Raw genomic sequence first — 67,602 nt, forward strand, 5'->3', positions numbered from 1 at the left:
ATCTATCTAACATTTTCCTTTATAAGTCCTTGTAATAAATTCTTCTATTCAGATTATAAAGGATGATATGCTTGAAATCTTCATCTTGCTGTTGCAATTACCTTGCCGTTAATCGATCGCTAGTTATCTGTTCAAAATGTCAAAACTACCCTTTAAAAGAAGACACTGTTCATTGTCTTCTACTTTGAGACCGAACTGGTTAAGGTGTTTGAGATTCTTGACTAATGAAGTCATTGTCTTCTACCTTTAGGTTTGAAACACATTCTTGTCTAGTTATTTCTTTGCTTTTAGTTATTATTTCTGTCTATCATATTTTATGTTTTTTCTCTCTTTTTCTTTGAAGATAATCGGTTCAGTTTCAAGGTAGAAGAACAATGTCTTCTTTTGAAGGGTAATTTTGACATTTTCAATAGATAACTGAGTCGATTAACGGTAGGGACCAACTTGACACTTTTTAAAAGTTTAGGTACTGTAGTGACATGTTTGAAAGTTTGGATACTAACTTGACACTACCCCCAAAGTTGAAGGTACTAGAAGTGGAATCTTCCCAAAAATAAGAAAGACATGAGGAACAATACAAAGAAAAAAGGATTTGTTAGTCGACAACACTAAGGCTGTGTTTGGTTTGAAGGAAAAAGTAGGGAAAGGAAGGGAAACTTATACAAGATTTGTAAAGGTTTCTCTACATTTCCCTTCCTTTCCCTACTTCTTCCGTCAAACCAAACATAGCCTAAGTGTTCATTTGGTTCACAGTTGGAATCTGAACCGGAATAATTTATTCTCTTGTCTGTTTTGTTCAAATGGGAATCAAAATCGAAATCCGAATCAACCGAAATTGATTCAAATTCCCAAAAGAGGGAGAGGGATGGCCATTAATGCTATTCCACCATAAATGGGAATCAGATTCTAATTCTGCCTAATTATCCAATTGCATACACACCCCTTTTCCGACAAACCAAATGGAAAAAATCCATCTAAAAAAACCATAATGTAAAACATATCCACGTCAAGAGCGAGAAAGCAAGAGTTCAAAATACGTAATAATGTAAACCATAAACACTTGTATTACATGTGTTGTTCGATCACTCATCGATTTAATGATAAAATGAAAATCATTTTCTCAACATAGAAACTCCTTCTGACAAAAGAGTGTCTGATGATCAGTGTTATCATCCCTTGCATAATCCACATTATCCAAAACTTCCATTCAATTCAAATATCTGATCAAGATAACGTCATATATATTGTGAACAAATAAATTGCTTAAAAACAGTAAAAAAGTTTAAGATCTCCACGAAAAAAATGCGAAAGGGAGGGTCAAAAGCGATAAAAGTTTACATTGATCAGAGCATAACTTGGGAAATCACTATAACTGACTAAAACCGGCTATAGTGTTTTAAGTAAAAATAAGGGTAAAATACTTTTAACATATATACCCTGAGGTTAGGTTTTATATATTGACTTAAATAGATTTTGAGTTTTTGAAATGAATTTAAGGCTCCCTTTGGAAAGAGTGTAAATAAAGCGTAAAGCCTTATATTTTGTATGTATTTGTATTGTGTATATTTGTATTTATACTCTTTCCAAATTGAACCTAAGGCTCAGTTTGGAAGGAGTACAATGCAAATATGTAGAGTGCAAAACTTTATATTTTGTATTGTTTTATATGTATTTTCATTTGTACTCTTTCTAAATTGAGCCTAAATATATATTTTCACTGTTAATTATCATAGACCACCCTGCCATCTCTAGAAATAAAAAATAATAATAAAATAAAAAATAGTCATGTCTAAAATTAAATTGATATTAATTAGTTCATCAATAAATAAAAACTGATTCACTGATTCGTTTTCTTAGGCTGGAAAAAATCTTTCATCTATGCATATATAATACATGGAATCAACTAGGATGACCGTTGATTATGTGGAAGGAATCTTTGATCTATATTCCTTGCAAGCTTTTGCAACCATATCTTGCATTCTTGAACGTCAATGAAGCCGTGGAAGCAACTAGAATGATCATCTCTAGCAACTGTTCAGCATTGCCACCGTGTTATCCGACATGGACACCGTGTTCTAAGCATCAAAACATAAAATATAAGAAAGAAGGAATTACTTTACTTCTTCACCTATTACTTGCACCAGCAATATAGCCCTGATTTTGATTTGGTCATTCAGTTTTCATTCTTTTTTTCTTTTTAATAGGGGTGACGTCAATCTAAACAAGTTTATAATCAGGAATAAGGGCGAAGCAAGGTTTTACAATTTTAAATAATTAATGTGACCTCACATGCTAACAATTATTCAAGGGAGGGGGGTATGTATAAATTCATTTAAAAAATCAAAATCAGGGTATTAAGCATTTCTAAAAACTTAGGAATAATTGATGTGTTAGGGGTTGTTCTGTAGTGTGGATGAAAAATTGGTGGGTATGGACTAGTCCACACCACACCCTGTGGCAGGGACTAATCCATATCACAACATAATCCACAATTATTTTGAACTGTGGATAACACCCACGGTGGCGTTCTGTAGGTATGCTGTGGACCACACCTTTTGGTTCCATGCATCTCATATACATTTTATGGGAGATCTACACAATCGATCATAAATGTCTAATTTTTGCATTTTATATGGTAAATAAATTAAAAAAAAAGGCATCAATATGTAGACAACAATTGCATTTTTAAATAATTAAAAAAATATTATTTTAAATATTTAAAAAACAAAAAATAATAATATTTTAAATATTACTTTATTGATAAAATATAAAAAAAAAATAATATTTAAATAATGAAAAAAGAGTTAAAAAGGAGAATCGTCAAATATGTGCTAGAATTAACATTAAAAAATATTATTTTATTGATAAAATATTAAAAATTTAAAATTTAAAAATTATTAAAAGATTAAATAAAATGAGAGTAATTGGACCAATGTAACGTAGGTGCGTTACATTGAAACGCTCCCACAAACTGCCCACACCATAGTGTGGACCATCCACGAGAAAATACTATGGACTATTGGGGTGTGGCTCGTCTCTGTTCACGCTATTTTGTGAACGAGGACCGTCCACACATAGCAGAATGCCATATCTTACAGTAAACAGAACCAAAACGGTCATGTCCATGATATATATGAATGCCACCTTAATTGATCACTTGATCAGTGAAGCCACGCCCATACATTTATGTATTGCGGTGTTCAACCCAAAAGAGAGAGAGAGAGAGAGAAAATTAAACAACAAACATGCCACAAGGTAAAATGCTAAATAACAGACCTATTCAATTGAATGAATTAACATTTATTAAACGTTTATTCACCAAGTTTAGAGGGGAATAGTGGTTCATTTAGGTTATGTTTGGTTTGAAGTAAAAGGTAGGAAACCTATACAGGTTTTGTAAAGGTTTCTTCACCTTTCCCTTCCTTTCCCTACATTTTTCTTCAAACCAAACACAGCCTTAATGAGTTTAACTTCGCGCATATGAACTCCAGCTGATGCATGAAGCACTAATGGGCTGAAATTTTTAAGTTGTTAGGGTCCATTTGGTTTATAGTCGGAATCAGAATCAATATCCTCCAGAATAGGAATTGGAATGGTCCATTCCCATAGTTTGGTTCAGGCAAGAATGGGAATGAGAATTGATATCAGCAAGAATGGGATTTCATTCCCAAAAGGGGAGTCCGGCTTCGATCAAGGCAAAACCCATTCCAACAGCCTTATGTTGGGAATATCTCCGTACTTATGTGATTTATTTCATGGGAAATATTCTCAATGCAAAGTTGCAAGGGGCTGCTTGAGCAGTGTGAACACCGACTTGCCTTGACAGAAGCTGAAGTCTCCCAAGGGAGGGGCAGGGAATGACCATATTCCCTCAAATGGGGGAATGTCATTCCACCAGGAATAGGAATGAGATTCCAATTCCATCCAATCAAACAGTTGGAATTAGAATAACCCATTCTAATTCCAAATCTAGACCCCTATTTCCACGAATCAAACGGGGCCTTAGTGTTTTGTTACTTACATAGACTCGTCAAGTACAGAATGAAAAGTTTCACGTAGATCTAAGACCTATCTTCTCTAGGAATAAATACCAGGCAATGTTAGCCCATGCTTATGCTGGGCCAGACAACTTGGTTTATCAAGCTTGGGCACTGGAAGGTTAAAACAAAGACTTAAAACTTGAATTAAGTTATCATTACCGCTAAAGGGGTGTTTGTCATCTTTGTTTTTTCAAAACAAAATCACAGAAACATATTCATATATCTAAGCTGGGAATAGGGCTGCAAGTCGGCTGGCCCTATTTGAAGAATTTCAACTGCATGGGCATGGGTTAGAGTTATGGGCCCGTTTACAATTTGATAAATAACCAAATCCAACCTGACTTAAAACCCTGAAGTCAGATCAGATCAGATTTTAGGGAATATTCAAATTTAATCTGATTGGATCTCATAAATATTGATTTAAATTTGAATCTGATTACTATATTGGATATTCAAATCTAAAAAAAAATAATAAATTATTAAAAGGAAAAAGAAAATATACCAGTTTAAATAAGGAAAAACAAAAACACAAATATTTTTTCAACTACATGTTTTTTTTATAAAAAAATAAATATATAAAAAATTTGCAACTAATACACACACACACACACACACACACACACACACACACATATATATATATATATATATATATATATATATATATATATATATATATGTATGTATACTTTTGGATCGAATGGGGGGTTGATCCGAATCCGATCCAATGATCCAAAATAGGAATATCTGAGTCCGACAAAATAGGATAGGATCATTGATCCGATCCATTTGCACCCCTACATAGGTTAGGTGAGGCTGTGCTAGAAATTGCCACCCCTAGTCCTAGATTCTTCTTACTACATGTCTTAGGGGGTATTATGGACTAGTATATATATGATAAAAAGACACACATATATATATATATATGATAAAAATAGTTGAAAAATGTTTGTATTTTTTGTTTTTATTTATATAGACTGTTATATTTTTTCTTTTAATAATTTGTTAAAATTTACAAAGTTAAGTTGGATTGGATCATATTCGAATAGCCACATCCTTAACTGGTTCAAATTTGGATTGGCCTTTGTAACATCCGAACAAATAATTGGTTTGGATCGGATATAAATTTTATATTATTGGATTGAATTCAGATAACCCCAATTTAAATGTGATCGGATTCATTTGCACCCATAATGTTTGTTTGTTGTATATGTGGATATATTAATTTCCATATGAATGGTCTTTAGATGAATTTTATTGAAAGAAAGATTTTAAAATACGTTAAATTTTAGAAATAATTTTCTTCTTTGAGGCAAAAAGTGTAAAACAGTACAGCGATGAGGATTTTCTTCCTTTGACCACAAAAGGTTTCATCATAGAAAGCGGAAAGATTCAATCAGTATTACTTTAACCATTCAGAAAGTGAAAAAAAGGTTCATAAAAAATATGAAACGTGAAAGATAAATGAAGAGAAGCAAAAAAAGAAAAAAAATGGAACGAGAATTGAACCAAGTATAACCTTATTTGCCCACTCCAAGTCTCCAACTAATACAAAAAGGTATCATACCTAAATACTAATAATCAATCAATTGGTGTCATACAACTAGTGATCAATCTTTTTTTTTTGTTAAAAATTGGTGACCAACTACTGATCAGTGACTTTCTGGTTGACATGTCCCGATTAAAATAGTGACCAAACTCGTATCAGAATCCTTTGATTGTTCCTCAACTAGCCACGTGGCAAGTGAAATTTGTTGTCTCTTGGTGTAGAGATCTTTTCGCAATTTTATGGTAAAAAAGAAAATCAGAGGTGATGAGGGTAGATTTGACCATCTATTGACATAATGACATGTGGCATTTTAGAATAGTTGAATGACACCTTGATACCACGAGGGCGATGACTTATCTGATGAAAACCCAACTATTGACCTACTAAACGCCCAATTGGTGACCTACCTCTACCAATCTGATTGAGTCCCAACTGGCAACCTCATACACAACTCGGGCACCTTGGCAAGGCGGCTAGGACGACCTCATCCAGGGCCGAGCCTCATCGTTACCGGTCCAAGGGACTTCGACGCGAGGAGCGACCTCCCTCAAGGACTTGTTGACTACTAAGGTCTAGGTGGCGACTCGCGAGACATGCTCGCTGACCTCCGTGTGTGCATCCGTCACTCTCGGGTCTTCCGGAAGTCAGCTTCTGCACCGAATGTTTTAAGAGGAAACCGAATAAGGCACAAAGTCTGGTCTACGTGTGCCACTACCTTTGAGGACTTCGGATCGTCCAGCCATGTCTTCTCGGAGATCTCAAATGCGATGCGTGAAGCCTATGCCAAACAACGCCTATATAAAGGTCTTATTTTTAATCCCAGAAGGTATGCACAAATTAGCTCTCGTAGCTCTCTATCTCTTTAGCATTTTAGCTCTCTCTAAAATCTCCACATCGCTAACTTAAGCATCAGAGTGCTCATCCCGATAAAATAATTGGGGCATCTGACACTGTCTCTTTGCATGTCGACCCGACGAACTAGCCAACTTAGCATTTGAGCCACCTTCTAGTAGGGAACTCACCAACTCGGCATCCGAACTGTCCTCCAGCAGGGAGCTTCTAGATCGCACATCATCAAGAGGGAATAAGACAATTAAAAAAAAGTGAAGGTGAAAATCAAACTGATGTGTCGCTGTTTAATAGGGTGATCACAAAATAAAATCACAGATGTTATCTCCATCGACAATCATCGCACATCGCTATTGTTTTAATTGCAGCTGCTAATCCCCATGTGTTGTTTCATGTGCATAGGAACGAGTGTAATGGATACCTATCACCATTAGACCTGTTCATGGGCCGGGTGGCTCGACGGGCCGGCCTGGCCCCCGGACGGGCTTGAACATGTTTATAGGCCCGCGGGCTTAAACTCAGGCCAAAAAGCCCGGCCCGCAATAAATTCGAGCCGGGCTTGGGTTTTGTCAAAATAGCCCGGCCCGACCTAAAATTAGACTTAAAATGGGTTATGTGATTATGTCCATTTGAATAAATTTTTTTTATTTAAGAATGTAAAACTGTGTTTTAAAACATAAAAGAAAGGGAAAAAACCATCTTGTAGGCCCATTGTTCATTTAAATAGGAAAAAAAACATCTGAATTTTTAATTCTAATTTGAATAGGGAAAATTATATTTTTTTTATTAGGTCGGGCTCAGGCTTCAGGCTTTTTATTAGGGCCGGGCTCGGGCTCGGGCCTAGCGTATTTCCATTAATGATGAGTAAAAGCCCAGCCCGGGCCCGGCCCGGCCCGGCCCATGAACAGGTCTAATCACCAGTATCCTCCGAGGGCGGGCCATAGATTTCATATTTTAGACTATGGGCTGGCTAAGTAAGGTCCCGGCCCGGCCCGATGAGAAATGGTATGTGTGAGTCACGTGACATTATTTTTCATATGTATTGTTATCTGTTTTTGTTGTTTAGGCTGCGTTTATTTGGAGTTCAAATCAGTCCCTCACAGCGTCCCACAGCACATTCTCGCCGTATATTGGGAATATTTCTCGACGACAATCCTAAAAATGTTCTCAATACATGGTGAAGATGTACTGTGAGACGTTATAGGGGGCAATCTTGTAGGGGGCTGATTTGGCCTCATTTATTTGCGGTCTAAACTTTAAACCAGTGTTACATTATACTCTGATCTGGTTTTACAGCTGTTTGGTAACAGTGTTAATATATATCGTAAATTGATGTAAAATTCCATTCATTTAAGTTTTTTATCTCGATAATCAGTATAATATTAACATCGATGTTTTCAATGTAAAACTTTACTTCGATAATCCGGTCCCATTTACACTTCTAAGCCGTGAATCATGACTATATTCCATGGTGTAAAAATACATTTACACCACAAACAAATACAGCCTTATATTCACTTTAAAGCAACGTTTAGTGGTTTTTATCAGAAAATTGCTAAAATATACGTTATAGGCAGGAAAATATCCTATGTGGTTATGATGGTAGAACCATGCTGTAGTTACAAGAGGTCACTGCTTATTGGGCTGATCTTGGCCATTAACTAATAACCACTTAAGCCAGGTCTGAAATTGAACTACAGACGGTTGGACTGGACCCAGGTCAGTTGAATTCTCAAAGCCCATACTCAGCACCTTTCAACCTGTCGTCTGGACTCAGGTCGAGATACCAATTTAAGGCCTGTTTGTTAAATGGGCTGGGTCGGGCTTGGTGTAACTTGGCCCGTGTGCACCTTAGATTGTCAAGTTAGTTATTATTTATTATCCTCTTTGAATAACGCCTTATCTATCACTATGATTTGATAATTTCATATTCTCATAGCTCATTTAGGAGGTGATCAACAACATGGTTGGTTGGTTTGCTTTTCTCTTTGGGATTTATTTGTGTTTTTTAGTGTCTCTTAGCATATCTTAATTCCTCCACTTTATCCATTCGTATCTAAAGTGTAAAGTGTATTGTGATATATCTCTTAAAATTAGCTTTCCACTATTTTTTTTTGCGCAGTTTGAACCATGCATACATATAACTCTAAAATTGTGTTGTTTACTAATTCAAATTAGAAAGTACTCTCATATCCAAAGAAAATCTAAATTTAATTTTCAAACTCAAATAAAAGATCAGTACAAGGCTTTTAATAAAGCAAATTGGCGGAATTACATTCTACTAGATCAAGGGGGTTGTTAATTTACATATCAAACCTAATTTGGTCTGTTGAATCAAATGAAAATTCAACCTAAATATTTCTAAATTTATCGCTTGAATAGTATGTGTCAAACAAAATATGTATTTATGGTTTCTCCATACTAAGAATGTGTCAAACAAAATTGTAACTGTTGGTTCTCTGTCTTGATCAATGGTTCCCCAATGGGCTATTTCAAATCTTCAAGAGCTTTGTGCCAAGGTGATCCACTATCCCCTAGCTTGTTTATAATTGATGAAGAAGTTTTGAGTAGAGGGCTCAACAAAATTTATCACAATGGTTATATAGAGTTTTTTAAAATGCCAGGAGATACTATCCAAATCTCTCATAGCCTTTTTGCAAATACACGACAGTCTTTGTAAGAAGTCTCAAAAGAAGCCTGAAAAATCTTATGGAATTTCTTAAAGTTTACGAAGAAGCTTCAGGACAACAAATTAACAAGCAAAAGTCATGTTTTATTACTTTTGAGAAAATGTCGAGGCAAAGAATTGAGATGATCGCCCAAGTGACAGGTTTTTCAAAAAAATACTCCCTTTTATGTATCTAGGAGCCCCAATTGGAAGGAAGAAATTAAGAATAAGGGACTTTGATCCTCTAATTGGCAAAATAAGAAAGAGGTTAGAAGGCTGGAAAACAAAATTACTAACTCCTGGAGGCAAGCATACTCTTATTTGGAGTGTGCTTCAAAGCATGACCATTCATGTTCTGAGTACAACAAGTCCCCTTAAGAAAGTAATTCATAGTATTCACAAAATTTTTGCCCAATTTTTGTGGGGAGACTCTGAGTATGGGCCAAAGAACCACTAGATAAATTGGGAAAGAATTTGCAAATCTGTAGAGGAGGGTGGATTGGGCATCAGGTCTTTATTTGAGATCACCAAAGCTTTTCGAATGGAAGCTTGTTTCAACCTAATCAATAATAACTCTAGTTGGGCAAATTTCTTTCATTCAAGATATCTGAATGACAGACCTCCTGGCCTAATATCAAATCAAATATTTTCATCAAAATTCTGGAAAGAAATCTGTGAAGTTAGTGATCAAACTACAATGAATAGCAAATGGATTGTGGGCCGAGGAAATGTTTCTTTTTGGTACCACAATTGGACTGGCAAGGGTCTCTTTTCGGACTTAATGATTCCGGAGGATATAATTGATTTCAAAATCTATGATGTTATCACCAAGGACGGTTCATGGAATTTCCCAGGTTTTTTCAATGTTAATCAGAACATCCAAGAAATTGCTATAAACTTGGAGGTTGTAATTTCATAAGCAAATGATAGGCTAATTTGGACTTGTAAAAATAGTGGAAATTTTATAGTTGGATCTGCTTGGAATCTCATCCGTTTGCAGGGTAATCAAGTAAATTGGTCAAGGAATGTTTGGAATTTAGGTATCCCCACCAAGATCTTCATGTTTATGTGGTGTTTTCTTAACAAAGCAATCCCAGTGGACATGACTATCAAGCAAAAAGGGATAATGCTAACCTCTAAATGTAGGTGTAGTAGAGATGCTAACTAAGAATCATTTGATCACCTTTTTTCTAATGGAATCTTAGCTACAAAATGCTGAAAGTTTTTTGCAGAAAAAATTGGCATTCCTATTCACTCCACACAACACATCAAAGATCGTATCCTATATTGGTGGAGTATTTGCAACATTAACTCCCATTGTAACCAAGTTCTTAGGGTGCTGCCTTTGGTGATCCTTTGGGAAATTTGGGTGGAAAGGCGTAAAAGAATCTATGATGGTAAGTCTATCCTCACAAGCCAGGTAATCCAACGTATCATAAATTGGTTGGTTGAAATTGATAAAGTTGTCTCATTACCCACTATTAAAGATGCAAATTATTGGTGGATGACTGATTTCCCAATTCCCCCCAAGCCCATCAAAACAAAATGTACAAATGGGTAATGTGGCAAGCTCCTTCACGTGGAAAGGATAAACTAAATACCGATGTGGCTTGTCGAGGAAACCCAGGTATAGGAAGTGGGGGAGGACTGGTTCATGACAAGGAGGGCAGATTTATCAAAGCTTTCACATGCCCTTATGGTTTCTGCACTTCCCTTCAAGAAGAAATAATGGCGCTACGGGATGGAGTTAAGACTTGTATTAACCATGGTTATCTTAATATTGATATTGAATGTGATATCTCTACCGTGGTAAGGCTTTTCAATTCAACTGTTATTCCATGGAGTATTCATTACTATGTAGTAGAAATTAAAAGGCTTCTTGACTTCTGCAACTTCTCATTAAAGCGTGTGTACCATGAAGCAAATAGACTAGCAGATTGCTTAGCTAAAATGGGCGGGTTGTTGGAAGAATTCACCAGTTTCAATGCCATTTCACACATCCCAGATCAGGTAAAAATGTTAATTTTTGAAGATCTTATAGGTCTGCCCAATTTAAGAGCTAGATAATCTTTTTGTGTTTTCCCTTTGGGCTGGGTTTAGAGACTTAGGTTGAGGGATTTGTATCTTTGGTTAAGGGTAAGGCGGGCTAAGTCCTCCCCTATAATTTCTATTTTTATATTTGATAATGATTAATAAAATTTAAGGTGGTCGTCCCTCCACCTAGAGTAAATTTTGAGGTTAAAAAAAAAAACAATGGGTCATTAGCTAAATACTAAAGTAAAAGCCATTTCTCAGAAAAGGACAAAAATGTAAACTATATAGGCTAACTGGTTCAATTAAGTTCTTTCTTGGGGGCATTCTTTTTTTGGATTTGGAGAGGAGGAAAAGTTGGTCAATGGGATTTTGGTTCCCATTGACCAAGAATCCCATGTTCATTTTTTAGATTAATGTGGGAACCATGGAAAGTTTACTCCTAGGTGGGTAAATAACTTTCCCACATAGGGGGAAAGTTGCTAACACTTGAATGGGACAAAAATGCCCCTTTTAATAATGGATTTCTATGGCTAAAATGGTCATTGCCTTTTTTACCTGAGAAATAAAAGAACAAGGATAAATGCACTTACTTGGATAAGTATTTCTCAGGAAAAACGAACGGGGCCTTGGAACAATCCATACTTTTTACCACTTGGAGGAATTATGTATACAATCTATTATTTGAAACGTGGCAAGAGAATTTGTGTAGAAATTTGTTCTATTAATAGATGGAAAGGGAGGATGTCGGTTTCTTTGGGCAAACAAGTTACCAGTTGGAAGATTCATAGGTTCTGAACTACTGTTATTATCACTTTGGTATCCACACATGGGCCATACTAATGTTTTTAACCTGATTCAGTCATCTTAATTTCAACTTAATTAATTGAAGTCCATTGAGAAAACTGGTATTAGTTATGCAGTCTAAACATCATTGAATAAATGGGACCTCAGCCTCACATGGATCATGCAGATTCTTTAGTAAGATTTTCGACAAACAATGTCATCCAACATGACATCCGTCTTGATGGACCTCACTCTGTTCCAACTTTTTATGTATACATTACATACATAACTAACACATAGATAGCCAAATATGGCCCTCCTCAAGGCCTAAACAAATGCCGAGAATGTCTCCATCAATCTACTTACTATCGAGGCATTAAGAATCTCCCCCACTTTCTATGTATTATGAGTAGACGCAATATCAATAGGCCCAGCAGCCTCTGTACCCAGTTGTTATGAGATGGACTCTTGTACTTGTAAGTCGTTAATGATCCAGAACTCTAGAACCCACCATGTTAGAACCTGATGGTCCGGTTTCAGAGCACGTTTCTAATTATAGGCCCAAATCCAAGCGTTCTTCTTCTTTTATTTTATTTTATTTTCTGTCCAATACCCATGGAATGTTGCAGCAAGTTGTACGTTGTGGGTTCTATTGACAGCGAATCCTGATTCAATGTGGCAAATTAGTTAGAAGTTGTAAAGAAATCTCTGAATTAATCCTCCAGCCCGCCTTCTACCATATATTTATTAAAATAATAAGTTAAAAAAGCCTTTGTCATATGTAATTTTATAATAGAAGCCCAAGGAGTAGATATGGGTGATATCCACATATGACAAATCCAGTGGGCCCCTAAATTTTTAGACATTCAGGCCCATACATGTGCTAATACCAATCAAGGGTCCCCTCCACCTATAATAAAAGGCTCTTACATATATATATATATATATATATATATATATATATATATAATAACAGATTAATGGGGAGGCTTCTGAAGTCTGAAGGGAAGGCAATATGATTTGCATACAAGACCTAAACTCTGGCTCTGGCAGTCTGGCTTGTCTCAGCTAATCCGCTTGAACATGTGCTAACTTCATGTCAACATGATTGAGTTATCCATTCATTAATCAATATATAGATAATTGGGGAATCCCACTAATGTAAGAAGATAAGAGATTCCATATCTGTAGTGAAATATATGTGCTTCCACAGATTGATGGACCCTGCTCCCATGCTAGTTGTCTGCTTTTATATCTCACTCAGGTGGTGTAGATTCCCCCATGATTGACTCCCATTCTGTTGATGGGTTTATTATTTGCATGTGCAAGCTTTCAGATTCCATCAGGAGTGAATTCATCTTATAATCGTGGTTGTTAGAATCCTTTCCCGTTACTGAGAGGTGTTTGGATGAGAATGGGATTCCAAATGGGAATACCATATAGGAATCATCGGTATTTATGCTTCTTTTTCCCCATCCTAAATTTATCCTACAAATGCTGATAACTGCAGAGCAGAATTATAAATATCTAAACCAAAGGGAGTGCAACTTAAAATATGGTGTGTTAAACTAATATTTCATCGTTACCCATCAAACAAAATAAAATTTTCATTGAGCAAATTCATTTACTTTATTCCTCTCTTATTTCCCAAAATTCCTTTGAGAGCATGCTCTCAATTTTCTATTTCTCCCCTATTTTCTATTAAACCAAGTACAGATGAATCGAATTTAAGATTACAAAATTTATGATGCGGAAAAGATATGGAATGAGAAGAGTTCTGATCAATCAAAATTCACCCATGAATTTTGATAAATAACACCTGATTGGCTACTATGTTTATGATTCTAGTTGACTGGTCAGAAGTTTTTCAGATAGCATATCTTTTCCATATCATAGTCGAACCCGATCCGACCTGTTATGCCATGTGGCAGACATGAGAACAAAGTGTTTAGCTTAAAATATATTTTGGGGCATATGGACTGACTCGACCCATATAACCACGTGGCAATCATGAAAAGGATGTTAGTTTTCTTGGATTTGATTCTTTGAATATGTGGGTTGACCCCAGCCCATTGAGGCATTTGATAGAGAAATATATATATATATATATATATATATAAAGTAAATAAGTATTTCTACTTGGTTATGAGGGCCAATACGGGTGGATAAGTGAGTCGATATGGTGGGTAACTGGGTCAATATGAGTGGGTTTTAATCTACTACCAAGAATTTATAATGTCTCAATATGGATGAGTTGGTGTTCAATTCACACCCAACTCAACCCAATCCACCCATTTGCCACCTCTTATTTGCACCCCTACAAAGTCTCTGACTGGTTATAGTGGAGATTAGGGTTGGGGGATGGGCTTCTCCCGTAAAAATGGCCTAGCCAGATAGGTAATTGGATCGTTCCAAAAATAAATAGCAGTGAACATTGTTTGGAAATGAGAAGACACATCCTGATAGTGGAAAAATGTAAAAGAGGAGGTGGCAAAACATAATTTCAATTTTCAAGCAGGTTCTCTGATGTCTTAGGATGACAAATATGCTCATGTAGGAAATTAACAAAGTCTGTCATTGGAATATGAATGGCTTTGTGTCATAACAAAGTTTTATCAGAAATCGATAAAAAATTAATCGACTGTTCTCTTGACAATTGACACCAAGGGAGTGTTCTTTTTTGATTTTGAGGAGAAATCTGGTCAATGGGATTTTGGTTCTCATTGACCAAGAATTCCATGTTCTTTTTTCAGATTAATGTGGGGATTAGGGAAAGTTTATTCTTAGGTAGGTAAATAATTTTCTCACTTGGAAGGAAAGTTTTCAATACTTGAATGGGACAAAAATGCTATTTTTAATAATGATTTTTTATGGTTAAAATGGTCATTTCTTTTTTTTACTTGGAAAATAAAAGAACATGGATAAATACACTTATCTGGATAAGTATTTCCCAGAAAAAATTTACCCAAATAATTATATTTGCTCAGACAAATAACTTACCAAAAAACAAACAAATCCAAATAGAAATAATTGTTGATAAATAGCTCAACCTGCTTAAGCATGCATTAAGGTAACGCACTTATAATTTAACAACCATCCGTGCCATGAATTCATCAATACAAATGGATGACAAGTAGATGTTATCGGATTTCAAATCACATGTAATATATATATATCTTCGTGAAATAGGTTTTGTGTTGACTATCCTTCGCTGTTCGCTGTTCGCTGTTTAAACACCCATCTTCAAAACAGTGTTCTTTGTCCATATACCGTGCCAAAAAGTGTTTTTTTTTTTTTCTAGTAATCATGAAAGCAATTAAACTCCTTCATTGATTTCTTATTTTTTTCTCGTTGGAAGAATATAATGCTTGGAAGTCAACAATCTAAAATCATCCATGTATGGTTTGACAATTGAAATTGAGTCTCCCTCAGATTCCAGAAATGAGAGAGGTAGATCATTTATTAATATTGTATCAATGTGCCCCCATGGTCAAATCCCCTGGTTTGTCATAGATATAGCCTTGATCATCACCAGGTCACCGCCGACTGCCCTTCTTAAACTAGTGGAAAACAATAAAACAACTGCCCCCGGAATTATGAACCGATTATTTGTTTTCTTCTTTTTTTTTTAGCAAAGAGTCTAAAGGCCCTTAAGTTGATGAGAATACGTATTTAAAATTGAAATCGGAATACACCATTCTGATTCTAATTATTTGGTTGAATAGAATTAGAATTCATTCCCATTTTTGGTAGAATAGCACTCCTTCATTTGAGTTAGGAATAAAATTCCATTTCAATTGATTTTATTTTTTATCTGAACCAAACGAACCAAAAATCGAACCAAATGAACACTGGATGAGTAAGTGGAATTCAAAATAATAATAATTTATTTCATATTTGTTCATCTAACAAAATTGTTTCCAGTATTGATTTTTTGTATAATTCTTGGTTAAAGGGAAAGGAAAACTAACTTTATCATGAAGAGCATCTAACAAGGCTTATTTATATATTTTTAATACTTTTGTATTAAAAAGTACTAATTTAGTATCCCTAAGCATCATTTAATAATTTCTTGATCATATAAATTAATATAGATAAACACGAAATTGATTAATATTTCTGTTGAACGAGTAAACAGTAAAGACGCACTTCCACAATCAAGATGCTGCTTTCGTGCTTTATGCTAATTAAAGAAATAAAGACACCGTACGACATGACCTCGGCCGGCCGTTCATTTTGTAATTTGTATAAACAAACCTTACTTTCAGATGTAAACAAACATTAAGCAATAATGTAACAATAATTCGTTTATCCTAAGTTAGCATCTACCAATCAAAATCTCTAAAATACCCACTAAGGCTCTGTTAAGAAAGGGACCTAAAATAAAGCAGAAAATTCTTTTTTTTTTTTTTAAAGACCTTGTCCACAATGTTCAAATTTTTGATACATCGTATTAAACGGGTGTCGTTGTCAATACTTTAAATAAAGGTCTTTTTGAAATTTGTTTGTTTTCAGGGGATCAGCACTCGTAAAGTGGACCAGGCTGCAGGCCGCTCATGAATCGGCCGGCCCACCACAATTGGTTGGCCCGAACCCCTGTATCATGCCGGGGTTGGGGATTTTTCATTTAACTTTTTCAAATTTTTTAAAAAAATCATATCATCCATGGGAGTATGGTACGGCCCGTTACAGTGCGAGCAGCTCGTAAAATAGCCCGGCACGACCCACATTACAAGTAAGAATGACCCTATTTATTTTTTGAAAAAAAAATAAAGAAAATACATGCAAATGATTTAAAGTGTCCATGCATCCCTTCAGGCATATCGGGGTGTATGACACTTGAACTTTTCTCAATGCAGCCTAGAAAATCTTTATCCTTACCTCAAAAACCTACTTAAATTACTATACCCATCAGAAAAAAATGAAATTACTAGTAGGGGAGTCATGGCCCCCCTTATGCTTTGAAAATCCCCATAGTAATAATAATTGTTTAAATCTCGTATATATTTTGCCCCTTTTATTCATATTTTTTATCTTTTGGCCCCCAATATCCATGCTTATTACGCTTTGTCTCTCTTCAATAAAGAATTCTAACTCCGCCTCTGATTATTAGGGAATCAAACAATTCTAACTTACAATTTTTTGGTTTTTTTATAAATTCACTTAGATATATAGTTGCGTTTTACAAACTGATGAGGGTAAATACAACCTTCTAACTATTAAACAGGTGGCACATTTAACGTGATCTCAAAGGATAAGAGTCACCTCAATGACATATAAGAATCATCTTCCAAAGACTTAGGCACTTTCTGACGGTATCACAGACTATTCTCCTTTACATTACGTGGACCTGTAACTTTTAAAAAAATTCTTAGCAACTAAACAAAGCGAAGCTATCTATATATTGCCTATACCAAAATATATGGCATTGTAAAGTTAATCTAACTTTGAGTCTAAAATAGAATCCACTAGATGAGAGCCATACATTGAATGGACCCTTCTTAAGGAATGCAGAACCAAGGATAAAGTCGTTTTCTACTTGGATTATTATTTTTTTTTCTTTTTTACATTATAAATTTTAAACGCTTATTTTCAGGATTTATCTAGGGAAGGTAAAAATTTGGTGGAGTAGAGAGCCCACCTTAATTAGGGAAGCTAGTAAAAGAATCCTTGACCAATGAGCTATATTAAAGAGCCATCAAATGAACTTAACTATTAGGTTAGTCACATCTTCCAGCTTTGTGGCCAAAATTGGAGAGTCGGGTCCTCCCATAAAAAATCTAAATGACCCCCGTTTATAGAACTCATCACATTCCATCAAAGTGACATAGTCTCTAGGAGATTTCCCACATGGTGGTCCATCTGATGGATGGTTATATACCAAGTCTGGTATGGTTTGGTCCGAAAAGATATTAAATTCTTGCTCGTTTATGCTATTCCTTTGACTGATTTCCTTACTGTCGGCAGCTTAGTGGGTCTTGTTTATAGTAATACCTCCTGATGTAAACCATCTGATTTTAGACACTTGTAATGTAAGTTTATGTGATAGTAAGTGGATTGTTGCAGTGTATGAAAGCCATGTTGCCTTCAACCACAAAGTATGAAACAAAAGGATTCCATTGCACATGGCTTCTAATATACAACCCCTAATTAAGCTTTTATATGACAAAAAAAAAAAAAAAAAGAAAAACCTTCTTTTCCTATATGGTTTAATTGGGCTTTTACTTTAAATCTATGAAATAGAATCCTTCTTTTTTTTTATTTTAATTTGTTATTTTAAATTACAAGTTCTCATCAAATGACCCCATGAAAAGCATATTTGTTTTGTGTTTGGAGGAAAGAGAGCATCTCAAGCGTTTCGAGTCTACATCCAACACTTATTTGGGTCATCACAGAATTTGAAACTAAGGAAAATGGTATTCACTCCATGCATTAAGTCATCATGAAGACTTTGGGCTGTTGAGCATTTGGGGTCACCTTTTTTTACCTACCCCATTACTTTAGGGGTGTGAGTGTGACATTAAATCTCATATATATTTCTGTGACTGAAACTACATTGTTCTACAATGTCAAACACCTTGATAGTATTAACCCAGCATGGAATTATCAATCTGGCCCACACCATTCTTATGTTTCTTGAAAGAAAAACTGAGAGAGGAAGAGACGTGGCTAGTAACTGCAATGCAATAAGTGGCAGAGGAGAATTATTAGGACAGGTTAGGTAAGAGTGAAAAATGAGAATTAAAAGCTGGTAGTGGGGAAATAGGAAGAAGCATACGTGCAAATGTGGAGATGAAACATGCAATGGTGTCAGGGTATGGGCATGGTGGTGGAGGTAGAGGTGATGATACTGATAGGTGTGGTAGTGGTGACGGAGACAAGGGTGATAAAGATGGTGATTGTGGTTTAGAGGGGGAGAAGGGACTAGTGCCTAGTGGTGGTGGAATATGATTTTGGTTAATGGCATATGTCTTATACCGTGTTTGAGATTTGGCTTACCACTTGGCCTAAGTCCATTGATTCATTTATGGACACTTCTTTGACAAAACTAGATCATTGGTTCAATTTGATAAATCACTTGAATGGGTGAGATGAATATGTTGTTTTGAAAAAACCACTTTGATACCCTTGAGTTTTTTGGTTTATTTGATATATTATTCGTACGGCCAACATCGATTCAAATCTTGGTAAATCATCACTGGAATGATCTGGATATTTTTTTAACCCTAAATTTCAATATTTTTGAACCGCTGTTGATCTGGATGGTCGGACCGTTTGGCCTGAGAATTGTTCAGACAACCGGTTTTATTTTATCTCAAATCCAGTTTCTAACTAAAAATCATTGAATTGGTCAATGATTCATTGATTCAAGCGATTGAACCGTTGATTTATTCAATAGTTTTTTGTCTTTTTTTAATTTTAATTATTATTTTTTAATTTTTTAATTATTTGTTAGAACAGGCCATCCATTCAAACCTAATGGTCTAACTGTCAACCCAAAAACTGATGGCCAAAAGTTCCAAATCATTTTTTTTAAAACATTGCTAAACTTTGCTCCAGGCGGAGAGGGGTGGCTATCTTAAATTTTTATTAACCATTGAAAAGCTATATAAAATACAAGGAGGACATAATCCACTTCACCCACTAATCTAGTACAAACTCAACACTGCCCCTATTACAATAAAAAAAAACATACAAACGTAAAGCTATAAAAATTCAAGAAACAGAGCCCAGAAAAATTAAGCAAGACTATACATAATACCCTTCAACAGAGTTGAAAGACATGTGCGAGGTTGGTCAGTACTATCATATATAAATCTTAGGAGGCCTCACTTTGACCTAGATTTTGGATTGATTTAGTACCTTGTTTGGGCAGCTATACCACTTTAAAGGCACGGTATATCATTTAGATGGATGTGATTAATTTACTAATCTTACGAGCCAATGGCTATCTTAGGTCATGTGGCACATCATTCTATTCAGAGAAGGTTTTTAAGAAACTTTGGTGCATTACTTAAATAGCCCAAATCAGTGGAAATCTTGTACATGATTTGGACGGTCAAAACTGAATGGTTGCAATTAGGAGGTCACTTTGATTAATTTGATACATCATTTATCATAATGTTTTTAATTACGGCTTACAATTCTTGAATTAAACCTGATGAACACAACTTGAATTCTCAATAGGCACGAATTTCAATGATTTAAGATATTTTATAAAGCAAGGTATGGACATTTTAAAGTGTCCTGCTACAATTAATGTAGATCGTGTGAACATGAACACATATACGTACATGGTCCATTATGGATCTGTTCATTTGCTGATATCTTGTGAGTGGTAAGTTGGTCAATAGGGGTATTAATAATTGATAGTTTTTTGGAGGATGAATAACTTGTTTTGATGTTTTTAACCCGTTATTCACTCGGTTGGTTGAATCATTTGAATTGTAATTCGGCTAAAATTTTGAGTTTAATTCAGTTATAAGACCCGTTAGATAGTAAAAAATTATTGACTTGGTTAAGAATCGTTTGACCTAATTGATTTGACCGTTGATTTATTTAACCGGTAATTAGGTCGCAAGTTGCATATTGAATATATATAAACTTTCGAAAATCATAATTTTACACTCTAATATCCTATTGAAATGATTTTTTTTTTTTGATAACTTTTTAATACCTATAACCTCCGTTATTTTCGTAGAAAAATACCTTTTTTAACTTCAAATTACAATTTTTAATATTTTTATAAATAAAAAATTTAAAACATTGAATTGTTTATCTACCTGTCGATAACGCTCTCCCCCTTCCATCCGCCTCTTTACCCAAATAAATTACATCACACATAACATAAACTGAATTTACCCAAACAACTGTTTGTTGGAGGTAAGAAGTAACACAGGCTGCACTTCAGGATTGAAAAACGTTGACCGATAAATTTCATTCTACGTTATTGATTATAATTTTACAACACTTTTAAATCTTTGTCCCAAATAAACTTACTAAGCAAATAAGTTAAAACAAACGAGGCATATATAAATTTAAAGAGTGAAGTGTCACAAAAACGAAAAACACCCTCCCCCCTTAATAGTAATAGGGTTAAAACTCAATTGAAAACAGATGTGGGATAAAGCGGTCATCATGCTATAGGGTATGAGCTCTCGCGTCCATGGTTTTCAAAACCAGATTGGACCGACGGTCAGATTGGAAAAATCGGGAATTGTTTGCCTGACTGGTTCTGTTTTTTCTTAAAACTATTTTTTTCTTTAAAATGTTGATTTTGATAAATAAATGGCTGAGTCAAATAGATTAATCGCTTGAATGGTTTTGACTGTTTTTCAATTTTTTTATCAAAATGAACTGATTATTTGGGTCGAACCTGATAACGGACCTTTGACCGGTTCGGTTTTAAAAACCATGCTCGAGTCTGCCTTCACCGGAACGAGACAATCCCAAAAGTCCAACCAGAACCTCCCATGTGTCAATACGTAAGTACTTTTATTATTATTATTATTTTTTTTCGGTAAGACAGTATATCACTATTCACTAGCTTTTGGTTTATTATCGCGTCTTCCGCTCCTTCTTTCATAAAGGTAGTGAACCCGGCGTGATTGACGGTTGGTTCCATATCCACTTTAGACGGAAGAAGAACAATATCATTCTTGACGAAAATACCCTTCTCTAGAAGAAAATCATCATTTTTCTTAGTGTTCCTGCCTTCCTGGTCCAATTCCAATCTAGTTTGTAACAACTGACATTATGGGCCCATATAACGGGCGAACTAGATCAATAAAGAAGTATCCCCTGTTAAAAGAGACATGTAGATATTACTAACAAGAGGCAACGTGGACCCACAATCACATGATGATGACACTTATCAGGACCATCCTACTATCCTAGCCCTCATCCCCACTCTCCCACCACCATTATACAACAGGGGCGGACACGTCTTTTCCGTTTCGCGAACGTGTTGACGAAAGCGAGCGTCACTACACTCTGGTAACTGCTAGTTCTTGGAATAAAGTTGAGGTTAATTTTGTCACTGAAAATAAATAAACATCAGTGGCTTTCCGGAAAATATCCATAAATCTAATTTTCAATTTTCAAATAACAAATAGACGGCTGGATTCGACCACCAGGTTTCCCGGGAACTGACTCCTGAGTATTAGTAAGAAAATGAAAACGACTCGTTTTTTTTTTATTTCCTAATCTTCCAGATTACCAGCTCACCAGGTCCTTCGTAATGCTTACTGAGCCCGGAGCCGACCGTTCAGTGCATTATAAATGCTTTCCTAAAGCACAAAGTAGTGATTAGTGAATTGCCAAACACAGGTCTTGTTCTTCTACCCTTTTGGCCAACTTTGATACCTGACTCCATCAAACCATGTTTTTTTATTTTATTCAAGAGAATGGTGTGATCTCGGATAAGGTGGTGGGAGTGGGAGTGTGGGACCTAGAAAGGAGGATCCATCATCATAAATCTGTGAAATTACAAGTATGCCACGTGTATTTGACTCGTGATTTTGTTCCCAGTTCCCACGAGGCTTTCAATAATTCTGACTGAGACGGAAAAGTAAAAAGTTGGGGGTAGCGTCCACACTTCAGAAGCAGAGTTACTGCTTTTTAAAAAGTCACAACCATCATCATCCCTTCGTAGCGTACTGGGTCCCACTGCTTGGATATCGTACGACAATGGATAACGAAGACAAGCCGGTTGCCAAGGACAGACACCCCGTGCATTAATTTTCTTCGCTGCACCGACAAAACGAAAGATTCCCATTCATCAACAACTTAACCTAAATAAAAGTTTTTTCTCGCGCTGTCCTTCGGTTGACATGAAATATAATGAAAACTGCAACAGTTAAAACTGTTCATGAGTAGGTTTTGCATTCTGCACGGCTCGTTCAGAGTTCAGAGCAACACATTTCAGTTCACTTCCCTCAATTTTGTATTTTGAGGCTTATCTTGGACAACGTCAGCGTAACGTGTTTCCGCTCGCTTGGAAACTAAATTTACCTGTTGAGCAGGTCTCAGGTACGAATTTACCGAACTAGATTTTTTAACCCCGTACAAGTAATATAAATATGATAGAAAAGAAACGTAAATGGGCTCCGACAATCCTGCCCTCACTCATTACTCGCTACCCTCCCATTGCTCAGATAGAAACCAGCGAGAAAAGCCCTCTATATGCTCAAATTCCAAAATCCGAGCTTGTCGCCATTACTTTAATGGCGATTGGCAGAACAAAGAGAAAGCCAGCGTATCTTCTATAAAATTCAAAGGAAGCAGAGGACCCTGACGAAAGAAAGCGCGTTATAGTATTGGACCTGAGCTGTTCTCTGAGATCAGACTCCTTTTCGGTTTCTCCCACGCTACGTCGCTACGGTCTGGTTCAAAATGCTGGCAACTACAGTCAACATGAATTTTCGCTTTCTTCCGACTCTCGCTCGCCGAAATAATGTTATTGCGTGATTCTGATCTCTCAGCCCAGCCTTCAAAGATCTCCATCTCACTCATGGATCTGTAATGGTTCTGAAGCTCCTTCGAGCATTCGAGCTTCTCACGGTAAGGAAACAAGATCAGATGAAGAATATGTATTTATCTGTAAATCTTTGCCGTAGTTTTCGCCGAGATTTGTTTTCCTTGAAAATCTATTGGAGATTTACCGAATTAACTGCTTTTCACTTTCATTCACTTAATCTGAACCATCTTTTTGTTTTATATGTTCTAATTTCGCAGGTTGAAGCTCAATAAGACAGAGACCACTTAAAGTCTAGAAAAATCGGAACTTTGCCTCTGAAAATGGGAAAAACAGGGAGAGATTGGACGCAGATCTACGCGATCTACGGCATGGACGAATGGCAAACACTAGTTTTCCTCTTAATCCATGCGATCGTCTTCTCCTTTCTCTCTGTGCTGTTCCTAATCTACTTCAATCCTGTTTGTTCGGTCTTCCAATCCATCTTCCCTGCTCTTCCCGCTGGAGCACCTCGCTTCATCGCCGGCTTCATCGGCTCCGTTACGGCTCTCTCCGCCGTCTGTTTATTTTTTGCCGCCGGCAACATCTTCTACTCGTCCGTATCCCTCCACTGGGATATGGCCCAGCGTATGATCAACGTAGTCAGCGATTGGTCAACGGTCAAAACAGCCCTAGACGTCGGATGCGGTCGTGGCATCCTCCTCAATGCAGTGGCGCTACAGCTGAAGAAGGAAGGCAGTTCCGGTCGTGTCGTCGGCCTCGATCGCCGGAAGACGGCGGTGGCGACCCTGCGGACGGCGGGGGTGGAAGGGGTCCAGGAGTACGTGACGTGTAGGGAGGGTGACGCGCGTCGGTTGCCCTTCGCCGATAATTACTTCGACGTGGTGGTGTCGGCCGTGTTTTTGCATACAGTGGGGAAGGAGTTTGGCCATCGGACGGCTGCGGCAGCGGCAGAAAGGATGAAAGGTTTAGGGGAGGTGGTGAGGGTGCTGAAGCCCGGTGGGGTGGGAGTGGTCTGGGATCTGGTGCACGTGCCAGAGTACGTACAGAGGTTGCAGGAGTTGCGCATGGAGGACATACGCGTCTCGGAGCGGGTGACGGCTTTCATGGTAAGCAGCCATATCGTATCGTTTCGGAAACCAAATCACCACTTAGTGGGCCCGGCGGAGGTGAGGGTTGATTGGAGGTTTACCAACTTGTGTTAACTTCTTTTTTCCCCCCTCTTAATACCAGAAAAAAAAAATGAGCGCAAAAGACGAAAAATAATGAAAATTTGAATCTGGGGAGGCGAAGTCGAACCAGATTTGTTTTTCTTCCTTTTTTGATTTAAGCTACAAGCCTACAATTAGGGAAAAAAACACAAGGAATATAATGTTGAATAGATATGTGTATGATATAGCAATTTCGTGTGTAATGTCCTGTGTTCTGATAGGATGAAGTGTCATAACTCATGTGTAGAGTAGCTTAAAGTCGATTGATCGTACGGTGGAAATTTAGGATGGTAAATCCTGAAGAAATATAAATAACTAAATCTGTAATAGGACAATAAGGTGAAGAACATTTAACATGAAGTTAATATGAACAGAGCGATATTGTTATTGTAGAAATGGGAGTGTATTTATAATTTAGGATAACATGAAATTGATGCAATGAAAATGGTCATGATGAATGTTTGGAGTTAGGGATGCAATTTTTACAGGTTAAGGTTGGGATTTTGTCGGAATTTCAATGGTCCAACCTGAAACAATCCTAATTGCACCTGGAAGAATTGGGATACTCCTAGCATAAATCTCACAGTTACATCTCTTCGTGTACTGGGAATATCTTGGGTGAATAATAAATGTAATTATGGGAGATGTTGTTCAATGTACAGTCAGAAACTCAGAACATACTATAAGCCTATAAGGTCAAGAGCACTCTGAGGAGCATATCCGGGTTCTATTTCGAGTGGATGGTGGTCGCGGAAGGGATCTGCTACCGTTACAACGGTAATATCTCCCTTTGTCATTGGTGGGGAGATGTTCTGATGTATGGTTGACGCCGTGTTGGTGTCCGTCGCTCTACATAACTGATTTGTGGCGTGATTGGACAGTGGGACCACCAATAATGTGGTATACGTATGTTGGTGGTGGGGTAGTGCTCGTACTAAATACTAATTTATGATTGCTATTTTATGCCGGGAGCTGCAATGTTTTCACGTCTCTAACCACGAGATATGACAATTGCATATTGGGAATATGATGGTGGTGGTGCTCTGTGGATATGGTTGTACTTATGGTAACAGATACCGGAGTGGCAAATGAGATTTTGGCGTAGAGTTGGAGGTTAGTCACTACCTGCGGGTAGAGGTATAATACGGTCTGTGTGCGGGTGGCCCATACTAAGTGCAGGTCGTGCCGCTTTCCAGCATAGCCCAGCATAGCCCATGGCCTAAGCCAGTAAGGGCCTATGTCATGCCATGGGTTGGATTGGTCTGTGGGCAAAGTTTTGGGTCAGGCTGGGTCAAAATTATTTATTTAAAAATTTGAATGAAAGTTGAAATTTTAATTTTATATAAATTTTGATGTATGTAATTGCTTATATATACAATAATTAAATATAATTAATATAATAAAATTGAAAATAATAATTTATTTTATTAATATATTATATACTATATATTATTATATAATTATAATTTATATAATATATAATATATTATGTATAAATATATAAAACTTCAAACCCATTACAGCCCATAGAAATACGGCCCAATTTACGTCTTTACCTGCGAAAAGATGGTAGAATATGCTTCCAACTCCCCCAACACTTTTCTTTTTTATTTTATTTTATTTTTTTGTAATAAGAGTCATCCACAAGGTTTTGGCGTGGCAGCCAACACTCTGCCATTTGGTGTTTGAGCGGGGACTTTTTTTCTATTTTAGAAAAGAATTGAATTGGATTGTGTGCGGTCTGTGTTTTGTGTTGTGTTTCTTTGAACTGTTCTGTTAAAAATATGGAAATGCTATCCAAACAAAAGCTAATCTACGAGAACATCTCTGGGACGCTTGATGCAATGGGGAGCCCCTCACAGAGTTTTGGCCTTTAGGGTGGAGTTTTTGGCCTAATGCAACAGGGAGCCCCAGCCAATAATCAAAATTAATTTTCAGTGACGCCGTATATCAACAGATTCAACACCCAAAAATCATTTTTTTGGTTACTTGAGCTTAAAGCCGTGAGCTTGTGATTATTTTGTAATTTGGTGCATGGTTTTGAAAACTGGTCCAGACCAGATGGTCTGACCCATTAACCCAAGAATCAGTGAGGTAATCGGTTCCGTTTTACCCTAAAATCATTTCATAGGTTAAAAATTGTTGATTTGATGAATGACCTGCTGACTCAGGCAATCAAATCGTTGATTGGACAATGTTTTGTTGGCCGTTTTTTCATTTTAATTATTTTTATTTATAAAAATCAGAATGAATCATTCATTCGGACCGAACAGACTGTTTGACCCGAGAATCGGTCCCCTAAACAGTTTCATGTCCGATCCAGTTTTTAAAACCTTAATTTCGTGAATCGTAATAAAGCATACGGAACAAAAGTTATGAATGTCTGAAAGGATCCAAATTTATTATCCCATCATCATATGGGATTGCATGATAGGTAGGCCATTGGAGATTTTAAACAACATTTTAGTGGTCCATACGAGTGAGCGAGCTCGGATCTGGGGCAACCCACACCCTAAAACAATCTTCTGTAGCTTTACTTAGCACCTTTAATAAGAGCTCTTAATATGGGCCTCAGCCAGATTCAACCCAAGTTCCGATCTTGAAATTAGAGTTGTAAATTGGATCGGGCTGCCTGTGGCCTGAGATGATGGCATATAGGCCGTGCCAGGTACGGTACGATCATATGGGTTGTGCTTGGTTGGGGGTTTCAGGTCCATGGCGGATACGGCATGGCATGACTTTGTGTGCCATGTCGCCCACAGCCCACGTACTAGCACAGCTCCGTTGGCCCAGCCCGGCATGACCTATGGACCCGCAATGGGCCAAACGCGACCCTCCCGAGGAACTAGCCATTCTAGCCCTTGGGGAATCCCCCAAATGGCTAGTTTTAGCTTTTTTAGGGTTTTTTTATAGAAATACCCCTCAATTAACAACTATTTATGTATTTTGGCTTCGGGGGGGGGGGGGATAGTAATGCCCCTTCAATAGCTATATCCTATAATATAACATCTAGTTTGTAGGTTGGGACTTTGGGAGCATTTGGGTAAAGTGATAAATGACTTTATAATGACCAAAATACCCCTTTCAACAATTAAAAAAAATAGTTAGTTTTTAGGGTATTTTGGGCAATTGATTTATTTTCAATTCTTATAAATAGCCCCTATCCTCCATCAAATTCAGCAATTCTGAATTCTCTTCTCAATTCTTCATTCCCATTATCTCATGCTCTCTAAGTCTCTCATCTCATACTGTCACAGTGTCATACACTTAGCAATTTAGGAGGCTTTGGCCTTTGAGCCTTCAACTATTGAAATTAAGTTGAGGTTCTAAACCGGTAATCCAGCCATCCATAAGTGTAATTCAATTAATTTTGTTTTTTTTAGAATTAAAAAGTGGCCAATTCTTCCTCCCGAAACCAATTCCCCAACATTAAGTTCACTAATCCGATTTAGAAAGTATTTAAAATAGAGGAGGTTGAGAGGAAGGGAAAAACAGCCGTTTAACAAAAATATAGGATTAAATTTAGCTTCTGTAGCAAGGGTAGTACGAGCCCCTTGGGCAGACATTTGCTCTTAATGAGAAATAAGAAAAAAACATCTACTTTAAAGATTTGCTAGATGTTGAGGATAAATTATAAGACAAGGAAGGGTATGACACTACTACACCTGATGAAGCAAATGATTAAAGACTTGAAGTCAAGGAGATGGAGTAGTTTTTTAAATGTTACTTAAATCATTTGTTATTTTTTCAACAATATAATTTTTTAATTTCAATTTGTAATTTTTTTTATATTTTAAATAAAATAAAACACTCATTTTTTCCAATTTGTATTTTGGTAAGTATTTTATTTATTTCTTTGTTAGATTTTTTTATATTTTCAATGTACTTTAGTTTTACTTATAAAAATAATTAAAAAAATCAAAATCTCAAAAAAGCAACAAAAAAAAAAGTTTAGGCCATTTTGGCCCGGTTTGGCCCAGGTCCAAGCCCACAACATGGCCTACAGCTCGCCCGACCTAAACCTATAGCATGACATGGGTCCGCGTGGGCTCGAGCCATGGACTATGCCGGGCCAACCCCCTAAAATATCCCAAAGGAGGGAGGCACAGTGCGGGCCACCTGTGGTCCGTGCCGTGTTGGCCCAGCATGGCCCATTTTACAACTCTACCTGAAACATAACCCCAAGCTAGGTTTAAGGCCTATGATTTTCATTTACAAAACATCAAATATATAAAATAATATATTGTATAATATGTGTATAAATTTATTTTATATATTATATACTATTATAGGTGTCATACTATATTATTTTTATATAAAATATAATTATAACATAAAATAACATACATACATATTCAGAACAGGTTTTCCCTATTGGAAAATGATCACCCCCACTTGTATGTCATCATTTATATCATTTATAGGCATATGTTCCAAATGTACAGCCATAGTGTCTTGTGGGTAACAGATTTGGAGGTAAAATTCGCTATGCCCGAGGGCATAGCCTTGGGCTAAAATAGTAAAATCATGGCTTTCGATGTAGGGGATGTTTGGTATGGCTTCCGTTTATTGAAAAAAAAACATCTGTAGTTGATTTGTCTTCAAAACTGAGGAAGAGTGGTTGGTAAACATTTTTCTATTGTTTGTTGCAGGTAGGATAGTAAATAAACACCTTGGTGTTGGGGGAAACGTTAAAATGAAATCCCCCCCCCCCCCAATATTTTACTCATCTTAACTACTTAATTGGCATGTACTTGAATTGGCTATATGTTCTCACCATAAGAGTGTAAAAGACTTTCTTGTCAAAAAACATCTTTCTTGGGTACATGTCTCAAATCAATATGCTAATCACTAGAAGAGGCCAGAAATCAGCTTGGGATGGATGCTTCTCCAATTGAAATGGATGGTTCCATCTCTTCCAAGCGAAAGATTTGATATGTAAGACAATAAGGCCTTGTTTGGCAATGTTCTCACCTGTTCCTGTTCTCGAGATCACTCTTTTCAGGAACAATAGAGGCATTTGACATTTGTTCATTGAGAATGGATTTTTGTTCTATAGAAATAGAAATAATGTTTGGATAACTAAACTATTTCTTGCCCGTGTTTTGAACTGTAAATTTTTCATCATTCCACTATTTAAGGTAAACAGTAGAAGTGAGCAACATAACTACAAATATAAAATAAATAAAATGAAAATTGATGAGGGACAATTTGGCCCGTCCAATATGTGATGGCATGTGGAGTGACGGAATGATGTGGTGACACCTCAGCGATCCTAGTCACCTCGCGCACCTCGGGTCATCCAGCTAGAACGAGGCTCGAGTAGCTCAACTATATGCATTGGTCTTCTGAAGTTCCACATAACCTTCATCGAGAAGCAAGCCGGTTGTCTCTAATCTCCTTGAGATCACGGAACTATGCCAATAGAGTTTATGTTATCCCAACCTGATTCTGACGGACCTTGATAAGCCTTACCAACTTACGCGGAGTCCATCTTCAGGTGCAAAATCAACTCCAGACTAGACGGACCAACGATCTTGGACACACATCATGAGGCCTACGGCAGCTTGCATATATAAAGGCCTTGCCTCTAGTCTCACAAGGGACACATGACTCAACTCTTTAATTCTCTTGCAATCCAAGCTTTCAACTCTCTCAAACCTCCAAATTGCTAACTTAAGCATCGAGTGTCCACACCGGGTAAAGCACCCCAAACACTCTGATCTACTTGTCTTGCAGTTTGACCAGGCAACCTCACTAGCTAGACATCGTGCTACATCAATTGGTGTCGTCTTTGGGAAACGTATAAAAAGCCAAGTTCTCACTTCACCCTACTACTATTATCTCGATGACATCTTCAAGCAACCAACTTGCCAACAACAACCAAGGCACTGGGGGCAAGACCAACTTGTAGTACATCTAGAGGTCCCCTCTATAACTATCGGGAAGTTCACAATGCCCTTGACCCTGCCAGGCGTTTAGATGTGTCGAATCCATCCTTTCCCCTGCACCAAGTGAACATGCCTCTCCCTCTAGTCGAGCCATCAATGGTTCTTGCTAGGATTGATGTGTGTTGGTTCAATGAATTGGTGTAGTACATCCGTGGCATGAACCTGCAAATGAGGACATGGGAGGAATGATATGCTACCCTGGTAGGAATGCAATAGCAACAACAACAACAGGACTTGAATTAGAACCGGTAGCCCGGTGATCAACAGCTTGGCAACCAGAATCAAGACTAGTTTCTAGACCCTCCTCATCACACTAACGATCGGAACCAGGTCCCTATTGAAGAGCACAATCGAGCAACTATACTAATCAAAATTGAAGGAAACAACTTGACCGAGGTGTTGAGGAGAAGGCATTGTTGACATGCACACCACAACATTGGGAGAAGCCACCTCTATCCCACCAACAAGGAGGCAGAAAGAAAAGGAGAGGTGAGCCAGGTCATCGTCCAACCAGTAGTACAGTAGGTGACTTGTACCTCCCCACTAGCACCAGGGATCCTTACCGCCTCATGGCCTAAGGACTTTAAAGCCCCAAGTCTGGAGTCTTATGACGGGACCACCGATCCAGTTGACCATCTAGACAACTTCCGGGCCCTGATGCAATTACATGGGGCGAATGACATGAGGCTATGCATGGCCTTCCCGACCACTTTTCGGGGCACAACTTGGATATTGTACTCTGGGTTGGCTGCGGGCTCCATTAAAAGCTGGAACCAGTTTGCGTACTTGTTCACGACCCACTTCGCCACCAACAAAAGATATCCAAAGTTGGCGACCTGCCTCCTAAACAAGGTTCAATGATGAGATGAGACACTTCGGGACTACATCAAGTAATTTAACTTGGAGCGCCAACATATTCTGAACCTCGACCCGGCTATTCAGCTCACCACAACGGTCAACAACATCTGACACCCCAACTTGCATTGGGAAGTCGAGTTGAACCCTCCATCTTCTATGGAGGAGTTCCTCCACCAGGCCGACTAGTTCACAAAGGGAGAGGAGGCACTCAGATCCTGGTTAGAGCTGAGCGAGGAGGAAACAAATAGAAGAAGAAGCGGGAAGTAGCAAGTAGAGGCGGAAGAGTAAGTCATCGAAGTGAAGCAATTCCCCTCGAAGCAAACACAAGAAGTCATCTAGAAGAAGTAGGTCCGCACATCGAAGTAATAGGTCGTCATGCTAGCATTCGAGGACCCCTTTCTAGAGCATGAGCTATATTGCGCTCAACACAAAGAGAGGGGAGATCCTAATGCACATAAGATGGCTGAGTATGTCAAGTGGCCACCTAGGATGAGAGGTAACCCCACAAATAGAACCCAAACAAGTACTACCATTTCCACCGCAACATCGGCCATGACATAGAGAACTATTGCAACCTCAAGGACGAGATTGAAGAGTTGATCTGTCAAAGCTATCTCAAACAGTTCCACAAGCGTGATGACCAAAGCCAACATGCTGACCAGCCAGAAGTGCCAGAGTCGAGAAGGGGCTAAAACAGGGATCAACCACCTTGGAACCCACCACCACCAGAGCGGCCCATTCGTAGAGTGATCAACATGATCACGGGAGGATCAATTGTGGTACGCTGTAGTACTATGGGAGGGAAGAACTCAGTATGGGAGCTCAAGCCCGACGATAAGAACCTTCTAAAGCACCCTCGTGTGGAGGAAGTCATATACTCCACCGAGGACGACGCTTGCGGAATCCAGTATCCGCATGATAATTCCCTCGTTGTCAAGATAATCACCATTGACTTCAAGGTAAAGCGGATTCTGGTCGACTCCGAAAGCTCGACCGACTTCTTATTTCTGGACGCATTCGAGAAGATGCAGCTTGATAGGAAAGATTTGTAGTTGGCCAACGTCCCCTACTCAGTTTCAATGGAGATGTGGTACGACCCCTTGGCCGGATCAAAGTGCTAGTCACAGCAGGCTCAGAACCGAACTTAGTCCGCTTCGAGCATAACTTTCTAGTGGTTGTGACTCTATCCCCCTACAACGCCATCTTGGGTTAACCTATCTTGCATGCACTCTAGGCAGTAGTGTTGACCTACTACTTGTCAATGAAATTCCCGATGAGCTACGGAGTAGGGGTGGTGCAAGGTGAGCAACTAGAATCACGCAAGTGCTATGTAGCAACACTGAAGGGCAAAGGGAAGTTAGCAAACAACATCGACCTAGAACCGCCCCTGAAGAATACCGACGAGCTTGCTCTCTCCATGGAGGACACCATCTTGGTACCGGTCTCAGACACCGAGCTCGAGAAGACGGTGCATATCGGAGCTTGCCTTACAAAGCCCCTGTGGTCACAATTGGTAAGTTTTTTACTTAGTAATTTAGATATTTTTGCTTGGTTGGTAGCAAAAATGCCCATCATAGACCCCTCTACATTACTCATAGGCTGAATTTTGGCCTTTTAATTAGACCAATCAGGTAGAGGAAGAGGAATCTAGCCGTTGAAAGGTGGAGGATAGTTGACGAGGAGATTGGGAAGATTCTTGTAGTAGATTTTGTTAGAGAGGTCTAGTACTCGAGTTGGGTTGCCAACCTAGTGCTCATGAAAAAAGCTAATGGCAAGTGGTGCATGTGCATTGACCACACTGACCTCAACAAAGCATGCCCAAAGGAAAGTTTCCCGCTCCCCATAATAGACCGCCTAGTAGACGCAACCTTGGGGCACAAGTTGCTAAGCTTCATTGATGCCTACCTTGGTTATAATCAGATCTAGATGGACTCGGTTGACCAGGAAAAACTAGCTTTTGTAACTAAATTGGGCTTATACTGCTATAAAGTACTGCCCTTTGGATTGAAAAATGTTGGAGCAACTTTCTAGCGACTCGTAAATAATATGTTGATGACATGGTCATGAAGCTCAACCCAAACAACTTTCTATGGCTTTAGTTTCCGATTTAAATTGTGTTTTCAAAATTTTAAGAAAATATAACATGAAGCTCAACCCAAACAAGTGTGTCTTCTTGGTCACGTTGGGCAAATTCCTCAGTTACATAGTGCACCAATCTGCCATCAAAACCAACCTAGATATAATCCAAGCTATCTTAGATATGAGACCACTTAGGTCAATTAAAAAAGTACAATAGTTGATAGGCTAGATAATCGTCCTGAATCGGTTTATGTCTAAGTCAGCTAGGTGGTGTCTCCCATTCTTTAAGTCCATAAAGAAAAATGAAAACTTCAAGTGGACTGAGGAATGCCAGTTCACATTCAATGAGCTCAAAGGGTACCTCAATTCACCTCCACTATTGACCAGACTAGAACTAGGAGATGAGTTAAAACTTTACCTCTCCGCGATTGATGAGGTGTTTAGCTCAGTATTAATTCGAGAAGTGGGCAGGGTGCAACAACCACCTATCTATTATATAAGTAAACTTTTGCATGCAGTTGAGACTAGTTACCTCAATATAGAAAAGATGGCCTCCGCCTTGGTATTGGTAGCTCAAAAGTTGTGGTCATACTTTCAAGCCCATACCGTTGTAATTCTAACCGATCAACCTTTGAGATACGTTCTTTAGAAGATCGAAGTCTCAGGAAGACTGACGAAGTGGGCCATTGATCTGAGCAAATACAGCATCCAGGGGTGATCATTTCAGCCTGGTCTGGGCCCATATCAGACCCACAAATTTGAGGGTTGGGCTTGGGCTTAATACTTCAAGCCCGACCCGAGCCTGGCCTGGCCCACATATATTTAAACTTACACATTTTGTGTATAATGTAGACTTATGTATACATGTTATTTTACATTATATTATATATTTTATATATAAATATTATAACATATGTATAATTTATATTGTATGTAATATTTTATATTATATAATATATAAAAGAAAAGTTTATATGCATGCTATGTCATTTAATATAAAATATTATAGGTATATAATGTTTTATATATAAAAGATATTGGCCCGGAATCAGGCCCGGCCCGGCCTGGGCCCGTATAGACTTGGGATAGGGCTTATGTTACAGGCCCGGAACCCCGGGTTGGGCCGGGCCCGGACCTAAGCTTTAGTCCTTATCATAAGTGCAAAGCCTGGCCCGGGCCCGACCCATGATCACCCCTAACGACATCCGGTTTGAGTCACGCCCAGTAATCAAATCACAAGTCCTAGATGACTTTTCCGTCGAGTGCACGTTCATCATGCCGAGCCTGGGCCTAAGCTCTATCCCTTATCATAAGTGTAAAGCCTGGCCCATGATCACCCCTAACAACATCCAGTTCGAGCCGCGCCCAATAATCAAATCACAGGTCCTAGTTGACTTTGCTGCCGAGTGCACGTTCATCACGCCGACCCTTGGAGCGGTTGAGCCTGCTACCACTTCGGAGGCATCTACCAGTGCAGCGCCCGACCCGACCTAGGAGGAAGAGCCCTGTATCCTCTACGTGGACAGCTCGTCCAACCAACGCAAAAGCGGAGATGGGCTGATTCTCTATGTGCTTAGTGAGATGAAGCTGGAATATGCCCTCCTGTTTGCGTTTGAATCATCGAACAATGAAGCCGAGTACGAGGCGCTAATAGCTAGGCTGTCATTGGTAGTGAACCAAGTGAATGGGCAGTATGAGGCCTGGGAGCCCGCCATGTTGGCCTATTTGACTATGGAGAGAGAGTTCCTTCCCAACTTCCACTCCTGGTATATTAAACAAATTCCAAGGTCTGAGAACACAAAGGCTGATGCACTTTCAAAGCTGGCCAAAGCAATGAAAATCCCAAGTAGAAATGTCGAAGACCTGTCACGACCTAGTGCAAAGAGGGTGGTAGAAGAGGTCACTCCTATTCTGGCTGTCGAGCCGAGCTGGATTGATTTGCTCATCAATTACTTATGCCATAGGACCCTACCAATAGACCACAATGCAACACAGAGGGTAGAACGACAATCACTCGCTACGTCATCATTTGCGAGCATTTGTACTGTAGTTCACTTACGCTCCCCTACTTGCATTGCTTGCGTCCAATCGAGGCAAGCCAGGTGCTATGCGAGATCCACGGGGGTTTTAGTGGAGGAAACCTAGGGGGAGGGCGTTTGCCCAGAAAGCGCTAAGGCAAGGATATTATTGGCCTACAATGAAGGCGAACGCATTCGAGCTCGTTCGGAGGTGTGATAACTGCTAGAGGCATGCTAACATACCACACTAGCCCGTCGCCGACCTGAGGTACCTGACCAGCCTGTGGCCATTCACTTTGTGGTGGATTGACATCCTCGGTCCTATGACCAAGCAGAGAAGGTTCTTGGTCATGGTGGTTGACTATTTCACTAAGTGGGTGGGAGCTGAGCCGTTGGTATCAATCGTAGCCCGAAATGTACGAAATTTTTTTTGGAGGAACATTGTTTACAGATTTGGACTTCCCAAAATATTGGAATCAGACATCGGAAAGCAGTTCGAGGATATCAAATTCCAGAATTGGTGTGCGAGGATGGGTATCCAACAGAATTTCACCTTAGTAGCTCATCCCCAAGAAAACGGGTAGGCTGAAGTAATAAACAAGGCAATCCTCCGCGGACTTAAAGCTCAGTTTTTCCAAGCTAAGGGTTTGTGGGTGGACTAGCTACCTAGTGTTTTTTCGAACTACTGAACTACAATCAAAATGGAAACTAGAGAGACTCCCTTCAATCTTACGTATGGAACGGAAGCTATTATCCCCATCAAAATCAAAGTGTTGACCTTGCAGTCTAAGGCTTACGACGAGCTATGAACCAACCTCGACCTAGTGGAAGAAGTCCAAGACTTGGCCTATATCTAGACCACAGTCCACCAACACCGAGTAGCTCGTTGTTATAATGCCTGAGTCAAGAGACACTAATTCCGAGTTGGCAACCTAGTGCTCCGGAAAGTTATGGTACCTGAGCCCGGTGTAGGGAAGGTAGGACCAAATTAGGAAGGTCCCTATAGAGTACTTAGGGTGATCAGCGAAGGAATGTACGATGTTGAGACATTGGAGGGAAGGCAGGTACCCTATGCCTGGAACATGGATAACCTAAGGAGATACTACTACATTTGAGATCGGGAGTTTAGCATCTTTAACTTCTAAAAATTTTGCTCTGTAAACAATAGACCACCCACTTCGGTGACCTAGTTGAACTGACCTACATATGGAGCACATTGGCTAAACTATATTGAAAGGAGATGCCAAGTCACTCTCATCCTAAAGGCCCGTTGTGTTGACATGGCGATGACGTCGACAATTCGATATGCCTAGCTACTTCGCCATATAGGCACTTTGGGTCATTATCCCATACTATGCCTAGTCACTTTGGCACCTACAATCCCATACTTAGTATATTTTTTGAAGTTTCAGGTTTAAAGAAGGAAGACGCAAGGTGTGCAAAAAGCCAAATTTCATTAAAGACGAAGTTTGAGTTACATCATTATATAAAAAAAAAACAGAGAGAGAGTTTTCTTAGGCTGAGCTCAAAGGCTTGGCACATTACATATGTACAAAGGTGTCCAAGAAAAGAGGTAAGATGATTTAAGACATAACGGGGTTCCTCGGCCCCATCACCACCCACCTCGGCAGCATCAATGTTAGCCCTGATAGTTTGCTCGCCGACCCTATCTTCATCATCCTCAAAATCAGGCTCTAGATCAACTCGATCCATCATTTCATTTGTACAAGCCGAGGGCTTGATCGGGGAAAGGTCAAGCTCAAGGTACACCAATCCCACCAACATACAACATAGCTTGAAGACTTGGCGAAAAGTGCCAGTGCTGAGCTCCTCCTTCTCTTGCAAGAAGTCTGGTGAAGTTTTGAACTCCTCGACAACTTGGACCCTAGAAGCTTGGACCTCGTTGATGAGCTTTGCCTCATGTTCAGCGAAGTCAGCATCTTTTTCTTGCAGCTCCTACTTGAGCTTCTCGACGTGAAGCTCCACCTCACCAATCCGGTTCTACTCAGAGACCAGCTCGTTTTTTAGCTCACCGGTGAAGGAAATGACCCGTTCAACCAGAGACTGGTAGTTGTTCGTCGCCGCCTCGGCAAATTCAGCCCTCGCTAGATGCCTTTCAAATTGCTTGACCAGGGAGTGAGTCAAGGTGTTTTCCTACAAAGGAAAGCAGGAGCTAAGTATGGAACACAAATCGGGAATAGCACGGCGTGAAGATTGGAAACTTACCATCATGAGGTAGCGCATGACTTTGCTGCTGAGCTTGTCAGGACATGCTTCTCTAAGATCAGCGACCTCCTTGGGGAAGACGACTTCCTTGCTCTTGATTAGGGTGGACCGAAAGTCTATGATGGTCCGCCTCCCCTCGGGAGCTTACTCCGCGACCGAACTACCGATTGTCGGGGCCCTAGTTGGTAGACGACATGCCTCGAGTGTTTGGGTTGCGTTGATCTCAAGCGAGGTCCTCTCCGACTGATCTTCCCTGATCAAGTCGACCATCGGGACCTCCTCAGTAGTATTCGGTGCGGTGGGCTTTGGAGTCAATGCCCGAGGTGCTTCCTTGATGATCACCTTTTCTTTTTCCTTCTCATGTTTTGAAGCAGCCCGATAGTCGGAATGCTCGACGTGTCTCTTGTACGAGAAGCCGATGAGTTAGTCAAACCAAAACGAAGTAAAAAGAAGGAATGCCCGAACTTAGCCAAAAAATTATTCAGTATTAGGTGGTAGATTACAAGGTTCTACACGCCTACACCTACTCGCTCAAATCTTCCCCATTATCTCTCACCCCCTTTCTGCAGAACGTTAGGAAGCGCCACCCACCATACAAATCAAGGAAGAAGTACTCTCTCACCCCCTTTCTTTAGAACATCGGGAAGCCCCACCCACCATACAATTCAAGAAAGAAATACTTACACTTCCAAGCTGTTACTTTAGAAGGAAAACCGTGCAAAGCTTGTAGTCGCCGGTAAGAAAAATAGTAACTAACGTCAAGGTTGTAATAGGGTTTTGCTTTATTTGGTAGAGACTGACATAGGTTTTAATATCCGGAGGAAGGCCGGTACGGTAGCACAGGGAGATTGTACCGTAGCCATCACGTATACTCGACTCGCGTCGATTTGTGCGATCCTTCGAATCGTGCAAACTCGTTGCCCAAATCCAACACCACCAAACCTCTATGCCCCTTCCGCTCGAAGCAATAGCCTATCTGCGTTCTCTGTCATCTTCGTTTTCATCTCCTTCTTCTGTGCAAACTCCCAAACCCGAATTTCCACAAACGTTTGCTGGCTTGTGAGAACGTCTAGCGATAGAATCCCGTCTCTCCGACTTCATTCGTCTTCGAGAGAACGATGAGTACTCAGTTGAGGTCGGAACGAAAAGAATCCCCTCTCCAAGCCCAAATGGATGAAAGAATCGATACCGGGCGGGTCGAAGTACACCAAGATCAAGAAAAGCTCAGGGAATTGAAGCTCCACACTGTCTGCGAAGAAGCTCGCTTTCCTAATCTGGGTGAGTGTTGGTCTGGTGGAGACACAGGAACGGCCACCGCCACTATCATGATCCTCGGCGACACTTGCACTCGGGTTGCAGGTGAGTTCATCAACAACTACATCGTTTAAGCACTTAGAATTTCGTAGTGTCATAATTAGGGGAAGGCAAAGGTACCTTTGACTTGTTTCTTCTCTAGATGTTTTAATTTTCTTTTGAGTTCTGAAAGAATTTTACAACTTCTCTGTGACATTCTCCTACGTTGTTGAACTACTTTTGTGTATGAAATCGTACCGCTTGGAGTTCAGTTGATTTGCATTGTTTTTAAGTTCGGTTCTTTGATTATGAAACAGTAGATAAAGAGAAACTTTTGACTAATTGTGCTTTCGTTCTTTTATTCCTTATTTTGACAAAATATTTTGGGAACTCCCCTTTTTTGTTCATGAAGTTGGAGGCTATTTCATTGGTTTCATTTTTCGTTTTGGTATTACTCGTTTGAATTATTGCATTTGGCTTTTAATGGATAGGGAAGTTCTTTATTAAATGAGAAAGAATGAGAAAATTTAGCAATCCAATTTTTTATTAGAACTAAACCACATAGCAGCATTACAAGAATTGCATATTCACCACTAATTCAATGACTCCATTTACCATCTAGGGACTCTTTTCCCCTGCTGATATAGTAATCCAGGAAATTAAAGCCAAGATAGAAGTCGCTATTTCTTGTAGCTTAGACTCCAAATCCGTCACTTTGATAATTGCATCCAGATAGAAATCATTCTTTAAGTTGCTTCACACTCTTTCCAGCCCTCCAGCCCAAGGCATTTTTATAAGGCCGGCTATCTTGAATATCTTAGCCTACCCTTTACCTTGCTATCTTAGGATATTTCCTAGGGACCTTTGTCAAGGCTTTGGGGCCTTTTGATAATGGATGAACTAAATGACTTATTGCTTTGTTTTTTAGTGGATAAAATAATTTAATAATTTAATAATTTAACATTTTAGTTTATAATAATCAATCCAACTTCGGTTTCAGCCATTAAAGAGTTCAAAGCCTCCTTAATAACTTTTTCACTAAAAGACAAAGTACTAATCCATTCTGTTCAGAAATTTCAGCTGTTGTCAAACGGCCCCTTACTCTCAGTGTGTTTACTTAGACACATTGCCTGTGATTAGGCGGATGGTGTGATGTGAATCTCACCATTGATTCATGAGTTTCTCTTGAAAACCTCAATTTCTTTATTTCTGATTGTTGGTGTAAAAGAAAGAAACTTATTGATGATAACTAACAAACTAAGGTAAAACCTTCAATGCCCTTGTGTCAGGAAATAAGGCTTCTCAAAACCTATGGAAGTGGTCAATGTAATAACTGTAAGAAATATGCATCAAAATCCCATAACAGCATTACCCTGAGAGTGAACTCCTATATCTAGTTTGAGGTCTTGCACAAAAACACCATTACCATCAGCTGGGGATACACTATCTGACATGGGAGCCAGGACATTTATCCCAATGGAGATTTCCATATTTGAACTCCGGAATATTGGATAGATCATTCAATTCCTCTTATTAATTAATGCATGCCCTTTAAATTTTATTCAATTTAATCTTTCTCCTTCGTTCTCCTTAGAAGCATTTTAACGTAGCTGTTTAAATCCACCCTGTTTATTGTAATTGTAAAATTGAGCTGTTAAACCATTGCCATTTCAGAATACTTCATTTTTCGTTGTCTTAAACTTTTAATATATTTATGATACACTATATGCAATTTTCTTTCTGTTTTGCTTTAAAAGTCATAGAAAGATGCATGGGTGCAATTTTAATCCTACTTTGTCATTCAGTTAGACAGAGATGTATTCCTTAAATGATCATGTATTTTAACGTTATGTAAATCTGAAAAACCATGGTACATATGATTTTTTGATGAACTCTTGGATTCTAGTTTATTACCAGAACAGACTCTAATGTAGATAAGGTTGTTCCTATCAACATTGAGCTTAAAAGGAAATAGAGACTTTGGTGGTCTAGTGATCCTTAATGATATTTATGCAAAATCTATCATTTTCCATATATGGAATTTTTTTTTTTTGGGTTTCTTTGGAATCTTCGATATTTTTAATTGTTAGTGCTATTTATCAGGTTTTGTAATTGTGAAGACATCACTTGCACCTCCTCCACCTGACCCAAATGAACCCTCTAATGTGGAAGAAGCAATTGCTTCATGGGGGTTGGTGGTTCTTAATAGTCTATCAAGCATGACTGACACATGGTAAACTTGTGAAATGTTAGCTCACCATTTGATGGTTCCATCAAGAGATCCCTAAATTTATCTGGTGATTCTAAGATTCTGAGCTGTTTCCTATGCTCAACTTTAGAGGCTCATGGTCTACAGAAATACTGGAAAAAAATAATCTCTATAGTCAGCTTTTAAGATAATTTATTTGGATAAAGTTTGGCGCTAGGCCCTTTCTATTGATATGCAGCACATTTATGTCACAGGTAGGTCTCAATGAGTTTGGGTTTGCCGATATCCTTTATATACTTTGAGAATTACCCCACATGTATTCTTTACTTGAATAATACCCCTGTTTTTTGCTTACAAGAATAAGAATTATAATTTCAGAAACCCTCCTCATCCTTCTTTATGGTTACAATGTAGTTCCTGACTTTCGAGGTGATCCTAGTTGTGTGGAGAAAGTTGCAAAATCTGGATTAGATGTTTTTGCTCACAATATTGAGACAGTTGAAGAGCCCTGGAGTGTAGTGCGTGACCAATGTGCTAATTTTTAGCAGTCTATTGAGGATTTAAAAATGGCCAAAAGTTATGCACCTGCTGGTACACTTACCAAGACATCAATATTGTTAGGCTGTGGACAGTAGTCACCTGATCAAGTTGTGAGGACAATGGAGAAGGTGAGGGCTGCTGGGGTTGATGTCATGACATTTGGTCAGTATATGAGACCGTCAAAGCACCATATGCCAGTGTCTGAATATGTAACTCCTGAAGCTTTTGAGAAGTACCGACCTCTTGGCATGGACATGGTATGATCTGATTCTTTCACTCCTTATTTCTTAACTTTTTTATTTGCTTCTGTGGATTCTTAATAACCTAAATTATCTTTATGATTAATTGTTCCAATTACTTCTTTGTTTGCCTGAAGAAAGTATAGCTATTTGCTTAAAGCTCTAAGCTCCTTATTCCTTTCTGTCCTGGAATACTCATGATAATGAAAAGTATACAGAATGCTATAAGCTCTTTATTCCTTATTCTTTTCTGCCCTGGACGCTTAATAACCTAAACTATCTTTACCATTGATTGTTCCAATTACTTTGTTTGTGTAAAGAAAGTATAGCTGTTTGCTTAAATGCTATAAGCTCCTTATTCCTTTCTGTCCTGGAATACTCATGAGAATGAAAAGAATACACAATGCTGTTTGCTTAAATGCTGTAAGCTCCTTATTCCTTATTCCTTTCTGTCCTGAAATGCAATAAGCTTCTTATTCTGATAATTTCTTATTCATGAGTTATTCTGCGGCTATCCTTATTCCTTAACTATTTTGCAATTTACATTAATTGATCATGAGTTTTGTTTTTAATTGAGGAAAAATTACTTTATTTTGACGCATTTGTTATAATATTTTAAGCTATGCCTAACTCTATCAGGTACCCATTAGCTATGGACTAGTACGATGGATTCTATTATCAATTTAAGAAAAACTCCTAAAATAAAAAATAAAAAGAAAGACAAATTTTAAAATGTTTAAGCAAACCTGAAATACAAGCTAGGTAACTATTATGGAATTTGCCATCCTATGCATATCAGGTTATGTTCATTGGGATTGTGAGTAGGAAATACATTTAATATAGCACTATATTCCTTTCTTATGTGTTTATATATGGTGTTCTTGATTGCCAGTTAAACTTTTACACTGATCATGTTCCCATCTTCATTATATTTTGTATGTTGTGCTTAGATGAGAATTACCCAGTACATGTATGGTGTCTCCAACCGAAAAGGGACATGGGTTGAGATAGGAAAAGTTTTGAAGACTCACAATTTGTTATGGCCCTTGATAGAGTGGTATTGCAGAACAGGATGTATGCAGTAAAACCACATATATTGGGAACTAGGGATAAGTCTTGTTGAGTCAACTCGTATTGTTTCTTGATTTGTTGCTTAATATTATTTTCTTCATATTTATCCATCTAATATTTAATGCATCCTTGCTGGGACTCTATTTTTGATATTGTCTACGAAGGGGATTTATTGAGTTGCATTCAATCCTAAATAATTTATATTCCTATCTAGTACCATCACTGCCTAATTTGAGATAAAAATTATTTTAATTCCCTGTTAATGGGCGTTAAATCAGGTGTACTTTGGTCTTTCTTTTCATATTTTGCTTCTATTTGTGTTGCTTAAGTTGTGTCCCACTTTGTAAGGGCAGAACTGACATTTCTTGTACTTGAAGAGTCCATATAACTACCAGCTGTCTCGTGGAGAGATCATCTTTTTTCTGTTTCTTCTCTGCACATCAGACATTATTATCAATTATAATACATCAGTTGTTCCATTGATCATTATCCTATTCACTTTTAGAGGCGAGGTTACTGTGGTTTTTCAATAGGGTACTGGAGACAGATCTTAACCACACCCATCCCTCACATGGTATGCAAGTACCCCAGAGTCCTGGATCATTATTTCATTCTGACAAAAAAATGAAAAACAAAAAAAGATTGATCATTATCCCATAGAGTATCTCATATAGGTTCTTGGCAATGTTCTTGTTTAATGGCGTGCCTAAACTACACTTGACAGAAATAATATCATGGGGTGGACAATGGTCTTGCTAGTCCTTTTCTTGGATCAAGCTATTACTAGTTATTCATTATTTTCCAATCTACAGTAGCTTCTATAGTATTCTCTCCTGGGTCACAATGTGCTGGGATGTCTCTTCCAAACAAAACAAGCGGTGTTCTTATTGGCGCATTCTCACTTTGCTTTTTAATGTTATGTATTTAATATTACTTCTAACACTGTTTACATAATTGTACTGCACTTGTTTATACGAATGCATTTTTTCCATATTGTCTAGCTGGGTTGATAATTTGAAGGAGTGGGGCGGGGGGTGGAATCCCACCAAGATAATGCTCCATCTTGCAGGGCTTCACCATACATGTGATAGACATGCAAGGTGTCTGGACCAGCTGCTTGATGTGACTCACCTAGTCCAATTTTAGTTCAGAAAATCAGATTGCATATTTGATTATTTTGACATAGAAAGCATGCAAATAGATGGTAGGACTTATTGATCTTCTGGCTCAGGCCTGTTCATAGTTATTCTGGACCACAACATGTGCACTCAGAATATGGTCAAGACACAGACTGCTGTGTATTAAAACTTTTTTTGCATCTTGTTGTCCTTTACAACAGAATGCTGTTTGGTTTATCAGTTGTAGGTGTTATGTAGGCATCTTAGGAGACTAATAAATTTCCCTAGTTTCCTCCTTTTCTTCTTTATCTGTTGTTACTTCTTTAAGTATATTGTACTCTAATCTGGTTTTTCTTCAATCAATCAAAAATTAAGAACAGATAAGATTATGAAAACAAGATGCATAAAATATGTTTGGATCACTACTTTGTTACATTATCATCATGAACATGTTGAAAGCCCTGATGGGAGATATGTTGGAAAGGTTCATTGAGAAATATTTGCATATGGATTAGGGATTCCAGTATGTGGCTTCGGGTCCCTTGGTCAGGTCCTCCTACAAGGCAGGCGAATTTTACATCAAGTCCATGATTGAAGCAGATAGAGCAGTATCTTCTTCACAGGTTCCAGTCGCCTGGGGGATGAGATTCTAGATGCCTTGAACTCATTTCTGATTTCTTTTGGTTGTTGACCTTCTGTCCATTCCATTTGTATATTCAATTCATGCAATTGCCTATTTTTTTCTTACTCATTTATTGTGAAAACAACCATAAGGTCCTATTGATCGAGAAAACATAACCATGGGGACCTCTTGCATCTTCATAGATGGTCCACATGTCTCTTGTAGCTTGATTGTGTAAAAGATATGGCTTTCTTCATGTAGTAATGGTTTTAGGTAAAATTATGCAACAGATCCATTGCAAATACTTGCTAGTTGTTAGCAAAGTTTAATAGTATCAAATATTATTGCCTTATTAAATACGGTCTATAAAAAATTCAACTCCTATGTTTTAGCAATCTTTAATCCAGTCCAGGTCTTTCCCAGTAGAAGCATGACCACTCATCATTAGTCCATCCTTCAATGCTATACAATTGCTTAAAACAAAATAAGTTAATTGTACTTGGGGCTACATGTAATTCAAATAAATAGTATTATATACGAATGTTCAACCAAAAATTAAAAAAAATGGTGAACCAGTATTATATAAATAGGTTTTCTTTAAAATTAGTATTTTGTAGATATTAGGCTCTGTTTGGTTTGTGAGAAGATTTGGGTGGGATGGGAAAGTGTAAAAAGTTAAGTTTCCATTGTTTGGTTTTATTGGGATGGGATAGGATGGGAAAATGTAAAAAGGGTCACCTTTGTCCTCTTGATCGAACAGAGCTGAGAGTAGGAAGAGAAGCGGTAGATCTGAACCCATCTCCAGCTTCCCTCTCCCGCTCTTTCTCCCTGATCTTCTTCTCTCTTCTCCTTCTTCCCTTTTCTTTCATTTTCTCTCTCCCTCTGTTTCATCACTGCTGCTGCAAGTTGTAGTAGCGGTAGATCTGCGCGTCCCCTCTCTAAGCTCTCTCTCTCTCTCTCTCTCTTCTTCTTCTTTTGCTTCTTTTTCTTCTCCACTACTCTAGTTCTCTTTGCCTATGTGTCACCGCTGCCTGGTTTGTTGCAGATCTGGTGAAGATGGGAAGAAGGTGAGAGAGAAGAGAGAAGACGATCGCTTCGCCTGTGTGTCACCGCTACTTGGTTTGCTTCGCTGCTACCTGGTTTGCCACAGATATGGTGAAGACGGGAAGAAGGTGAGAGAGAAGAGAGAAGAGGAAGATGATGGTTCTTTGACTTCTTTCAGTTGTAACTGTGTTTTTCCAAAATTTTCCACCGGGGTTGCACGGTTTTGGTGCGACTCCAAATCCATGATTTTGGGATCTGACATCCCACACTTTTCTCATCCCATCCCTCTACAAATGAGAGAAAAGGGAATATTTTCGAAATATTTCCTTTTTCTCATCCCCATTCCACAAACCAAACAGAGCTTTAAGTGTTTGCCATTGATGCGTTGCTTCAGAGCCATTTTCTGAGAAAACGGTGCTGTATCTATTGCATCGTTTTCTAAGAAAACAGCTTCTTTTTTTTTGTTTGGCATCAATGCTGCCACATAGGATGTTTTCTAGGGAAAGACGCAGGTTTTATTTGGTATGAATGCTCTATAATTGTTTTCAGCATTGGTCTACATATCTAATGGTTTACATGATGATATATTGATGCCACGTCATGGTACTGTTGGCAGCAACGGTTAAGAAAATGAGAAATTGCCAAATTTAATGTTTTCTTGAACCACGCTTTTCTGAATTTTAAGGCGTGGCAGTTTTCTGTAACAACGGTTCCAAACAAGGCTGTGTTTTTTGGCGCATTTTTTTTTTTCTGATGTGCAGATGGTAGATATGGAGCTGTTTTCTGAAACAACGACATTGATGCCAAACACCACCTAATGAAATGGATGATATACATCATTAATCCATATTTACGTCAAAAAGTAATTGTATTTTTTAGTAACTTAAAAAATAAAATAATTATTTTAGTAACCAGAATTCTAATGGATCTTATCAAGACTCAAAGTACTGATGACCCCCTTAATTCTTGGTGTTCAACATATTGCCTATTCCTGAAAACCAATACTCCTTAATGGTATCAAGGTTCAAATGTCTAGATACTCCCTAATTAGTATTTCATGTACGCCTACTCTTGAAAATTGACATGTATTATACGATAGGGTACAATATTTGAACCTTGCTCTTTGGATCTAATATTTTTAAATCAAGATTATTATATATTTCTGTAAACTGTTAATTAGTCTTTTAATTTACAATAAACTAGAGGCACGGATTGCAGTTCAAAAATGTATTTTTTAAGGAAAAGAATGAAGTGACAGTGATTCATCAAATATTTTATATATTTTTACTTATAAGATAGTAGAAGAAATTATTTTTCTTTTTTAGTTATTGTAGTTCAACTTTATTTCCTTTTATATAACTTTTATATTAAGTTGTATATTATGAAGAGTACATAAATCCATTGCTTAACATGAGAACTAATTGATGTTGGCTCAATTGGTAGGTTTTTTGGCTAGTGGTAGTGGAGACATGGGATCAAATTCCATTGCCACCAGGGCTTGGAGGATGAGCTACTCCTATTGTGTAACCCCATAAAGCTAAAAAAATATGCTTACCATGAGATATTGAGATCAATAACCAAGTTAAAAAAAACAATTTTAAATTGGGATGACGAATATAACCAAAGGCTCACATAAGTGCTTTCATACTTACTCCATTTTATTATTGAAGTAGAACAATCCATGAAACAAATCTACATTAAATTACTAAAAAGAGAGAAAAATCTGATAACCCATGGAAGGGAACAATGATTTCTTTAGACTTTTACAGAAGAAGATTGACTGACCCCATGTATTGGATGGGCAAATTTGGGTTTTGACATTAGTTTGGGTCCAATCTAGGGTTTATATTTCAACCACCAAAAAAAAAAGCTAGGGTTTATATTTAGAGTTGGCCCTTAACCTAACCCAATGCATCTAATTTATACCTTTACTTTATTAGATAGAGTCAAAAGGGATTAAAAAATATTTAAGAGGAAAAAAGGGATTTAATGGGGAGGGGAGATGTTACAAACATTGAATACTAAGATGGATGGAGAGAGAGAGAGAGAGAGAGAGGTTTAAGAATGATTTTGACTTCTTGTATTTCTAATGATTTAATTTAAAAATAAATATGCATATGTGTGAGAAATGAGAGGAGGTATGTGTAAGCTATGTGATGAGAGGACCCCTTACCTCCCCCTCTTTCATCTTTGTATTATATATAGATAACAATAAAGTGGTAGACCAAATTAATATCCTGAGTGATAAGGTTAGAGCTTCTTGGCATGCTCTTCACTGGCTGGGCCAGGTTAATCAGGAGCTTCTTTCAATGCATGCTCATTTTGTCCGTGTCTTAAGAAAAGGAAACATGGTGGCAGACTCACTTGCTAAAACTGCTTGTAACACGTAATTTGTATAAAAAAACTATATAGTATGTATATTGGACAGTTGAATGATGCATTATCAATAAAATTGTATTTATATATATTTGTCCCACTATATTGTTATAATATTTTTCTTCATATAAACCATAAAAATATGCATTTTTATGTGTTTATATCCTATAAATAAGACTTAAACCAAAAATTTAGTATTATTAATGTATTTGTGAGATTCATAAAAATTTTCCTAATGCATTCAAATGTATTCATATCTTTCCATTGTGTCCATGTGTATTGAAAGCATATCTTAATACATGTCCATTTCCAATCTTCCCAGTAATAATATGAGATACCAATATTTTTAATCTTGTTATCAGAAATCATCATTGATCCTTCCATGGCAGAAGTCTGATCATCTCCAAATTTCCTCTCCTACTACTATTAAACGACACTCTTTTTGGTTTGTCCCTTTGATATTTGGTTGTATATAGTCTTTGTTGATTAAAGGCCATCCTTCAGGACCTTCACTATTGTCACCACAGGGTGGAGTTAGGAGTTACAGACTTACAGGTTTCTTATTTGGTAATGAGTTTATAAAATTAGGGCTATATAGACAGGAAATCTAAAGGGTATCGGACATAATTATATATGCATATTCATATCATTAATAAATCTTTTGTGACCGTGCATATTCGTTGACATTATTTTTTTAACATTAAATTCTCTTTACCTAAATGTCTATTTCACACCAAGTATCTGTACGTATTAGTTTTCGGTTGATCAACCCTTCCCCACTGACTGAAGAAAAAAAAAAAAAAGCTAACCTTTTCAGGGTATCAACTAGGCAACTTGCACAAAAAAAAAGGCAACTTGCAGGTCGAGGATCAACTCTGGCCTAATCCTAAAATTCCAACCTTTGTCTTGGACCTGGCCCAATCTTAAATGAGGCTTCAGTTTACCAGGCTTAGATTTAGGTTGGGTTGGGTCATATTTAGGCAAGTTTTAAGTTTGAAATAGCCAAGGATTAAAGTATTGGTATTGGGTATCGTATTGAACAACTTGGATACGGATACAAATACATTCGAGAAATGCATGAATACAGACGGAAAAATATAAAAATGCTTGGATACGCTAAGGAAATGCATATAAATTCAATAATTGTATTAATAACTTCAAGATTAATGTCAAAATAACTATAAATAATGTATAAATGCATAGGAATTATATATTTTAATGGTATATCTGAATAAAATATATTACTATTGATATAATGGGGTGCATAGATATTATACAATTTTATTGATAATGCATCAATTTTTATTTTCATTAAAATCCAAAGCACAAAAAATATGCAATCATTATATTTGAATTATTATATCAATTATTTTTATTTTACTATTTTCAATTTTTAACATCAATAAAAAATCAACTAAAAATTAATTTGCAAATGTTCTATAAATAATACTTTCACTTTTGTAAATAATAAATGTGTTTATATAAAATGTAAATGAAATTTTGAAGATGCATATCATATCAAAATTCATAAATTTCAATTACTAAAATAATTACATTATTAATATTTTTATTTTATGATTTTTTTAAATAAAAAATTAATTTTTATTTAAATGTAGATTAGTAGATTTGATAGATTCAATTTATATTATATTCTCAAATATTTTGTAAAAAAAATTTTATCTTTGTAACAATAAATACATTGTTATTTAATGAAAATTAAAATATTAATTAATAATTTATAAAATAATTATTATAATTTATCAAGTCTACATAAGTAATTCTAAGTATTAAATAACCATTCTATTAATAATATTTTTATTTGTATAAATTTATTGAAATTAAAAATCATTTATATATATATGTGGATTTGATAAATTATTTATTTTATAGGTTTATAAAATGATAATTTTGAATATTATTCTTGTTAATTTGTACTTGGAGTTATTGAATATACTATTTGTTTAGATTAAATGTAAGAATTTATTTTAGTAAAAGATAATTTATTTCATTTATTATCACAAAATGGAAGGTGGCTTGATGGTTAAGATCCTTGCACTCTTGGACATTACACGATCCAGGTTTCAGGGATTGAATCACGTTAAAACCCTTTTTCTATGAAGCACTTTTCTATGCGATATGCGGGTTCAATATGCCTATGTATTGGTGTGTATCAGCCGATTTGTATCGGACCGATACGCACGACTAATATGATACATTATCAGTCGTGGTGTATCTCGTATCTTCCCCTACCGATACTGGTACGATACGCCTCGTATCAGGCGTATCTGTTTCAATATTTTAATCCTTGGAAACAACTTACGAATATATTTTTGTACAATCATCTTTTGTTTGGTTGTATAGCCCAATTTAGGAATAGAATGCATTAAAAAAAAAGATATTTTCTATATGAATAAAATGCATATTTGTACGTATTTGTTTGGTGCAAGTTCATGCTACCTGAGGCTTAAACCCAAGTCCAATATGAGTTGAAGTTAGGCCCACATTTTTTGGCCCAGGTTGGGCCAACCCAAGTTGCAGCCTAGTATCAATTGATACACTAATGGTATTAATCATGGTTTCAAAACCGGACTAGACCAGACGACCAAACTGGAAAACCAGGAACCAGTCAGGTGACCGGTTCCGTTTTACCCCATAATCGTTATTTCACCAAAAACTATTGATTTGGTCAGCAAACCGATGTTCTGAGCAGTCAAACTGTTCGAACCGTCCAACGGTTTTAGTCATTTTTTATTTTTTTATTTTTTGTCAAAATGGGCCATTCGTTCTATTCCAACGATTGGACTGTTTGACTCGAGAACTGGACCCCTGACCAGTCCGTTGTCTGATTCGATTTTAAAAATCTTGGTATTAATATATATCAATAGACCAATACATGCCACTTTATCAAATACCATTAAATTCCCCCAACTATTATCACATAATTGGTATAGAAATTGCAAGTAAAAAATTTGGGCATTGGTCTTTTGATAATAAATCCACTACTAACTATGTTCCAATTACTTGTCATAGTTATATAGATCTTAAATTTTAAACATCTTGTCTCTTAGTGGATTTTTATCAAATAGTGTTAAAAGTTGATTATTGAAATTTACATATTTATAGATTTTCTAAGAATTAAGATATATTTATAAATTTTGGTTTCTTCAATTTTCAATATTTACCCATTATTCCCGATTCACATTTAACATAAACTATTAAAGTATGTATTTTGTATGTAACTTATCTCTAAAAGTTTTATATTCACTGTCATTTTCATTTTTTAATGATTTATTGAGTTTTTTTTTCTAACATAAACTATATTTTCAATGTTCTTTATGTTCTCAATACTTTGACAAAAATCTTAGGGAGAATGACTGTTCAGTCTATCTTAGATGCCAGTTAGAAATTGATGCTAATACAACGGCGGTTATTGATAATTAGGGTGGATTGAGGTATTTGACATTTTGAATTGTTGTAGACGTGTTTCTGAAATGGAGTACATACACCTCAGTCTCTCATTTCGTGGGAGTTTGAAATCAATCAAAATCATATAAAAAGTGATTGATGTTTTCACATGCTAGAGTGCTAAAAAAAAGATGGCTATATGACAAGACTAAGACGGTACAGTCTATCAACATCCGTGAATTTGATAAGTCACCTGTTTTATTTTATTATTTTGTTTTATTTTTTTTTCTATTTATGTGGTTAGTTACTTGTTCATCATCATACCATCGTTGTTAAAGCGGATTGGCTGTAAGCTGTTTTAAACTGTTAAAACTTGAAAATGTCCAATTGGGAGCGCACCTCACATGTAACTCACAGCTCTATCCCACCATGTATTGGACACATCTCCCATGAATAATAATATAATGGACGGGAGATGCTTTTAATAGACAGTGGCATGAGGCTGTGAATTCCTATGAGATGCATTCTGTGAGGAGCAGATCCTATTTCAAAATGTCATACCTTATATTGGGCCTGGAAACGACTCATAATCTCCTGCCAACAAAATGCATTTCAATACTCTCCCAACATAATCTGACACCATACATCTCATACATGATAGATTCTACTTTTATAGTGGATCCCAATTTCATGATAAAATGCGAGGTATCATATTATATTGATAAGTTATAGGAACATGTTTTGTTGGCAGGAGATCCTAACTCCCTTAAAACAAAGATATTTTGAGGGTGATGGTCAATTGAAATTTTACGGACATGGTAGGTAGCGAATTAAAGATAAAAGTATCAGATCCAAATATATAAATGGTACATTGTTGCTGGATGTATTGACGATTAGACTTCGCACACATAGAGACTGCAATTGCATTTGCATATATCTATGTTATATTTATATGGAAGGTGGAACCTACCACATGTATGATGTATTGCCTTGCTTTATTAATTGTATTTTCTGCACATGGATTAGCCTTTGCCTTGTTTCTCGATTCTGTCTTTGACGAAAATTGATTGGAACTTGGACTCCAAAAAAGTAAAGGATCCAAGGATCTCAAGAACTTCTTCTTCCTCTTATTCCTAACATTAAATACATGTTTTTTTTTTTTAGAAAATAAATGTCAAAATAAAATAATACAAGAGCAATAGGCCGTCCTTACTCCTTATTTTTACGGCCATAAACCAGCTTACCATAGTATGGAGCAAATAGGGTTGATACGTGGGCAGTATTCGAAGCTGATTTTTCTTAATTTTTTAGTTTTTCTAAACCTGGTTTAAATGGGTATTGGCCTATATCTATTTAACGCTTAATGCTTGTCTAGCCCCTAAACTAGATTAAACCATGAAACATTTCCTGTAGGAGTTATTAGAAAACTTTCAATATGATACGTATCGATCAATACGGCCTGATATATATCAAAATTTTGAACATTGGTGTAAAAATTCATAGAGTATCGATCATACTCCCGATGTGGATGTATTGTATTCATATCCATGGCTTTGAATATGGATACATATTCCATGAGTTGCGCAAAGATATCGAGTTGTATTAGTGGATACAATCTGATACGCTAAGTCCTGCATATGTATTGGGTCATATCGTAAATATGCACTGATATGTTGACGTCTAATACTTTAAGGGGGGCTTTTGTATTTTACCCATTTGAAAAAAAATATTCATATCTGAGATTACCTGATGTGGGGTCACTACGGCCCTGGTTCCTGATTTTAAGCAGGTTCATTTTGGTCTTTTTAATAAAAATCACATGTATGAGCGGCCCTTAGCATCTTATAGTTATAAAAGAAAGTGAGAGCCGATAACATGCGCCGTACGTGAAAAACAGACTTGGGGAAATGAAATAACGAGGCACGGTCGCACGGATCACGGGACCAATTTGTGAAACGGCGAAAAAGTTTGACGAAAGAAAAAAAAATGGAAAGACGGAAAATTGTTTGAGATTCGACTATTCGAGAGTCGAATATAGGGCCCATTGGGCTTTTTGCTTTCTACTTTTTAACCCCGAAAACATTTTCCCTCGTGGAAAGACCACCGTTAACTCCGTAGTTTCTTGGTTAATTATCGTACAACATTTATGGTAAATAATAAATAAACTGCTACAGGGATGGGTCTAGGGCACTGTCACGTATATTCTGGGTCCTGAGATAAAAAAAGTAATCGACTAATCAATCCTCTCTCTCTCTCCTATTTGCTATTGTGATAGGGATAGGAAGTGGCGTTTCCGTAAATAGGCCCTCTCCACACATTAAAATACTCTCCTTTCTTCTTGTAAGCTGTGAATGCAAGCAGATCTCCCATAAATACTCTCAATTGACTCAGTCTCTGCTGTCTGCTGTATTGTAACTATTCTACTCCTCCCATCACCTCACCTCTCTTTTGTCCTCTCGCGCTATCTCCCTCTTTCTCTGACCGAAGCCTCGCCGCTGATTCCCACCACTCTAATTCTAATTTACCCTTTGATTTGAAAATACCTCGCCATGCCTCAGAGGTTATCTCTTGCCAGATTAACAAGTAGACGAGTTCCAAAGTTTAATCCTTTATAGTGTTATTTCTTTTGAGTTAGAAGCAAAACTCAAATGGGTTGCTGCATCAGTACCAACAAGACCGGTGAGGAGGAGCTTGCACCTCCTAAGCAGCAGTTGCCGGAGAGAGCCTTGGCGCCGGAACCTGACACGTCCCTTGTCAGAGGAACCAAAGTTAATGATCCTCCTCCTCCTCCTCCTCCTCCTCCTCCTCCTCCTCCTCCTCCTCCACTGGAGGAGGAGACAGTGAAGGAAGTTCTGTCTGAGACGCCCACACCCAAGCCTCCTTTGCCCAAGGTAGAGAAGGAGATCCCTAAGCCTTCTTTGCTGAGTGTTGTAGAAGAGATTGTCGAGAAGAAATCTCCCGTCAATGCAGTCGAAGAAGTGTCTGAAATGTCAGAAATCTGTAGTTTAAGCGAGAGCGTCTCTACGACGACCATGACAGAAAGGAAAGACGACGACGAGAGGAGCCGGGACGACGGAGAAGTGCGGCAGAGAGTGGACAGGTCTCCGGCTAGGGTCCCCAGGAAACGCTTGGTTTCCGGTGATTACGCCGGAAAGACTGAAAAAGGGGGCAGGTCTCCTGCCAGAAGATATGAGCCGTCTCCCGGCAGGAAAATGGATAATGCTACGATGTCCGTCCATAGCAAGGAAATGAGCCACAGCACGCGACGGCGGGTTCCTGCGAACAATGGGCTAATAAGGCGAGATCCAGGCGATAGCTCCGGGCGGAGATCGAGGTCGCCGGCGACACGCTCGGTCGACCCTGGGTCTTATCGATCGACTATCGGCCGCAGCCCATCGTCGAGAAAAACCGGGCGTTCCCCTGGGCAAGCACCACCGTTGTCCGAGGACAATGGCCGGAAGTTAGAAGAAACCAAAGAAGGAAGCTGGCAGACGAACGAGTCCCTCGAAAATCCTCTCGTTTCGTTAGAATGTTTTATATTTCTGTAGTAATCTCTTCTATCGGGGCTTTATTTCGTGCATTTTTGAAGAGAGACAATGGAATGAAGTCTAAGCCATTACATCTAAGCAGGCAAGTTGTTTCTTTTTCCTTTTTAGGGTTAGTGAGGTCAAAGGAAAATGAAGTTCGAACTGAGAATCTCGGCAGTTGTTTACAGCTTTGTATAGTTGATTACCGCCGGATATAAACCAGGATGGATGGTTGATTACCGCCGGATATAAACCGGCGGGAAGAGAAGTAGTAGCCGTCATTTCTCTCTTGGATTGGCCGAGTCCTTTTTGTCATTTTGTACATAGTAATCAAAAGCTTGACAAGTTAAAGAAATATAGAAGTGGAGAAGAAAAGGGGATGGCCGGATGGACAAAATATTTTGCGGTTGGAGATAGTATTTTTCTCGTGATTCGTGAATAGTGATTTAAGATTCTCGGTATCCGTGTTCTTATTAACAAATCCTTTTTTCTCTTGGGTGAAGTGACATTTCTGAGTTTCTGATCACCTAAGCAATTTTACTACGAAATCAAGTTAGAAATCTCCCTTAGCACCTCCTTCCTGCTTTACTGTTTTTATGCTTTCCTTTCCTTCACTGTCACACTGTCTAGTCCTTAGTTAGCTAGTTACTTATTATAACCAGGGATGGGAAGTGATGGAGTTGGGTGCCTGATAATCTGGATCTGTCCATGGATGGAAACATCAACATGGGTTTCTGAGCAGATGCTGACTTATTTTTTATGTGAATGAGGGTGGGGTTTGGGAGAATGAGTGGTGGGTATTGGTTTTTGTTGGTGTCTGTGGCTATCAACAGAAATAACATTCTAGTCTAGTCTATTAACGATTTTGTATTGGTTGATCCGTTGATGATTGATGATGGCTGTGTCCGTGTAGTTGTGATAACGCTAGCAATTCCAGCTGTTTGCTAATTCTCTTTATCTTATCGAGTAGACAACTAGGAATAGGAGGATTGTGATTGAACAACAACAACCTCATAATTACGATTGATATATTTAAAAGACTACAAATACAATTATTGGGTTTGGGTTTGCTCACAAAGGAAAACTGATGATCGACCATCTGATCTAATAGCTTGTTCATTCATTTATGGTTAAATCGAATGATTGATTCATTCTAAGGACAGTAATTAGATTAAAGAGTAGGAGATTTACTTTCTTTAGAGAAGAGCCAGAAGCTGTGAGAGACTGAATGATTTTCATTTTTCTAGCTTATGCATATAAGCAAAGTGCATAGCTGGGTACAATAGGAATATTCTTTCATGAGACAACCGGTTGTTGGACCGCCATTGAATTTGATTTGTCCCCTCCAGACTCCAGTGGCCCGTGGGGATGTCTGTCTCTCGTCTTATGTTTGTTCTGTGAAAACTCAGGTTAGGTCCATTCGAGTGTGCTGAGCTTCTGACGTGTACAGAGTCACAGAGTCGGTAGTCAGTGTAAATGGTAAGGCCAAGGCCTCGTGAATTTTATTTTAAAAGAGAGGTGGGGGGTGTCTTTGTTTAATATAAGCAAATGAAGAAGAGAATAAGGCAGAAAGAGCCAAAGAGGGGTTACTGTTTTTTTTTTTTGAGAAAGGGAGGGAAATTTAGTTTCGATGTGTGTTGATGTTTTGCAATTTAATTCCTTCTACTGCCTCTGAGAGAGAGAGAGAGAGAGAGAGAGAGAGAAATTCTGAGTATTCTTTGTCTCTATGTTCAGATGATATTTTCTTTCTTCTTCTCTTTGCGTCTCTTCACTATCCGCACAAGTCCTAAATTTGCTCAGTAATTGGCGGAATTAAAACAAGTAGATGCATATGGATTTGATTGAGAAAGGCTGTTTGTGTCATTGTGTAATGTGTATCTAAGCGAAAGTCCAATCGGAGAGATCTTTGAAAGGTAGCTGGTGATTTGTGGTGGTGTTTGGTAAATCTTTTTCGGTAAATGTTTCAACAGCCCTAAAATACAAACGCAAATTATCTTGAAGATCAGAACTGTTTGGTAAGCGTCATAGCAAATGCTTCATTTGGATTTTGGACATTTTCCATCTTTCTGCGTGCTTGTCTTCTAGTCTTTCGATCGTAGACAGAAAGATGCACGGAACCATTAAAATTTCTGATAAGGTGAGGTGATCAGAAAGTTGGGGATAGGGGAGGGTGAGGTGATCACCTTTACGGTGTAAGTGTCACTTGATGAAACTTGGGCCGTGTTTCATTGGGAGTTTGTTAAATTTTCAATGGGCCTCAATCCAATTTGTTCATCGGATTTAAAATAAATAATTATAGAATGGACCTAGATAATCTAATAACCATTCAATAGATCGAATACAAAGAAAAGGGAGTTTTGGTAGCTGATGATGTTTAGCAAATACAAAATTCAAGAGCATGATTCGAATTCGAATTCGAATATATTATCAGATATCCGATTCTGTTAGAATTATATTTATATTATGTAATATAAATAATATATTATATTATTTATATAATATAATAATGTATTAAAATATAAAATATAAAATATATAATTATATGAATAATATATAGAATATATATATAATGTAAATAATATATAATTTATAATATTTCTAATTAATAGATCAGATCAGTCAATATCCGAAATCCATCCCTTAAGTTAACAGATCAGTTTTTTTTATCCAATCCGATTTGTTAGGATAAAAAAGAATATCCAAATCTGCCTCTTAACATATCGGTATTGGATTCGGATCGGATCTGATCTGACTTATTTGCAGCCCTAACTCTAATTATTGTCTCTTGATTATAATTGGACTGGGACCGGTTTTTATTATTTCAAATTGATTAACACCCATACCAATTATATAGTTATTAATATATAAATGTCTCTTGGCTTCTTTTTTTTTTAATTTTGTTGTATTTTATCTAAAGGAATAAATTTAGTAAACAGTACATGATGCTGCACGATCTGGGCACTCCTAGCTGGTTGTCACTTGGCTTCTGGCTGGAACGAACGACACCTGAGAGGAAGGAGAAGGTGAAGGGTTTCCGGGGGTTATCCCGGTGGGAACACTCCGATGGCTAAGTTAGAACTGGAGAAAATCTCAAAGAAAGAGTCGAGAGTAAGAGTGTTGAAAGTGCTTAAGCTTCAATACCTTTTCTTCGTGAGGGTTGGGGTCCTTTTATATTGAAACTTGGTTATACCTGGCATAACCACCACTGCCTTAGCCGTTGTTGCCAGGGTAGGTGTGGCAGGCGCAGGTTACTGCCGCAGACTATTGCCAGGTACGGACTCGACAAACACGTCACGCATTTCAGAGACGGGAAATAGAACGCCGCCTGGCAGACAGAATGCCGCCTGGCAAGGGATCAGGGCCCTGCCTCTAGATCCGGCAGGTACAGACGTCAGACATGTCTCCTTGCCGCCTGCCGAGCTGCTGAGGTACCGAGGTGCCAGGGTACCAGCCTTGGAGGCGGTGCTGTCCCGAGGTGCTTCTCCCTCAGGACACTTAGCCAAAAACCAAGGTGCTCCCTTCTTGGGAAGGGAGAGCTCGGGGCCTCTTAGGAGGAGCTCGGGTCTTAGGGCGAGCTCGGGGTCTCCTACACATGGTGGGAGTCAAGGTTAACCGGGTGTCGGCCCCCGGCGAGTTGCTTGTCCAGCCGAGTGGCCAGTGTTGGGCTCGGGGGGTCCCTCCCATCGAGTTGCGGCTGTGCTGTTAGGCTGAGCTGATCGTTCAGCCAGGTCACGCACACGTGTCCCCGAGCTACGAGGTCGGGCCAAATCACCCTCCATCAATTGCCCCCCACTCCCCGTGCTGGGGGTGCTGACCCAGCACGGGGAGTTCATGGTGCGCCGGGTGGATTTGGCTCAGAACATTTGCTACCCTATTGGGCAGCCCGTTGGCCAGTCCGGTCTGGTGTTCAGTTCGCTCGAGAGGAGAAACCTGGGTTGCGCACAACTTACGCGCGGACGTCACGCGATTCGAACTTCACGGACGTTAAAAAATGTGCTAAGCTGATTTTGCCTTGAGAGTCTCGCAACCGGTTTTCTTGAGGGCCGTCAGATTGCTTTGATCTTGGCCGTTGGTGCCCGGGCCCCGCGGCTATAAATAGTGGCGGATTCTGGTCATTTTCCATCGCCGCTAAGTATCTTCCGTTTTGAGCTTGCGTTTGGAGTCTTCAGCTCAGGTCCTCCTAGTTCGTCCAGTTCTAGTTCGGTTGCGTTTTTCCTTGGTGAGTCCCCGAGCTTCCTTTTCTCCTTTCCTTTTTTTTAGTTCATTTTCGTTCCATGTCTAGCGGGGACAGTCTCTTAGACGAACCCGAGGTGGATACCTCGGGTCAGGGTGACCCTGCTATCGCCCGACCTTCTCACGAAGCACGGGTGACCTCGGGTAGGCAGGCGTCCACCTCCCATCGAGGTCGGGTGCCGGATCAGTTCGGTCCATCTACCATGACGCTAGAGAGGCTTCAGCACCCCATCCAGCACTTCAACCTGCCTCAGGAGTATTCATATAGTCACCCCACCGGTAATTTGCCTTGGGAGAATGGTCCGGATGAGATCGTGATCTTTAGGGAGCAACTCGTCAGTGGGCTTCGTCTCCCTCTTCATCACCTTATTCCCGAGGTGTTGGGGCGCTTCAACATCACGTTAGACCAGCTCCACCCCAACTCTATTCGGAACATGGTCGGGACCATCTCCCTCTGTTCTGAATACAACTTTTCCTTGGACGCAGATATCCTCTGCTCCATTCTGTTGATAAAGAAGAGTACCTCGGGCATTCCCCCCGAGCAAGGGCAGACCTACTATCTGTCCCCTCACCCGGGGTTCAAAATGCTACACAAATTCCCAAGTAAGGTCCTGGCCTGGAAGCAGGACTACTTCGTAGTCTGGAGCAGCACGGAGTGGCCCTTCCTTACCAGCTAGAGGGTGGCTACTCAAGCCCCCAGCATCACTCTTAACCGGAAAACAAGGGAAACATTCCACTCCTGGGCTAAGATCGGGTTTGATCACAAGGAGTACATCATTGAAGGGAAGCTCATTTAGGCCGGTTTGAGTCTGGGTAGGTCGATTTCTACTTTAGTGTTTTGCTTAATCAGCCTAGTGTCTCTGAGCTTACTGACGCCGAGCTCTGTTGCAGGTCCCATGGAGGATGAAAGGATTACCGGTCCGAGGCTCCTCCATCAGATGAAGAAGAGGAAGAAGCGAGCTGCCAAGAAGGCGCACGTGGAATCCCCAAGGACCCCCACCCCTGAACCTGACCTTTCGCAGGTCCCCTCTTCGGAGCCCGAGCCCCCCACAAGCTCCCGTTTTGGGGCCCGAGCTCCCTAATGCCCCTCCAGTGATAGACTTGGAGGGGGACTTACCACCTCAGGGGCCTGAAACGGCGACAGAGTCGATCGCTGAGCCAGTCGAGGCTGCCGCTGAGGTCCCAAATCCTCCTGGGGCTGCTACCGAGGCTTCCGAATGATCGGTTCACCGTGCCGCAGACACGGCGGCATCTAGCTTGGGAACTCAGGAGGAAGAGAGCATCCTGAATCCCGATATCAGCCTTGAAAGAAGTAGGAGGGCTGTTATCACTGCGGAGATTGTAGATTGGGCCGAACTCTCCCTTGGTCAACTCGGGGCCCGTGCTGCAACTCATGCCATGGTGGTGAGTTCACACTCTAAGAGCCACCTCTTTCTCCTTTCTTTCTTCTTTCTTTAGTACTGACCAACCTCCTTCTTCCAGGTGAACACTATTGGGCACGCGTTGACCTTTCAATCCGATAAACACCTGAGGCGTGCTTTGGCTGCTGAGGAGTCATCTCGGGCGGCTCATGCTGAGCTGAGGGAAGTTCGGGGCAAGATTCACCAGTTGGAGAGTGACGCTACCACCCAGAAGAGCTTTATCGAAGCCCTGTTGTTAGAGAAGGAGGAGCTGGCCCGCGAGAGGGATAGGTTGATTCAGAGCAGGTCAGGAAGCCCTGAAGCTCGAGGTGGAGAGTCTCAAGGCAGGTCAGAAGGCTTCGCAGCTCGAGGTGCAGGGGCTTAAGGAAGTCAAGGGGGCCTTGGAGCACGAGGTGGAGTACCTCAAAGCCGACATCAAGGAGAAGACCGAGATCTTCGATGAAGCTCTCGGGGAGGCGAAGGCCCAGGCCGTCATTGACTATGTCAAGTCGTCTAGATTTGACGACGTAATGTTGCAAGCCTACCGTGGGGGGTTTAAGCTCGGTAGATGGTGGATAAGGCGCACATACCCTGACCTTGACATAAGTGCCTTCACAACCTATAATATTATAGACGACATGGCCCATCAGGCCGTGGATGACCCAGACTCCGACGATGAGGGCGGCAACGAGGAGGCTGATACTACCAAACTGGCTGACACCCCCAAGGAGGCCCCTGAAGAGGCCCCGAGTAAGGCTGATAAGCCTTCCAAATAGCTGTGTGCTCCTTGTATTCTCTTTTTCTTGTTTCTTTGTACTTGGGATTCTGTAGTGAAATCACATTTATGCAATGAGAGTATATATTCCGTTTAGTGCTTGTGTGATTCTCTTCTGCTGGAGTGTTTGTCTTATTCGAGCTATTGAGTTAGTGAATTTAGTTCTTGAGGTGAGTGACCTTTTACCACTGTCACCCTGAACTGTCTTCCTGCACTTAGTAGGGGTGATCATCACATTTTAGCAACGTACGCCGAGGTAGACATAGTAAGGTGCTTGCTCGACCTGCCTGCTTGGCTATTTAGGTTGGTATTTACCCCTAGTAGCGTGTACCGAGGTAGGCTAGGAATCGGAAAGTCCGTTCTCGATACGCCCTTGGTCTTTGGCATGCTAAGCCTATGCTGATGAGGCGGTGGAGTCATGCGTAGCGTCGGGATCTTCAGTTAACCACGCGCATTGACCCTTAGGCCGGAGGGAGTGACTCGTGGTCACTCCGAACTGTTTTCTTGGAGTCTGCCCCTATTGAGGGGGTGACTGAACCTCGTGTTGCCGAGGTCATCGCTAGTTCGGCGAATTGGCACTAAGGCTAGAAGGGAGTGACTCGTGGTTCACTCAGTTCGGTGGTTTACGGGTAATATTGTCTTAGGTTGACGATATTCCACGCCTAAGGTACTTGTTTCCCTTCTAGGGTTTCGAGTTCGTATGTTCCTTCCCCGAGTACTCGCTTTACTCGATAGGGTCCTTCCCAGTTCGGACCGAGCTTGCCAACGCCAGACTCGGGCACCATAACCTTGCGGAGAACCAAGTCGCCAACGCGGAGAGTTTGCTTTTTTACCTTGGCGTTATAGTACCGAGCTATCCTTTGTTGATAGGTCGCAGTCCTGATGTATGCGAGGTCCCGTACTTCATCTAGTAGGTCGAGGTTAGTACGTAGCTCATCTTTGTTTTCTCTGTCTTCGTATGCTTCTAATCTCAGCGAGGGGACTTCAGTCTCGACTGGGATGACTGCTTCGGTGCCGTATGTAAGGTTAAAGGGACTTTCTCCCGTGGTAGTCCTTTCCGTGGTACGGTAGGCCCAAAGTACACTAGGCTGCTCGTCCGTTCATAGTCCCTTAGCTCGGTCCAGGTGCGCTTTCAGTACTCGAAGGATAATCCTGTTCGTAACTTCCGTTTGGCCATTCGCCTGAGGGTGCGCCACCGAGGTGAAGTTCTGCTGAATTCCCATGTCTCGGCACCACCTTTGGATCTTGATGTCTTCGAACTACTTACCATTATCGGAGATTAGTACCCGAGGTAATCCGAAATGACACACTATGTTCTTCCAAAAGAAGTTCTACACGTTCCGAGCTGTGATTGTCGTGAGAGGTTCGACTTCGACCCACTTTGTGAAATAGTCCACTACCACTACTAGGAACCTTCTTTGCCCTGTTGCTGTCGGGAACAGCCCGAGTAGGTCAATCCCCCATTGTGCAAATGGCCATGGGATAGTGAGGTATTTCAGGTCGGCGGTAGGCCGGTGGTGGATGTTGGCGTGCTTCTGGCACTTGTTGCATTTTTTGACAAGCTCGGTCGCATATGCTTTCATGGTTGGCTACTAATACCCCTGTCATAGTGATTTCTGAGCGAGGGCCCTGCCCCCCAAGTGTCCACCGCACAGGCCTTCATAAGTGTCGCGGAGGACAAGCTCGGCTTCCGAGGGTCGCAGGCAGGGTAGGGGAGCGTGTAGGATCTTTGGTACAATCGTCCATCTATCATGACGTATTTGGCTGTCTGGCGCTCTACCCTCCTGGTGGCATTACGGTCTGCGGGAAGGGCCCCGTGTAGTAGAATGCTCGTGAGTGGATCAATCCAGCTCGACTCTGCTTGAACGACGGGAGCGACCTCCTTTGCCCCGCTGAGAATGCTAGGCCGAGGTAAGTTTTCTATATACACAGTCCTCATGGGGTTGTCTCCCGTGCTGGCTAATCGTGACAGGGCATCAGCCTCAGCGTTCTCTGATCTCGGTATTTGCTGGATGAAGTGTGACCAAAAGTTGAGCAGAGTCTTTCTTACTTTGGCTAAGTATGCTACCATAGTTGGTTCACGAGCTTCGTACTCACCCAGGACTTGATTTACCACGAGTTGGGAGTCACTGCAGACAACGATGTGCTTGGCTTTCACTTCCTTTGCAAGGTCCAGCCCGGTTAGCAGCGCCTCGTATTCTGCTTTGTTGTTGGATGCCACGAACTCAAAGCGTAGCGCGTACTCCAGTTTCACACCGCTTGGTCCGTACAGAACGATTCTAACTCCGCTGCCTTGCCGATTTGATGAGCCATCTACGTGAAGGATCCAGGGTTTTTCATCCCAGTTCGGGCTTGGCCTAACTAGGAAAGATGTCACACAGGTTGCTACTTCACGATGCTCGAGTTCAACCAGTCCAGGAACTCCGAGCTCTCCCGTACTAGGGGCCTTGTGTTCTTCCGGTCTGGGGACTTCGGAGCTAAAGGTGCATTCTGCGACGAAATCTGCCAAGGCTTGGGCCTTGATAGCGATTCGCGGCTTATACTGGAGCTTGTACTCGATGACCCACTTTGTCAATCTCCCCGAGACCTTGGGCTTGAGCAAAACTTGCCTCAGAGGTTTATTGCTAAGGACAACGATGGTATGAGCTTGGAAGTATGGGCGGAGCTTCCGGGCTGCTACAACCAATGCATAGGCTAGCTTTTCTATCTCCCGATATCTCGTCTCTGCTCCCTGCAACGCTTTACTAACATAATAGACGGGTCGTTGGACCCGATCTACTTCTCTTATTAGTACTGAGCTGACCACCTCGTCACTCACCGAGAGGTATAGCTCTAAAACATCACCCGCTTCAGGCCGGGTCAAGACTGGGATGCTGGCGAGGTGCCTTTTGAGCTCGTCGAACGCGAGCTGGCACTCTTCGGTTCATTCAAAGCCTTTGCTTTTTATGGCCTTAAAGAAGGGCAGGCAGCGATCTGCGGACTTGGACAAAAAGCGACTTAAGACGGCCAACCGGTCGTTCAGCTTCTGGTCCTCTTTTAACTTTTGGGGTGGTTTCAATTCTAGGATGGCCTTGATTTTGTCCGGATTGGCCTTAATGCCTTGTCGGTTGACGATAAACCCTAGGAATTTACCCGAGGTGACACCGAAGACGCACTACTTCGGATTTAACTTCATATTAAATCTACGCAAGATTTCAAAGATTGAATGTAAATCTTGTATTAATTCATGTGAAAATTGGGTTTTGACGACCATGTCGTCTACATAACACTCTACTTTTGTGCTAACAAGTGGCTCAAACAGCTTATTTACAAGTCTCTGAAATGTAGCCCCAGCGTTCTTCTGCCCGAAGGGCATGACCTTGTAGAAGTACAGGCCAAACTCGGTTATGAAGGCGGTCTTCTCCTCGTTTGCTGTGTCCAGTTTTACTTGGTTATAGCCCGAATAGGCATCCAAGAAGCTCAACAACTTGTTCCCCGAGGTCACGTCCACTAGGCGGTCGATCCTGGGAAGTGGGAAGCAGTCCTTTGGGCAAGCCCGGTTCAGGTTGGTGTAGTCGACGCACATGCGCCACTTACCGTTTGCCTTTTTCACCAGAACGGGGTTGGCCACCCAGTTCGGGTAATGGACTTCCCTGATAAAATCGGCTGCAAGGAGTTTCTAACCTCCTCGTCGATTGCCCTCCATTGCTCCGGGGCTAGGTTGCGCTTCTTTTGTCTAACAGGCCTAACTGAAGGATCAGTATTAAGTCTGTGATGATAACGTTGGGGTCTATGCCGGGCACTTGTGCCGCCAACCATGCAATAACTTCTAAATTTTCAAGTAAGAAGCTTACCAGTTGAGACCGCAGGGGCTCCTCAATAGAAGTGCCGATCTGAAGTACCCGCGCTAGATCGTCTGTCGAGGTCGGGACGGGGATGGTCTCCTCAGTAGGTGCAGCCCGTTCCGCGAACTGCTCTGCGAGTCGTCCCAGCTCGAGGTCATCAGCTACCTTGGCCATTTCTTTGAGGGCAGCTACGTAGCATTTGCAGGACTCGAGCTGGTCACCCTGCGCCACTCCGACTCCGAAGTCTGTAGGAAACTTCATCGCTAGGTGGTAGGTGGAGACTACTGGTCGTAGGACGTGGGTGATGGGCTGGCCCACTATCGCATTGTATGGAGAGGGGGTTGCAACCACCAGGAACTCGAGATTGAGCCTTACCACACTGGGCTAGGTACCGACCTCCACCGACATAGTGACTTTCCCTAACGATCTGACCTCCTTGCCATTGAATCCCACCAATGGAGTGCTTGCAGGCTTCAGGTTACCCTCTGGGATCTGAAGTTGATCGAAGGTTGCCTTAAAAAGGATATCTACCAAACTTTCCGAGTCTACCAGGACACGCTTGACTTCGAAGTCGTTGATCTTGATCTTGATGACGAGCGCGTCATCGTGGGGGTAGTGGACTCCTCGCGCGTCATCCTCAGTGAAGAAGATTGGCTCCCCCACCCTTGGCCACTTCGAGGGGTTTAGCTCTTCTTTGGTGGCTTCGCGGGCTAATGACCGAGCTGCTGCCAAAGCGCAGCTCACGACGATCGATCCTCCATCGATTACGTGGATGGTCCCTCGGACTGGTCTCTCGTCTGGAGGCTGTTTCTGCGGTTGCTCCACCTATCTGCTAGACTCGGGGGTTTCTTTATTCTGCTCCCCGTGCCGACCTGCTTTATTATTATTATTGCCATGCTGTACAAAATTTCTCAAATATCCACGACGGACGAGCTCTTCTATCTCATCGCGGAGGTTATTACAATTTTCGGTGCTATGATCGTGATCTCTATGGAAACTACAGTATAGGTTCTTGTTCCTAACATTAGGATAAGCCTTGACCCTAGGTGGCCACTTTACATACGAGGCGGCGTCTTTGATCGCCATGAGGATCTTGGCCCGTTTCGTGTTAAGGGGTGTAAACACCCTTTCTGCTGCTGGAGCTCGGAAAGGTTGAACTGGCTTTGCCCCCCGGGCTTGATCCTTCTTCTTCTTGTAGTCACTAGGAGCTGGGGGTTTCGGTTCCCTTTTTCTTTTTTTTTGTGAGGGCGTGCTCGCCCTTCTGGTTGATCTCCTCCTCTGTTCCTATGAACCGATCTGCGAGCTCGAGGAACTCGGTCACGGTTTTGGGCTGGTTGACGACCACGTGCCATCTGAACTCTATGTGGGCGATACCTTGTTTGGTCGCCGTAAGCCAAACTACAGGGTCCAAGTCGGGTATCTGTAGGCAAGCGTCATTAAACCGCTTGATATAGTTCCGGATGGACTCCCCATCTCTCTGGACTATGCTGAGGAGGCTTTCTTGGGTCCTTGGGCATCTCTTGCTAGTGACGAAGTGGGAGGTGAAGACGTTCACGAATTGCGCCCAGCTCCTTATCAAGCCCGGCGAGAGGTTTCGGTACCAAATGTGGCCCACTCCTTTGAACGTAGTGGAGAAGGCCGCGCACATGCAAGATTCACTCGCCCTGGCCAGATGCATCTGGGACTGGAAGGCGTCGACATGGTCGTTGGGGTCGAAGGACCCATCGTATTTGTCCAACGGTGGGAGCTTGAAGTCCTTGGGCATGGGGACTGCGAGGAGCTCCGGGGACAGAGGAGAGGGGACCGAGAGACGTCTTCGCTGCTTCTTGGCTAGCTCGGCATTGGTGCTGCTAGCTTCTGTATTGCTGAGCTCAATGGGCCTAGGGGGAGGCAGGGATGGCTGTCAGTAGCTGCGGATAGAAGGACCCTGCTCCAGGTCGTCGGCTAGCACCTCGAACCTGTTCTCCACGAGTAGAGGCTCGAACTGCAAGTGCTGGGGTGATGCCGGCCTAACCGGCTAGGAAGCCCCCGACCTAACCGCGGGCTGCGTGGCGGGGGTAGGGAGTCTTCCCTTCCTTCTGTGAGATGATGCCGAAGTCTCTCCCTGGTGGGAAGGGAGTTCACTGCGGCGTTGAGGCTTAGCTGGCTGTGCAGCCGGATGTCGGGGAGGCAGTGAAGGGAATT

The 67,602-nt window shown here is 39.8% G+C and overlaps 2 protein-coding genes, 1 long non-coding RNA gene and 1 pseudogene across 4 annotated transcripts; 3 read left to right on the plus strand and 1 right to left on the minus strand.

Annotated features, from left to right (window-relative positions):
* The first annotated feature begins 23,346 nt into the window (after positions 1-23,346).
* On the plus strand, positions 23,347-24,813 carry LOC104605635 (sterol 24-C-methyltransferase ERG6A-like). Its single transcript, XM_010270478.3, has 2 exons — positions 23,347-23,485; positions 23,660-24,813. The coding sequence occupies exon 2, from the start codon at positions 23,723-23,725 to the stop codon at positions 24,602-24,604; it is 882 nt and encodes a 293-aa protein (XP_010268780.1). The 5' UTR covers positions 23,347-23,485; positions 23,660-23,722; the 3' UTR covers positions 24,605-24,813.
* Positions 24,814-36,953: 12,140 nt separating this feature from the next.
* On the minus strand, positions 36,954-39,100 carry LOC148803477 (uncharacterized). The gene is made up of 2 exons (XR_016070833.1): positions 37,743-39,100; positions 36,954-37,670 (listed from the first exon to the last, which is right to left on the minus strand). It is a non-coding gene; the product is annotated as an uncharacterized LOC148803477 (long non-coding RNA).
* Positions 39,101-41,476: 2,376 nt separating this feature from the next.
* Positions 41,477-45,138, plus strand: LOC104605634 (lipoyl synthase, mitochondrial pseudogene; annotated as a pseudogene). Its single transcript, XR_016081065.1, has 3 exons — positions 41,477-41,498; positions 41,623-42,041; positions 44,728-45,138. The product of XR_016081065.1 is annotated as a lipoyl synthase, mitochondrial pseudogene (transcript).
* Positions 45,139-53,993: 8,855 nt separating this feature from the next.
* Positions 53,994-55,755, plus strand: LOC104605748 (uncharacterized). Its single transcript, XM_088886831.1, has one exon. It carries the CDS (start codon positions 54,308-54,310, stop codon positions 55,205-55,207), a length of 900 nt encoding a protein of 299 aa, XP_088742957.1. The 5' UTR covers positions 53,994-54,307; the 3' UTR covers positions 55,208-55,755.
* Positions 55,756-67,602: the final 11,847 nt, after the last annotated feature.

The sequence above is a fragment of the Nelumbo nucifera genome, chromosome 1, assembly GCF_055504915.1.
Source record: "Nelumbo nucifera cultivar China Antique chromosome 1, China Antique-T2T, whole genome shotgun sequence".
NCBI classification, from domain to species: domain Eukaryota; kingdom Viridiplantae; phylum Streptophyta; class Magnoliopsida; order Proteales; family Nelumbonaceae; genus Nelumbo; species Nelumbo nucifera.

What these genes read in the sequence shown, in the direction of transcription:
- LOC104605635 (XM_010270478.3), top strand. Translation starts at nt 23,723, where the DNA reads ATGGGAAAAACAGGGAGAGATTGGACGCAGATCTACGCGATCTACGGC.
- LOC104605748 (XM_088886831.1), top strand. Translation starts at nt 54,308, where the DNA reads ATGGGTTGCTGCATCAGTACCAACAAGACCGGTGAGGAGGAGCTTGCA.